Source organism: Camelus dromedarius, chromosome 18, assembly GCF_036321535.1.
Source record: "Camelus dromedarius isolate mCamDro1 chromosome 18, mCamDro1.pat, whole genome shotgun sequence".
Classification (NCBI taxonomy): Eukaryota; Metazoa; Chordata; class Mammalia; order Artiodactyla; family Camelidae; genus Camelus; species Camelus dromedarius.
Genome location: NC_087453.1, coordinates 17,054,802 through 17,125,569, shown reverse-complemented (window position 1 = coordinate 17,125,569; position 70,768 = coordinate 17,054,802). Strand labels below are relative to the sequence as shown.

General features: G+C 46.5%; 1 protein-coding gene, 2 long non-coding RNA genes and 5 other non-coding genes across 8 annotated transcripts; 4 read left to right on the top strand and 4 right to left on the bottom strand.

Annotated features, from left to right (window-relative positions):
- Positions 1-20,249: 20,249 nt before the first annotated feature.
- Positions 20,250-36,348, top strand: LOC105085042 (lipopolysaccharide-binding protein). The gene is made up of 11 exons (XM_064475982.1): positions 20,250-20,373; positions 21,083-21,197; positions 23,514-23,642; positions 24,041-24,196; positions 24,656-24,717; positions 30,561-30,639; positions 31,383-31,386; positions 32,051-32,227; positions 33,847-34,050; positions 34,951-35,091; positions 36,340-36,348. The coding sequence occupies exons 1-11, from the start codon at positions 20,250-20,252 to the stop codon at positions 36,346-36,348; spliced, it is 1,200 nt and encodes a 399-aa protein (XP_064332052.1).
- Positions 36,349-45,437: 9,089 nt separating this feature from the next.
- On the bottom strand, positions 45,438-51,970 carry LOC105085011 (uncharacterized). The gene is made up of 7 exons (XR_836760.3): positions 51,870-51,970; positions 51,100-51,259; positions 49,927-49,988; positions 48,336-48,414; positions 46,746-46,850; positions 45,820-45,914; positions 45,438-45,713 (listed from the first exon to the last, which is right to left on the bottom strand). It is a non-coding gene; the product is annotated as an uncharacterized LOC105085011 (long non-coding RNA).
- On the bottom strand, positions 47,591-47,722 carry LOC116147537 (small nucleolar RNA SNORA71). Its single transcript, XR_004131098.1, has one exon. It is a non-coding gene; the product is annotated as a small nucleolar RNA SNORA71 (small nucleolar RNA).
- LOC116147533 (small nucleolar RNA SNORA71) lies at positions 49,269-49,401 on the bottom strand. The gene has a single exon (XR_004131094.1). It is a non-coding gene; the product is annotated as a small nucleolar RNA SNORA71 (small nucleolar RNA).
- Positions 50,436-50,568, bottom strand: LOC116147532 (small nucleolar RNA SNORA71). The gene has a single exon (XR_004131093.1). It is a non-coding gene; the product is annotated as a small nucleolar RNA SNORA71 (small nucleolar RNA).
- A 9,769-nt stretch (positions 51,971-61,739) lies between the features above and the next one.
- LOC105085012 (proline-rich protein 36) lies at positions 61,740-67,747 on the top strand. Its single transcript, XR_010376715.1, has 8 exons — positions 61,740-61,900; positions 61,972-62,267; positions 62,637-62,796; positions 64,217-64,410; positions 64,538-64,616; positions 65,896-65,974; positions 67,014-67,276; positions 67,355-67,747. It is a non-coding gene; the product is annotated as a proline-rich protein 36 (long non-coding RNA).
- Positions 63,328-63,460, top strand: LOC116147531 (small nucleolar RNA SNORA71). Its single transcript, XR_004131092.1, has one exon. It is a non-coding gene; the product is annotated as a small nucleolar RNA SNORA71 (small nucleolar RNA).
- On the top strand, positions 66,196-66,329 carry LOC116147535 (small nucleolar RNA SNORA71). The gene has a single exon (XR_004131096.1). It is a non-coding gene; the product is annotated as a small nucleolar RNA SNORA71 (small nucleolar RNA).
- Positions 67,748-70,768: the final 3,021 nt, after the last annotated feature.

The window sequence follows — 70,768 nt, the reverse complement described above, 5'->3', positions numbered from 1 at the left end:
GACAAAGAAGACGGGGAAACTATTACTGACCCAAGGAGACTAAAGAGAAAGGACAACAGAACATAATTTATGATCCAAGATTTTCTTTTGCTATATAGGAGGTTAAGAGAGAGTTGACAAATTCTGCTGATAATAGTATTGTATCAATGTCAATGTCATGATTTTGATCATCGTACTGTGACTATATAAGAGAATGCCCCTGCTTTTAAGTAAGTATTTAGGTGTAAAAGGCCATCAGATCTGCTACTGACTTGCAAATGGTTCAGGAGGGAAATTTTAATATATGCATATGTATTTATATATATAATCTTGATGAAGGATGTTCAGGTATTCTTTGTACTGTTTTTGCAACTTTTTAAAGTCTTAGTTATACTAAAATAAGAAGTTAAATTTTTTCACAGCCCCACCGAGAAAATAGTGACATAATACCACCATAAATTCAATTAAGCATTAAAACCTCACCTTTTTACAGAGCTCTTAGTAGATGCTGGGCATGTGTTAATTACTTGCCATGGTTTAGCTCATTTAATCCCCACAGTAGTCCCATCAGAGAGATGCTATTATTCCCCTCCAATTTTCGCATGAGAAAAGCTTCACTTTAGAGAGGTGAAGTGACCTGCCCAAGGTCACACAGCTAGTAAGTGATAAAAGTGAGATGGGCTCTCTCAATCCAGAGTCATAAAAATCCAACTAGTGGCCTGTAGGGTCTGTAACACTAAATGACAGGGGTCTCATTATTGAAAGGACTGGGGACCACTCTTGTGGCTGCCAGAGTGAACTCTACAGTCCCCACCAGACATACCTGGGCCTTGACTCTGCCTCTGTCCAGGCCATTCTCCATCTCCCGTGAATTTCTTTGGCAGAGGCAGAAGAGCATAGCTACTGCTAGCTCCAACTCTGGACTCAGACAGGCCTGGATTCAAAACCTGGTTCTGCCATTTACCAGCTGTGTGATCTTGGGCAAGTCACTTCACCTCTCTGAGCATCTTATAAGTAAAACAGAGCTATGATAACTCAACACATTATAAAGAAAAAGAGAGCTTATACAAAACCTTTCATATAACATCTGGCAAGCAGCAAGTACTTGAAAATGTTAGTTACTATACCTATACCCTATCTCTATAATGACTGTTTTAAATTTTTTCAGATAAATTAGTTATAAGCATGTGTCAAAGTCTTATTCCAATCTTGCCACAGAGCCAAGTCACAATTCCCTTTTGTTAAGGACATTTCACAGGAAAAGAGAAAGGCTGGATAAGCATTATTAAACTGAATACAAGACAAAGAATGTCTGATAATCGGCTGAGTGTTTAGGTAGCTGATTTCCCCAAGGAGGTTTTAATCTTGTTAAAGTTTATCAGAAAATTGCTTAAGCATTTATCAAGAATGCTAATTTCCTCCCAGAAGGAGGCTGTGAATGGCATCAAGCAAGACAGTTCTATACCAGACCGTGATGGGGACAGTCTTTTCTTAATCACACCCTCATAATCAAGGCTGGCATGTCTTGCGGGGTCGCGATACGCCCAGCCTGGAGCTGAGTCACAGGCCCAGCCTTGAAGCAGATCCTGGATGCATTTCGTCGTTGTGTCCTGCTTCCACTTAGTTCAGGGTCAGACCATGCAGGTGGCTACAAAATGCCGGGGGAACGAGTGAATGAAAGCAGAGACCATCCCATTCCAGGCCTTTGCAAGATGCGGGACACACACCTTCTGCTGTCCTGCACACCACCAAGATGAAAATAAAAGGGTTTCTGAGGTTAGAAACCATCCACTGCTCCCCCAGTTTAGTGGGATATAAGTAGGGGCTATGCAGGAGAATGTGACCTGGTTAGACTTTCTGTTCTGATGCCATCAAGTAAGTTCTTTACAAGGTGCTTAAACCTGGCCACAGCGCCCAGTGGAGTGACCAAAGGCTCATCCCCAAGCACGGATGCTGTTCTTCTGACAGACAATGAAGAGTTGGATGCAAGTGGCTCATTAGCTTCTTTAGGGATTTGTTGGACATCTCGCTACTATATGAACAAACAGATGGACTTGGCTGTTGGCTGCAAGGACGTTTTGGAAGAAGCAGATCTGCCTGTCCACTGTGAGGAGCAAAACACTGTATCTGAAAGGGGTGCACTGCCTCCAAGCTGGTTTTTGATGAAGTCAGTGGTCCTCAAAGTGTGGTCCCCTAAGTGTGGTCCCCTGACCAGCAGCAGCAGCATCACCTGGGAATCTTTCAGAAATGAGAAGTCTTGGTTCCCATCCCAAACTTACTGAATCAGAAACTCTGTGGTGGGGCCCAGCACTCTGGGCTTTAACAAGCCTTCTAGGTGATTTACATGCATTTTCCAGTTTGAGTTTAGTTGGATTAAGTCATAATATCTTTTCCTCTTTCCATCTTCTCTCACTTCCCCCATCTTCTCTTCATTTTTTCTTTTTTTGTTTTTAATTTTCTTTTTTTGTTTACAAATCTTGTGTCAAGGGCTGACTCCCCCCCACCTTCCTCCCCATCATCTCCCATCCTTTTCCCCCTACAAACCAACACCTTCTCAGTAGCCCCCAGGACTGAATCTAACCCAGCTGGGTTGTGAGACCCATTGATGGATCACCAAGGAAGATGAAAGATTATCAAACTCCAGAAAATCATCACATTCTCACAGCTGAACATTTGAGGACAGGTCTGCCTAGATGAGCTAGAAGACATCTTGATGGCATCTGAGGCCACAGCTCCACATACTTTGGAGGCAGAAACGAGATCAGAGTTTGGAGTCTATGCTGTCCTGGAGCCAGCCCTAGCTGTGGGTCACTGGTGGGCAGAGCTGAGTTCTGAAGTGGGTGATTGTGGGGCTGGGGGTCTCCAATCTAGTGCTGGCCTGCTGGTAGGTGGGGCCAGTTCCTCAAACAACTGGCTGCAGGATCTGCTCACCATTGAGCCAGCACTAGCCCCGTAGCAAGCAACCTCAGGTCTGAGCCCGGCCAACCACCAGCCAGCAGCCTCTGTACAAGGCAGGGCCTGGCAACAAACTGGACCTAGTGCCTGTCACACTACCAGACCACCCACAGCGGTCAGTCTATCACAATATGGAGCCCAAATAAGGGGCACGCCTAGAGCATATAGCTCTGGTGACCAGAGAGGAGTGTGCTGCTGGAATGCAGACTGTCTCCAACAAAAAGGTCACTTCTCCAAGGCTGGCAAATATAAACCTACCAAATACATAAGAATAAAAGCAGTGAATTAGGCAAAATGAGGTGACAGAGGAATATCTTCCAAACAAAAGATCAAGATAAAACCCCAGAAGAAGAACTAAGTGAAGTGGAGACAGGCAATCTACCCTATAGAGAGTTCGAGGCAATAATCATAAAGATGTTCAAAGAACTCAGGAGAAGAATGGATGAACAGAGTGAGAAGTTAGAATTTTTTAACGAAGTTAGAAAAAATAAAAAGGAACAAAACAGAGATGAAGAAAACAATAACTGAAATGAAAAATGCACTAGAAGGAATCAATAGTAGATTAAATGATACAGACGAATAGATTAGTGAGCTGGAAGACAGATTAGTGGAAATCAATGAAGCTGAATGGGAAAAAGAATTTTAAAAACTGAGGACCATTTAAGAGATCCCTGGGGCAACATCAAGCATACTAACATTCACATTATAGGGGTCCCAGAAGGAAAAAGAGAGAGAGAGGAAGGGGCAGAAAGAAATATTTGACAACATCATAACTGAAAACTTCCCTAACCTGAGAAAGGAACAGGATGCACAGAGAGTTCTAAACAGGATCAACCCAAAGAGGACCACACCAAGACATGTAATTAAAAGGACAGAAATTAAAGAGAGAATACTTAAAGCAGCAAGAGAAAGGAACTAGTATGCACAAGGGAACTCCAGTAAGACTATCAGCTTACTTTTCAGCAGAAACTGGCAGGCCAGGAGGGAGTGGCACAATATATTCAAAGTGATGAAAGGGAAAAACCTACAACCAAGAATACTCTACCCAGCAAGGTTTTATTTTTTTTTAATTCAGATTTGATGGAGAGATCAAAAGTTTTACAGACAGGCAAAAGCTAAAAGAGTCCAGCACCACCAAACCAAATTTACAAGAAATGTTAAAGGGACTTCTCTGAGTGGAAAAGAAAAGGCCACAACTAGAAACAAGAAAATTACAAAGGGAGAAATCTCACTGGTAAAGGCAAATATACAGTAAAAGTAGTCAATCAGCCAGGTATAAATCTAGTAGGAAGGTTAAAAGACAAACGTAGTAAAAATCATTTATATCCGCAATGAGTTTGTTAAGGGATCAACAAAACAAAAAGATGTGAGACATGACGTCAAAGACAGTAAACATAGGAATGGAGGGAGTGGAAACGCAGGGTTGGTAAAACTTGTTTGAACTTAAGATATCAGGAACTTCACATATAGATTGCTATGTACAGTGTGGGGACTACAGTGAATAACTATATAGACTCTTTGTAGGATGACATATTATAACTAGACATGTGGTGATGACCATTTTGAAATGTATAGAAATACCAAGTTACTATCCTGTGTAACAGGAACTAACATAAGTGTTGTAGGTCAGTTATAACTTCAAAAACAAATAAACTCATAGAAAAAGAGGTCAGATTCGCGGTGACAAAAGGCAGGGGATGAGGGGGCAGGGAAATTGGATGAAGGTGGTCAAAAGGTACAAACTTTTTGTTATGAGATGAGTAAGTATTAAGGATCTGATGTACAACATGACAAATATAATTAACATTGCTGTATGGTATATATGAAAGTTGTTAAGAGAGTAAATATTAAGGGTTCACATCACAAGAAAAAAACTTTTTTTCTTTTTCTTTAATTTTCATCCATATGAGATAATGGATGTTCACTAAACTCCTTGTGATAATCATTTCATGATGTATGTAAGTCAAATCATTATGCTGCACACCTTAAACTTATATAGTGCTGCATATCAGTTATACCTCAATAAAACTGCAAGAAAAATTAATAATAATAAAATGCCCATATGACCCAAAGCAATCTAGAGATTCAGTGCAATTCCTATCAAAACTCCAATGGTATAATTCACAGCTTTAGAACAAACAAATCTAAAATTTATATGGAACCATACAAGATGCTGAATAGCCAAAGCAATCTTGATTTCAAACTATGTTACAAAGATATGGTTATCAAGACAGTATGGTGTTGGCATAAAATCAGAAACATAGATGAATGTAACAGAATAGAGAGCCCAGAAGTAAACCCATGCATATATGGTCAATTAATTTACAACAAAGGAGCCCAGAATTTACAGTGGGGAAAGGACAGTCTCTTTATTAAATGGTGTTTGGAAAACTGGACAAACACATGCAAAAGAATCAAACTGGACCCCACTCTTACTCCAAACAAAAATTAACTCAATGGATTAAAGACGTCAAAGCAAAACCTGAAGCCAAAAAACTTCTAGAAAAAAAAATATAGACAGTACACTCTTTGACATCAGTCTTGGCGATGATTTTTTGGATTTGACATGAAAAGCAAAGACAATAAAAGCAAAAATAAACAAGTAGGACTACGTCAAATTAAAAAGCTTCTGCACAGCAAAGAAAACCATCAACAAAATGAAAAGGCAACCTACTGAATGGGAGAAAATATTTGCAAATCATATATCCAGTAAGAGGTTAATAATAAAGAAACATAAAGAACTCATACAACTCAATGGCAAAAAAACAAACGATCTAATTTAAAAATGGACAGAGGATCTGAAAAGATATTTCCCCAAAGAAGACATACAGATGGACAACAGGTACATGAAAAGATACTCAACATCTCTAATCATCAGGGAAATGTAAATGAAAACCTTAGTAAGATATCACCGCACACCTGTTAGAATGGCTATTATCAAAAAGACAAGAACTAAGTTTTGCCTTGATTTGGAGAAGAGAATCCTTGTGCATGTACTGTTGGTGGAAATGTAAATTGGCGCAGCCACTATGAAAAACCGTATGGAGTTTCCTCAAAAAATTAAAAATAGAACTACTATATGATTCAGCAATTTCACTTTGGGGTATTTATCCAAAGAAAACAAAAATACTAACTTGAAAAGATATATACACCCCCACGTTCACTGCAACATAATTTACAAGGTATAGAAACAACCTAAGTGTCCACTGATGGATGAATGGGTAAAAGAAATGTGGTATTAATTTTCAAGCCATAAAAAAAGAAGGATATCTTGCTAGTTGTGACAACATGGATGTACCTTGGGGGCATTATAAGTGAAATAAGTTGTAGACAAATATTGTATGACCTCGCTTACGTGTGGAACCTAAAGAAAGAAAAAACAAGCTCACAGATACAGAGAACAGATTGGTGGTTGTCAGAGATGGGGGTCAGGGAGTAGGCAAAATGGGTGACGACAGTCAAAAGTTACAAACGTCCAGTTATAATATAGATAAGTCATGGGGTTGTAATATGTAGCATGGCGACTCTGTATTGTATTTTTTAAAAGTCATTATCTCATACTAATTTTAGGAAGATGACAAATTTCTTTTCTGATGATTGTCAGAGGCATTTGTAAGAAATCGTCTAACTTAAGTTTCACTTATGTTCATGAAATAAGCTAGATTTAGTTTTATTTATGTGCTTAAATCGTTTTGTCTCCTTAAGGAAATCTGGAGTCCTGTCTTCATTTTGTATTTAATGTTAAAACACTTCTTGAAACCATTGTTTGTAATGGGCAGTTCAATCTAAATGTAAATAATCCAATGGCAATGAGACTCATAGGGAAGTCTGCTGGGGGCTCCTGGGAAATTTTTTTTTTTATTCCTAAGAAAGGGACACAAGAGAAAAAAGTGTTTCTATTTTTCCTGTGGATGCTGTCATGTCTGGATACACCAAAGCAAACTGGATATCAACAGGAAGATGGTAACACATGAAGATGAGAAGTTTCGAGAGGTTTGCAGGGAAGCAGAGCAGAACCATGAACACTCTGTGCCTGCAGCCCAACTTAACACTGGACTTCTTGTTATGACAGATGATAAATTTTCTTATTACCTAAGCCAGAAGGCATCATGGATTTCGATTCTTTGCTGCCAAAATCCTGATACCTATCTCCACTAAAATTTAAGGTCCAGAGGGAAGCAGCTCTGCCTGTTTTGTTCATGGACCTATCCCAGCATCTAAAATAGCACCTGGCACGTAATACATGCTCAATAAATCCTTGTTAAGGAACTGATGGATGAACTCATTAAGTGGAAATAATGATATCCATTTGAGATAATAGATGTGAAAGTCCTCTGAGAAATGGAAAGCACCAGGCATTACAGCCCATTACTATCACCGTTATCTGACAAGAGCAACCACTCTTCCAGAAAGCTTGAAGCTCTCTGCCCGTCCTCTCGTGCTCGGCATCCTCCGCTATTGCCCAGCACGGTCCAGTGGGCCTCAAGGATCAGCCCCTCCCTCACCACCTTCACAGTTTTGCCTGAGCCCAAGACCATCTGAACCATTACATGGTATTTCATTAAGCCCACTTTAAATCAGCACACTCTTTGAACTTAGTCTCCTAAACAATAACATTACTGAAACCACAGTTTTGACATCCTGGTTATGTATTTTTCTAAAATATGGTAAAATAACTCTACAACAATCAAGACTTAAAATATGCATCAAGTGGAGGTTGGCAAACTTTTTTTGCACAAGGGCAGATAATGAGTATTTTCGGGATCGTGGGCTATATCTTCACAACTATTTGATTCTGCTGTTGTAGTGTGAAAGCGGCCAGAGGCAATACGTAACTGCAATAGTGTGACTGTGTCTCAATACAACTTTATTCTCAAACAGAGATGGAAGGGGAGGGTACAGCTCAGTGGTAAACTGCGTGCTTAGCATGCATGAGGTCTTGGGCTCAAATCCCAGTACCTCCATTAAAAAAAAATAGATAGATTAATAAATGAATAATAAACCTAATTATATCACCCCCTACCCAGGAAAAAAACAATCAGAGATGGTGACCTATCCTTGGCCCACAGGCCATAGTTTGCCAACCCCAGATCTAAAGCCGTCTTAGGTATCACCAAGGTTTTAGACCAGATTTGGGAAGAACACAGTGGGCAAGAAGGTAGATTTGGTGATCAGGGAATTTGCTTGCAAACCTCTGCTTTGCCACTTACTAGCTGTGTGATCTCAAGTAGGTACGCACTTTCTAAGTCTCAGTGGATTCATCTCTGAAATGAAGGTGCTGTGACCTCATCAGATGCTAGTGAGAACTGAACACAGTCATGATATAGAGAAGCTCACTGTGAGCCATAAACAAGATTTATGTGTGAGTAATTGCTCGGGAGATAGATTCCCCTGAAAGCCAATGAGTAACATTGCCTCCACCTGCAACACGCATCCTCCCCACCACCCACAGCCCTCCTGCTTCACCAGGCTGTCTCCATTCTTCTCACCGGTCTCCATACCTAGTCACATGAGGAACCTCACTGCTTGTCTGCCTTTCCGGCTGGACCACATGGCAGGACTCATCTCATTCCCAGCTCTATCTGCCCCCCTCTAGCCACTATCAGGCCTGGAGCCTTCCCAAGAAACACTTGATTAATCTTTTCCTTAAGTTCTCTTCCCACATTCTTGAAAGTTGGATGGAGACAGCAGAAACATTGCCAAGTTCATGGGTTTGGGGACATTCCCTCCCAGAGCCAGACGGGAAGTCACTGCTCAGGATCCTGAGTGTCAGAATCTCTGAACGCACTCCGAGATGCAGGAGGTTACCTGTGTCTAGACATTCCCACACTTCTCAGTTTCTGTGCTGTTTCTTCCTTCTTTAAGGGGAAGGACATCTGCACTTGCCCCTAAGGAGCCTTGGGGAAAACGTCCACCTGTGAGTGGGGAGTCGTTACAGATGTTTTCTCACATTTTAAATCTCCCCTCACTTCCAGGCAAGCAAGATACACAGGTTGCCTCAGTACAAGGCAGTAATTGGCCTTCCTGCATTTCCCTTTTCTGCTAAGTTTTCTTGAGCCTTTCCCTACAGTCTGCCCACAGAAGCACATGGGAAACTCTTCAGTCTGGTAGTGATGCTACATTAGATGTCACCCCTGTATCAACTGTCTCCCCCTTGTGAGTGCCAGAGGAAAAGGGAATTATAATCATGGAATAAAATAAAGATCTATGAGTCCACACTAATGTAAACAGATAAATACATAAGTAAATAAGAAAGAAAAAACTCTTCGTTATGGGATAATGTCATTTAATATGTAACTTTATGTTTCTGTAGCTTTTTATTATGAAATAATTTAAAACTTACAGAAAAGTTGCAAAAATAGAATGAAAGTCTCCTATATATCTTTCACCAAGATTCCCCATTTACTAACATTTTACTATATTTAGTTTAGCTACCAAAACATAAAGTTACATTCTTGCATAGTTGAGTTACAGATGTAAATTTCCATCCCCATGTCCCGACCAACACCTCCTTATACATATACGCTGGCATAGATATAAGAGAATATCCTTACAATGATCTCTTGGCAGTGAAATTAATGGGTCAAAGTGTCTTAAACTCAAATACTATCCAGTTGCCCTCTGGATTAGCTGCCCAGAGTTGCTGTAACAAATTACCACAAAGTTGGTGACTTGCAACAATAGAAATTTATTCTCTCACAGTTCTAGAAGCCAGAGTCTAAAAGCAAGGTGACAGCAGGGCTACAATCCTTCCAGAGACTCTAGGGAGGAGCTTTCCTTGCCTTTCTCAGCTTCTGGCTGGCTCCTGGTGTTCCTTAGCTTGTGACAGCATCACTCTAACCTCTGCCTCTACCTTCCAATGGCCTTTTTCCCCATGTGTCTAGTCTCTGTGTATCCTCTCTCCTCATAAGGACACTCACGTTTTAGGGCCCACCCTAGTCCAGTATGATCTCATCTCAAACCTTACCTTAATTACATCTGCAAGGATTCTATTTCCAAACAACATCACAGTCTGAAGTTTCAACAGGCATTTGGTGGGGGGGGGGGGGCCACTATTCAGTCCACTGCACCCCTCTGAGATGTGTGAATGTATACTCTAGCAGCAGTGTGTACGTTTGACCCCACGTTGCTAATTCTGGGTAGCATCCACATTGTTCAGCTTTAAATTTTTTGTTGCTGTTGTTGTTCAAGATCAGCCCCATTGAACTATCTCATGACAGGACCCAGAAATTCCTAAGAAGTTCTTTGGAAAAGCCCAACCCCAACTATACACTCCTACTCCAGTTCTTATCTTGCAGCTGCCTAGGGCCTGCAGTTTCCTACATCCGTCCTGGGTGACTTCCAACGCTGCTGGAAAAAAGAGGAAGCACTCTTCCGAAAAAGGCCTCCTCCTTGACCTGCAGGGCAGTGAGAGGACAAAGCTCCACCTATCCCACCGAGGAGGAACTGCAACATACCTTGCAGACAAACACATACAAGCAACAACTTCCCGGCAACCATGATAGTCAGCAAGGGAAGCCCAACCAAGAAAGGACAGTCCAGCAGCTCTTGTCATCCCAGGCCACCACTCTTCCTTCCACTCATCAGAAGATCATGATCTCCAGTGTCTCTTTCTTCGGGATTTAAAGCTTCCACCTGCCTCATCTGTCACAACCCTGTGAGGTCACCATTATCATCCAGGTTTTATAAATGAACGCAAACATTTAGAGAAGGGATAGGATTTCCCCAGATCCCACACTGAGTCATGGCAGAACTGGTATCCTCTGCACATCACAGGACCCTGTTCATTGCCAGACATCTCCCCTTGCCTGCTCCCCCTCACTGCCTTTGTGGGTTAGAGTGAGCTGGCACAGGTTTAAGATCACCTTTGTTTTGCTCTTGGGCTGACAAATCCAAAATAGATTTTAGCTAAGCATGTGGCCATCTCTCTTGCAGCCAGGTCGGAGAAAGGAGGGCTGGATGAAAGGGCATGTCAGTGGGTTCTGTCCCATCTTGTTTTAATGCTGGAAGGAACAAAATAAATTCCAAGGAAAGATCCTTCTATATATATACATGGAGAGAAAATATATATAGGATAAGTTATATATATTTATTTTTATGATATTATGTATATATAATGTAGCTATATTTCATGTATATAATTTTGTTTCATTTTGTTTTTTGAACATTTTTATTGAGTTATAGTCAGTTTACAATGTTGTGTCAATTTCCAGTATAGAGCACAATTTTCAATTATACATGAACATACATAGATTCATTGTCACATTCTTTTTCACTGTGAGCTACCACAAGATCTAGTATATATTTCCCTGTGCTATACCTATGAACATGACCTTACTTGGAAAGGAGGCCTTTGAAAATGATCAAGTTAAAATGAGGTTGTTTGGTGGGCGCACACCCAATATGACCATGTTCTGATAGAAGGGGGAGAGTTGGATCCAGAGACAGAGATGCACAGAGGGAAGATGATGTGAAGACACAGAGAGAATTCTGTCTACAAGCCTAAGGCTGCCAGAAGCTAGGAGAGGGGCCTGGAACCGATCCTTCCTCAGATCCCTCAGAAGGAAACAAAACTGCTGACACCTTGATTTTAGACTTCTGGCCTCCAGAAATGTGAGTCAGTATACTTCTGTCATTTAAGCCACCTAGTTTGTGGTACTTTTTTAAGAAGCCCTGAGAAACTAATACACATTCCAATTTCTGATTGGTGTCACAAAGGAAATCAAGACCTAGAGGACCCAAATGTTGCATTAGCAGACAAGGAATTTAAAGTACCTATTGTAACTATGCTCCAAGACATAAGGAAAACGGGCTCAAGATGTAGAAACAAATAAAACATCTCAGCAGAACTATAGAAACTTTAAAAAAGAACCAAATGGAAATTCAAGATCTAAAAACCAACAATATCTGAATTTTTTTAATTCACTGGATGGACTTAATAGCAAATTAAACTTGGCAGGGAAAAAAAAAAAGAGTAAGCAAACTCAATAGAAATTACCCAATGTGAAGAACAGAGAGAGAGGGAAAAAAGATTTCAAAAATAGTGAACTGAATCTCAGGAACCTATGGAATATCAAAAGACCCAATTTATATGCAATTGTAATCCCAGAAAGAGAAAAGAGAGGGAATAATGCAGGAAAAAAATCTTTTAAGAAATGGCCAAAATTGTCTCAAATTTGGTGAAAGATCTAATAGTGCAAACTCAAGAAGTTCAACTAACCCTAAACAAAATAAATACAAAGAAATTCACACCAAAGAAAAACATTTTTAAGAAGCTGAAGAGCTCTCTTTCTCTTTCTCCATGAGCACACAGAGAAAAGTCTATGTGAAGACACAGTGAGAAGGTGACCGTCTACAAGCCAGGAAGAGAGGCCTCACCAGAAACCAACCTTGATGGCACCTTGATCTTGAACTTCTAGCCTACAGAACTGTGAGAAAATTAATTTCTGTTGTTTAAGCTAAAAAAAATCACACCTACACACATCATAATGCAACTTCTGAAAACCAAAGATCAAGAGAAAATTTTGATGGGGGGAGGGTATAGCTCAAATGGAAGAGCGTATGCTTAGCATGCATGAGGTCCTGGGTTCAATCCCCAGTACCTCCACTGAAAAATCAAATAAATAAATAAACCTAATTACCTCCCCCAACCAAAAAAAAAAAAAAAAGAGAGAGAGAGAGAGAGAAAATTTTGATAGAAGTCAGAAGAAAGTGTCACCTTGCGTATAGGGGAACAGTAATTTGAATGATCAGTGACATTGTCAGAAACAATGGAGGCCATAAAACAGTGTAATAACATCTTCAAAGTATTGAAAGGAAAAACTAGATCCAGCAAAAATATCCTTTAGGAATGAAAGTGAAAGAAATTAAGGAATGAAGAGGGTGTTGAGGTAGAGAATGATGGTGGCATGGGGTGGGAGTGTATTTAGATAGTCATCCAGGGAGACCTCACTGAGACGGGGACACTTACACTGGAACCTGACAGATGAGTAGCAGCTGGCCTTGGGAAAAGTCCCACTCACCATGGTGCCTTGGCTCTAGCACAGTGCCTGGCACGCGGTAAGTGCAGATTGCATTTGTATTGAACGACCAAAGGAAAGAAAAAATGAATGAAAATTTATATGTGAAAGGGATTAGGCTTTTTCTTGACAATCGTGGAGTCAGAATTGGGGCCAACAAATGGAAGTTGCAGGGAAGCAGGGAAGAGTTATCAATTAGAATGTGATTATAGAAAAGAGTATAATGGCTTGAGAGGCCATAGAGTGTGGAGAAATTGTTTATAGGAGCAAGACAAAGAATGGTGCAAGCTAGGAAAGGGGGAGACTAGCATAAAACCTAACCCACCCAAGATGGACAGGGAAGAGATGCCTCAGCTCAGGGCATGAGTGGGCAGGTTTCACCCGGAAAGTGATCAAAGCTGAGAACTGTGGTTCTTATAATTCAGTGTCCATCAAAATTACCTGGTGGACAGGTTATAGCTGCAGATTCCTGAGCCCCACCCAGAGAGCCTAATTTAGGTGGCTGTGGTGAACTCCTAGAATCTGCTTTTGGCAAGGTTCTTAACTACTTTGCCAAATTTTCATCAATACATTTATAGTGCTTTCATTTTTTGTTCTTCTCCTTTTGATTAGACAAAATAATTTCATGATACATAAGGCATCTGACACTTCCAATATCCCTTGTCTGCATTCTAAATGCTCTTCAGGCATGTGAGTTCTCAAGGCAATAGGTTTCATTTAGGATGCTTTTGGCTGCAAGTAAGAGAAAATGGTAAGGAATCATTATCTCACATAATAGCAAATACTACAGTCAGCAGCTCTAGGTTTGGCTTACTCAGTAGCTCCATGTTTAACCAAAGACATAGCTTCTTTCTCTTTCTGCTCTGCCACCCTCAGCACATCAGTCTGTCCTTGGCTGGCTCCCCTCACTACCCCAAAACAGCTGCCAGAGTTCCAGGAATCACATATTTACATGACAATCTCCAGCAGAAGAGGGGATATGTCTTCTCATGCAGCTTATTTATTGTCAGTTAGGAAATCTTCTACAGGAGACTTCTATACCTCAGTGGCCAGAATTGAATGACATGCCTCTTCTAAGCTAATTGCTGGCAAGGGAATGATACTGACTGACTAAACTGTGTCAGAATTTACTAGCATCACAAGGAGGAGGAGTCGACATAAACAAAACCCAGGACTTGCTTGTGGGAAAATGGCTTCGGGTTAGACAGTCAATTGGCTCTACTACACAGTGTCTCCCCGTTTGGCCCACTTGAGTGAGAGAGATGAAGTCAAAGCTTTAAGTTTATCAGTCTCCTTCACTCATCTATTCACTCATTCCATTTATCAAATATTTATTGAGTGCCTACGATGTGTCAAATAGTGTACTGAAAGGTAGGAGTACAGTTGTAAATATCATAAACAAGATTGTATTTCTATACAGTAAATGTGTTTTTGACATAACACCAAATTTTTTTAGAGGGGAACGAAAAGCAGTTTCAAAGTGATCCATGTAATGGCATACAAACGAGAAGTGGGTTCCAACTCCTGGCCCAAGTTTCAGAGGCAAAGCCCCTAGCCCTTCCCAAAATGAAACAGATAGATGTAAATGAGTTCAACTTGTTAGAAGAGAATATAAAAAAAACTAGCAAAACTTATAAATGCACATATCCCACCAGCCAGAATATTTGCTTCGAGGAATAATTCCCACTGACATCTTCACGCTTGCACACAAATACATTTGCACAATGATATTATTTGCAATACAGTTTGTCATAGTAAGAATGGAATTAATCCAAATGTCCATCAAGTGGAGACTGGTTAAATAAATTCTGAACTTTGATATAATGAAATATTCTATGGTCATTAAAATAGATGAGCCAGATCAGCACTGCTGATATGAAACCATCTCCAAGCTCTATTGTTTAATGCAAAAAGCAAGGTGTAGAGGACTTGGGTTACCATGTGTGATTCTGTGGGCACGAAGTGCTTCTGGAGGGATGAGAAAGACACTGCCTCAGGGAAAGGGAGGTGGAGGACTGGGGAGGAGGGTGGAAGGAAGAATTATTTTCACCCATTTGTACCATTTTTTTATCATGTACAGATATTGCTTCTGAAGGTATTTTTTAATCAGGTGAGCTAGAACTTCAGCCCAGTCCTGGAAGAAGCAGATGGATGGAATCAAGCCTGGATAAAGGACCAATGCAAAACACAATGTCACTGCTGTAGATCAAGGTCTGTGCAGGCCTGGGGTGGACCCAAGACAGAGCACAAGTGGTCCCATTGTGGGGAGAAGAAAAATGCCAAGGCCAGGCCACCCATGGGTGTTCATGGGTTGGAGTGAGCCCCCAGACCTTAGGAGAAGGATTTGAGTGGAGAGCAGTGGGGGAACCAGTCCCAGGATGAGATTACAAAGGAAACATTTCCAGATGCCACAGAGGGCCAGAGAAGAGGACAGAATCTGTGAAAATGTCTCAAAGGCACGTGTTCAACCCACGGCTTTTGAGGAGCATTAACCCTTGAGTTCTGAAGCACGAGCTTTCAATTTCCTGGCTCTGCCTTAAGTTTCAACCAAAGGAGAAGTGAACGCTGTGATTACGGGATGTTCTCAACTACTGGGTTCCACATTCCCAGCAAGAGGTGACACTTCAGGAGGCCAGCTCAGAGGATGGTCCCCGATGGCCTCACTGCCCAAGCTCAACAGTGTCAGGCGCTCAGTACAGCCCCAATGGCTATTTTATTTAATCCTCACAACAGCCCTGCAAGGTTGGCAGCACATTTGGGGGATATCCATATGGGGGATGGAATACAGGCTCACGGAGGAACAGCTGTATGGACCCTTGACTCAAATTACAGCCATGCCATGACTTGCACTGTCATCCTCACTCCTTACGTCTGATGAGGCACTGTTATGGGTTGAATTGTATCCCCGACAAATTCATGTGTTGAAGTCCTAGTCCCCAATACCTCAGAATGTGACTTTATTTGGAAATAGGGTCATTTCAGGTGTAATTAGTTAAGATGGTCACTAGGGTGGACCTCTAATCCAACACAATTGGTGTCCTTATTTTTTAAAAAGAAAGGCAACTTGGAGACAGATGTGCACCCAGGGAGAACGCCATGTGAAGTTGAAGGCAAAATTCGAGGTGATCCGTTTGCAAAGCCAAGAAATGCCAAAGCTTGCCAGGAAACCACCAGAAGCAAGGGGAGAGAGGACTGTACCAGATTCTCATAGCCCTGAGAAGGACCAGTGCCACCCACACCTCAATGTTAGATGTCTGGCCTCCAGAGCTATGAGAAAATAAATCTCTGTTTAAGCCACCCAGTTTGTGGTGCCCTGTTATGGCAGCCCTAGCAAACTAGTACAGGCAGCACGTGCTGTCCCCTCAGTCATTCTGGAGTCCAACCCTGTGGGCATCCTTCGCGTGGATCTTCTCCATCCCCAGCTGCTGCTGGACCTCTGTGTAGAACCCAAACCTGACCTGAACACTCTCCTGATGAAACTATTCCCAGAGAGTTGTAAAGAAAGACTCTCAGCTCTCCCTTCCCCACACCGTCCTGTGGGAGAGGGGAACAGATTCTCAACTGGTCCCTTAAACAAAGCCAAGGCAGAAGGGCCACAAAGAGAACTGCTCTTAGAAATGTAGGGATTCTGAAACAAGCAGAGACTGACATTTCATTTCCTAATTGGTTATCAGCGGAGTCCAGGGCTTGCTGAACAGCCCTTGTGATCCAGAGCAGAAATAAAGAACACTGGTGAGAGATGCAGTGGTGCTACAAGCAAGCAAGCAAAGAAGAGGCATGGACCACCTCCCTGAGATGATCCTGTCTTCCAAAGGAAAGGAGAACTGGACTCGATTCTGGCCACAAGCCTAGGGTTGAGGACACAAACTTGGGGCTGCAGGTAGAGAGTGAGTCTCCCAAGGGCTGATTCTTGTCTAGACAGCTGCTTGGAATTGAGTCCCTCATTGACAGGTCTTTTGGGAGCCTCTGTTTACCCACCCGGGGCTGACAGTCATCCAGCTTGGTCAGTGGTGATGACCTTAAGCAGGTCATCACCACTGAGATAGACAAAGAGGACTTTCAACTCCCCCAGGTGGCCTCCCCTCCCTCTTCTTCACAGGAACAGAGCAGGGAAGAGGGAGGGTACGTGGAGGAGAAGGCCACCCCTCCACACACACACAGATGCACACACATGCAGGCACATGTGTGTAAGCACATGCTCTTGTACAAACACGCACACACACATACGCATACATGCCCGCACGCTCCAAGCCATGAGAGCCACAGAAGCCCGCACAGGGGTAGAAACACTAAGTAGAACATGAGATTGAGATTTTACATGCACAGGACCGAGTCAGAAATGAAACCAAACAGGATTGAAAAGTGATGGAATCAGGGCTGAGAAGTCGGGAAGGGAGCTCCCTCTCTAGGGAAAACGGAGGATGTAACACAGTAGAGGGGTTACCAGTTACTGGAGAATAAAACCACTCCATGCTGGATAATGGGGCCCTTCAAGAGGGGATTCTGGCCCATGCTTATGCTTCCTCTTCCTTCATTCTCTCCTCCACCTGCAACCCTTTACTCTCGCACAGTTATTTGCGCCTTCCAGAATGCCCTGTGCTGTCTCAGGCCTCCATGCCTGGGCTCCTGCTGTCCTCCCAGCCCAGGGTAACGTCCCTCTCTGTATCTGTTTGCCAAACTTCTACACGTACTTCAAAACCAAGCTTGACCACTTCTACTCTCTTAATTGCTTCTTTTCTGTGCTCCCATGAGCCCTAGAAGATAAGCTCTCAAAGCACCTTCTGTATCTTTGCACTTATCACAGTAGAAACATGTTGATTTGATGGGGAGGAGAGGCAAAAGGGGAATGCGAGTAAGATTTTTCACTGCACATCTTTCTATACTGATTGATTTTTGAACCATGTGAACGTATTTCCTAGTTAAAGAAAATTACAAGTATCATAAAAGGATTGTTCTAGCTCCCGTGCAGAGCACGACGCCACAACAAAAAAGAATGAATTACTATAGAGCTACAGTCATCAAGACAGCATGGTATTGGTACCAAAACAGACATATAGACCAATGGAACAGAATAGAGAGCCCAGAAATGAACCCACAAACTTTTGGTCAACTCATCTTTGACAAAGGAGGCAAGAATATACATTGGAATAAAGACAGTCTCTTCAGCAAATGGTGCTGGGAAAACTGGACAGCAGCATGTAAAACAATGAAGCTAGAACACTCCCTTACACCATATACAAAAATCAACTCAAAATGGATTAAAGACTTAAACATAAGACAAGATACAATAAACCTCCTAGAGGAAAACATAGGCAAAACATTATCTGACATACATTTAAAATTTTTTCTCCTAGAAGAAATAAAAGCAAGAATAAACAAATGGGACCTAATGAAACTTACAAGCTTCTGCACAGCAAAGGAAACCAGAAGTAAAAGAAGAAAACCTACAGAATGGGAGAAAATTTTTGCAAGTGAAACCGACAAAGGCTTGATCTCCAGAATATATAAGCAGCTCATACGACTCAATAAGAAAAAAATAAACAACCCAATCCAAAAATAGGCAGAAGACCTAAACAAGCAATTCTCCAAGGAAGACATACAAATGATCAAAAAGCACATGAAAAAATGCTCAATATCACTAATTATCAGAGAAATGCAAATCAAAACTACAATGAGGTATCACCTCACACCAGTCAGAATGGCCGTCATTCAAAAATCCACAAATGACAAATTCTGGAGAGGCTGTGGAGAAAGGGGAACCCTCCTACACTGCTGGTGGGAATGCAGTTTGGTGCAGCCACTATGGAAAACAGTGTGGAGATTCCTCAAAAGACTAGGAATAGACTTACCATATGACCCAGGAATCCCACTCCTGGGCTTGTATCCAGAAGGAAATCTACTTCAGGATGACACCTGCACCCCAATGTTCATAGCAGTACTATTTACAATAGCCAAAACATGGAAACAGCCTAAATGTCCATCAACAGGTGACTGGATAAAGAAGAGGTGGTATATTTATACAATGGAATACTACTCAGCCATAAAAACCGACAACATAATGCCATTTGCAGCAACATGGATGCTCCTGGAGAATGTCATTCTAAGTGAAGTAAGCCAGAAAGAGAAAGAAAAATACCATATGAGGTCGCTCATATGTGGAATCTAAAAAACAAAAACAAACAAAAACAAAGCGTAAATAAAGGACAGAAATAGACTCACAGAGAATACAGACTTGTGGTTACCAGGGGGGTGGAGGGTGGGAAGGGATAGACTGGGACTTCAAAATTGTAGAATAGACTACACTGTATAGCACAGGGAAATATACACAAAATGTAAAAAAAAAAAAAAAAGAATGAATTAGCGATGCATGAAATAAGATGGATGAATCTCAGAAAACTAACATTGCGTGAAAAAGCCAGTCAGAAAGGAACACACACTGTATGAGTCCGGTTATATGAAGCTCCAGAAAAGGCGAAATGAATCAATGACAACCAAAGGCAGATCAGTGGTTTGTGGGATAGGAGGTGGGGAAGGAGATTGGGAAGAGGCAAGAGAACTTCTTGGGGTGATGGAAGTGTTTTTTATTTTGATTACGATGTGATTGCACTGATGTATACATTTGTCAAGACGCATCGAACTGTAACACTTAAAATGTGTGCAGTTTATTGCATATAAATTATACCTTAATAAAGTTGATTTTAAAACAACATAGGCAAGAGAAAGTCTAAATGTGTCTGGAGCCTCAAGTTGTGGAATCCATTCATCGTCTTTGTGACCTGACTTGGGATGGTCTTGTACGGCCTAAGTGGAGAACAGTGGACTCCAGCGAAGCCAGAGCGGGACGGTGGAAGGTCCGGTTGGAGAGGTGTCTCGCAGCCAAGTTGCAGTGGCTTTCACTGCCAGGCTGGGTGTTTAGATTTCAGTCTGTAGATAGTGGTGAATGAATGGAAGGTGTTCAGCCAGAGAGAGGTGTGGGTAGGCAGGCTCCTCTGGCAGTACTGGGCAGCAGCACTTGGAAGAGGAAGAGGGTGGAGGTGGTGGTACCACTTCGGCTATTCTCAGGCCAGAAATAAACCTCAAACAGTTTCACAAGCAACCTTCCCCTTCATCTCAAGTTGCTAGAACTTGAGCTGCCCCGAAGCCTTGAACTTTCTCTGCTCTCCCTCCCAGCTGGCTCAGTTCCTCATCTGGCCCCTGGCTTTGTAAGCGCCTAAGCCCCTGCTGTCACCTTCAGGAAGGGAGGCTCCTACAAAGAGACTCTGACCGACCTCTACCCAGGAAGGAGCTGAGGACAGGATGATGGCCAGACCATACTGTGTGGTAGTAGCCCTACTGCTCCTGGCAGAGGTCACCAGGTTTGGAGAAGGAACACCTAATCCTGAGATCGTGGGCAAGATCACCAGAAAAGGCCTGAAATATGGTAAGGGTGAAGGGGGATGTCATTCCTCTGGTGCCCATCCTTGCCCACAGGGTGGTGTGGTCATCAGGACAAGGAATCACAGGCTGGGATTCTGCCATTGCCTATCTTAGAAACCTTTGGATATGTCACCGTCCAGGCTTCAGTTTCCTCATCTTGAATAACAGGAGCCAAGGGCAACAATACTGATTAGGTCAGTATTGTTCCCAGGGTGGTCTGTGGACCACCCACATTAGAATTGCTGGGACACTTGTTAAAACACAGATTCCAGAGATCCACCCAACTTGCTGAAGTTGGGTCTGGGAATCTGAATTGTTAACATAGGGCCCAGGCAATAGTGAAAAATGCTAAGGGTTGACCATATTGCAGTAAATGATTCCTCAAAAGCCCCTCTGTATCCCATGATTGATTCCACGATCTTGTTGAATGAATAAATAACAATGATTTTCATTTACCTGGTACTTTGCACTCACGAGCTAACTTAATTCTCTGTCTCAGGTTGTTATCCTTATTCTTATTCTTATTGCCATTTTACAGATGGGGGAACTGAGGCTCAGGGAATTTAAGGATTTGCTTAGGATTACACCAGTTGTAAGTGGTAAATCCTGAACTTATTCCCAGTCCACGTGATTCCAAAGCCCAACCATTAAGCTGTTATACTTAGCTCCCTCCCCCTGAATGAGCTAACGCAACACCCCCCATTTTCCCCCAGCCCGCCAGTATGGAATAGCCACCCTGAAGAAGGAGCTGTCTGCCATCAAGTTGCCTGATTTCTCGGGAAGCTTCAGAATCTGTTTGATTGGAAACGTGAACTATGTGTTTAGCGGGTGAGCACCCTATTCTCCACCATGGGGGCAGCAGAGGAAGAAGAATGGGAACCTAGAGTCATGGGGACCTAAGGTCGTGGGGATAAACAGGGGATCATCACTTGGACTAAAGGCAAAGGGATCATGGTCAGCTCTTGAGGGATTTCTGGAAGGTGCTATGTGATTTTTGAATTATCCATATGGGAGGGAAACCCTTAGAAACCATTCATCAGTCCCTATGTCAGTCCTGCGAAGACCAGCCCTGGACTGTTGCTCTGCCAGGATCCCCTGGCTACTCTCCTGATTACCCAGATTAGGGACCTGCTTGAGACACACCATCTATCCCTCCAGAGTCTGTTAGGGGTTTGTAATCAAGGGCTTTAAGTCTTTCTGGGATCTTTTCACATTTTATTTGCATACTACCCCTTGAAGATAGCACCCACACACATCTCCAATGAGGAGTAAAGCAGGGAGCCTCCTGGTTTCTGGTGAGCAGCCCCAGTTCCTAATCTCCCTCCCTGTGAGACTTCACTGACCTTAAACTCCCTCCAACTGTCTCATATTGTCTTAGAGTCCTCACCCCTTACTCTCTTCTCATCCATTCTTTGACTGCATGGATATTCCATCCCCATCCTGCTCAGTGTCCAGAATCGGTCCTTGGGAATCATCTGTCCATCACTAGTAGAAATGGCTGCCTCTTAGAATCCTCCCCAAGTCTTGCAAGAAAATTTCCTTAAAAAAGTGGGCAAAGAGAAGCTACTATAAATTTACACACACATGCACACACACACACACATACACACACACACATACACAAAATATCCAGACCATGCCACTTAGAGGGCACTGCCCCTCCCCACGGCTCTAGAGCACCCCCTGCACCTGGTTTTCACAGACGGTTACTGTGGTCTGTTAACATCCAGATCTGCCACCAACAGTGAGCTCTCCAACGGCAGGGACTGGATTTTGTATCTCTGTGGCCTCCGTGCCTGGAGCCAGGTCTGACAGAGCAGGATCTCAGTGAATGTTTGTTGAGTGAACTAATGAGTGTTGATCTGACAAGAGCCACTGACTTAAATGACCACAAGGGAGTGTGAGTAAGACAGATGGGTGTACCAGGCAGGGTGAATATATCCATCAGGGACAAGCCAGAAAATCAAAAACCCATGCCAGGAACTTCAATGGAGGCAACTGCATATAGGGAATTTGCTTCAGAGGTGTTAGAGGAGCTGAAAAGCCAAACAGGGAATGATGAAACCCAAATGAGCAACAAACAAAAGTCACTAACATCACTAAAAGCTGGAGAGACAAAGATAGAAGACAGTATCTACAGAGCACAGGAGCCAGGGCCTCTAGGTAGGAGCTAGGATCATAAAGGAAGGGGTTGTCTGGCAGGAGCTGGCCCCAATGTGGAAATGTAACCACTGCCAAAGATACAATCCAAGGCAGAGAGAGAAGAAACACCCTGGCTTCTCCCCTTTTCCTATCCACTCACCTCCCCCCAGTGCCTCCCATTGGCCAATCCTAATTAGACACCAGTTAAAAGGGTTCTGGGAAATGTAGTTTGCACACATCATTCCCACCCAATATAGGTCAGAGGGAGGGAAGGACAGGGAATGGGCCTGAGAACAAGCAAGTAGATGACTGGTGCAGTGTTTACTTGGAGGGCAAAGCCCCCATTTAAAGAGGGGCAGCTGCTACTCACCTGCAGTTGATTGATGCTGTAAGGGAAAATGAGCATTGCTTTTTTATTTTTTCAAGAAAAGCCAGACATCTTGTTTTCTTTTCCTTCATATTTTAGGTGTGAAACTTTCTAATTTTAAAAGTTGGCAACTGATTCTGGTTTTTTTTTTTTAACACTATAGGAAAAGAAAAGCATGTCTAAAGCGTGCCTGTCATATATACGGCCCACAGGTGATCACAGGTCACACTGGGTGATCTCAGATCTAAACTGTGAGCACTTATTTGTATTCGAAGTGTGTGTGCAGGTGGGGGTTGGGGTTACAAAAGGGAAGCTGCAAGACACATAATGCAAAGTCAGCTCACAGGGTCCTCGCAGTGGTGACAGTCCAGTGAGCAGGACGGGCGGCAGCAGCTAATAGGGGCGGGTGTCAGAGATCAGAGGAAGGCCTTTGATCTTGGAAGGTTGTGGAAGGCTTCCTGGAGGAGGGAGAGCCTGAGCAGACCTTGAAGGACGCGGATGAGATGATTTAATTGTCCTTTTGCTGTTTAAGTCAATACATTTGAAAGAGTATGAGAGGCTGGAGGGGACTCATGCTCAGAGGACTGATGTGCGCCTGGTTTTTCTAAGGCTGATAGTCTATCTGCCTTCCCCAGACTGAGGATCCGTCGCTTCGTGCTCCTGAACTCTAATCTGAGACTACACACAGAGCAGGGTATCAGAGCCTCCCTGTTCAATAACTACGTGTCTGTCAGTGGGAACTGGAAGGTGCAAAAGTCTTTTGTGTGAGTAGTACTGGGGTTTCCTGGCTCTTGGCTTTGGGCAAGGACTTGTCCTCTCCCCCTGCTTCCATTTCTGGGTTCTGAAACATCCAGTCTAGAAAGGACCCAGATCTGACCAACCCTAAGACTCAGTTTTATTGTCTATAAAATGGGGTCAATAATAACCCACTTCATAGATGCAGTTGTGGATTAAAGAAAATAACAGATGTTAGGCAGTTAGCAGCGTGCCTGGCAAGTGGCGAATGCTCAATAAATACTGGCTGTTTTAGTTAGTAAGTTGAGGCTCAGGGCACACAGCTGTTTAGTGGGGCCTGGGAGACACACTTGGGTCTGCTTGTGCTGGCTCCTCTCTCAGGAGGTGACTGGTTATACACTCCTTGCTTCTCATTTCTTCCACCCAGCAACTTATATGGTACTTTTGATCTGAGTGTGGATGACATTTCCATCTCAGTTTCTCTGAACTTCGGCAAGGACCAGTCTGGACAGCCCACTGCCTCCCTGACCCACTGTAGCAACTCCATTGGCCAAGTCAGCATTGAAATTTCCGGATACCTAAGGTAAATGACCCCACACACTTGCTGGAGATTGTCACAGCTGCTCAGCATCCAGCTCACCCACGGGATGCCTCTGATAAGACATAAGAGCAAGGTTTAGGATTCATCACAATCAGAAGTCCGTGAACTAAGTCCTCTGGACCACATCCACCCGCCACCTCCTTTTGTAAGATTCCCTGGAGCACAGTCACACCCATTGGTTCACATTATGTCAGTGATTGCTTTAGTCCTACAACAGCAGTGCTGAGTAGCTGTGTCAGAGACCACATGGCTGGCAATGCCAACAATGTTTACGATCTGGCCCTTTAAGAAAAGTTTGCAGAAGTCTGGGCAAGATTGCCTTCGATGGCAAGCTGGCGTTTTGAAGGGACTTGCCTGGAGGGGCTGCTCAGTGAATATGGAATGAATGAATGAAGGATGACTGCCTGCTCCCTCTGTTTCGGTTGGCACTCCGTCACTCAGATCCTGGCACGACACAGAGGGCAACTCAAAAGGTTTAACTGACAAGGAGTCTAATGAAGAAAGTATTAACTGGAGGGCAGGCAGGATGAGGGGTGTTCAACAAGGGGAGGGAAGGGTGTTACCAGAGCCTAGAGCTGGAAACTTGGAGAAGGGGCTGTGGGACAGGAGTATAGTGGCACAGCAGGAGGCACCTAGATAAAAATAACCCCAGCTTCTCTCTCCTTCCCGCCTGTGCCTCCCATTAGCCAAAACAATCAGCACCCAGAGAGCAGGAGAGCTTGAGAGGTGAATCTGCAGTTTTCATCCCCCCAGGGCACAGAGAAGAACAGACTGGGACTGGCGGGGGGACAGTAGCAAACAGAATAAACAGTCAGTTACGCTGTGCTCGAAGTGTCCATGTCGGGTGACCATGTGGATGGGAACAAAATGTCCTTTAATCCTGTCAGTTTCAGGGGAATTTACATTTTGGGGAACCCAGAGGCTGTTCATTGTCCGTTTATTCAACTGACAAATGTTTTCTGCACGAACACTAGAGGCTTTGAACTCGAGGCTGCTGTTTGGGAAAGGCAACTTTTAGCTGAGTCTGCATCGCTTCAAACCACCGTGTTGTTTTGTATTTTTTTTTTAATGGCAGTTTCTTTTTATTTATTTATTAGGGAGGTAATTAGGCTTGCTTATTTATTTATATTTAATGGAGGTACTGGGGACTGAACCCAGAACCTTGTGCATGCTCAGCACCCGCTCTGCCATTGAGCTGTACCCTCCCCTACCGTATTGTTTTCATTAGGTGGGCATAATACCCCATTTCTCAGGAGCAAAGCCATGAAACTCTGTATGGTTTACACACACACACACACACACACACACACACACACACACACACAAAGTGGAAATGGACACAGTAGAGCCAGCAAGATGTTTTAGCTACTTCATTATAGTGGTTGTAGCTGCATGGTTGGGGTGCTATAGACAGGAACACAGAAAACACAAACACTCATGGTCTTGACCAAAATGAGGACTTGGCAGCTTTACTTAATCTTTCATTCCACAAAGATGTATTGATCCCCTATGATTTGTCAGATCCTGAGCTGAATGCTAGGAACATAAGATGATGCAAAATAGACAGGAGGAAATTTTTTTTTAAGTTTTCAAGAGAGTAATTCATCCACGTACTTCAAAATTCAAAAAGCGGAAAAGGGTGCAGAACGAAAAATTATCTCTCCACTCTGGTTCTCTGACCAAGCAGCTCTCCTTGCCAGAAGTGACCAAGGTTAACAGCGTCTTACGTATCACTCCTGAGAGTCTTTGCCTGCACGCACAGATATTTTATTTTTTTATTTTTTACATAAATGGTAGCATGCTCTATACAGTGTTATGTCTCTGGCTTCTCTCACTTAGCAATGGATTTATAAGCCTTACTACATCAGAACAGTACTTTACAGCCCTGTTCAAAGTACTTTTCAAAGTGTTCCATGGTATGACACTAAAATCTATATAATTAGTCTCTACTGATAAACTTTTAGTTTGGGGTCAGGGGAGGTTTCTTCCAGTCTCTTGTTACTACAAACAGTGTTACAAAGGATAAGCTTGGGTATAATGTCATTTTGTACCTGGGCCAATTAACTATAGGATATATTCTTAAAATGGACGTGCAATTTCGTAATTTTAATCTATGCTAACAAATGGCTCTCCAAGGGGCTTGCTAGTTTCCACTCCCACATGCAAGGTAGCAAAGTATGACCACCAGCACGGGCAGATCAGTAGAGATTTAACTTTTTGCCAATCTAACAGGTGAGAGTTTCTCAGTTTTAGTGACTGTTGATCTTGTTGTGAATAATGTTGAGCATCTTTACCTATGTGTAAGAGCCACACATTTCATTTTTTCTAAACAAACTATTCATATCCATTCCTATTCTTCTTGGTCCACTGTTCCCTCTCCCCAGGCAGTCTTTAGAACTTTTGACTCCAAATTCACCAGCCTCCTTTAGGTTGCGAGTTACAAAAATTCAACCCAGATATTTAAGCATTAAAAACGGCCTTGTCTGGCCCATATACACTTGTAAAGTCCACAACATGAATTCAAAGCTATGACTGGATCCAGGTATTTGACCAATGTCACCAGGAATCTCTCTGTCTCTGGATCTAGGGCTGCTTCCTTCCCAGGCAGGGTCCCGCACCCTCAAAGTCGTGAAGATGCTCACAGAAAGCTCCAGTTTCCTCGGCCCTCAGAGCCCACCATCTCAGCAAGCAGGAGCCAACTTTCCTCTACAGCACCGAGAAAAGCCCTGAGGAAAGCTCTCATTGGTCAATGTGGGGTTACGTGCCCATCCCTGGGTAACCATTAGGGACTCTTATTGGCTGAGCCAGGCTCTAGGACCTGCCTTTAGACCTGGGGGTAGAGGTGGAGTTAGTCCCACTGAACCACAAGGACTGGACTGGGAAGGGAGTGAGTTTTAAGGAAGGAAGAGGATGCTGGAGAAGCTGATGTACGTAGTCAACACCCTAACCCTAACTAGCCTACTCCCACTAACATTTCTGATTCAGGAAAATACCGTGGGTGACCTTCCCTTGGATTAAATCCATCTGGCTGGGTCCCATTTTGGAACAGCATGGGGAAAGTTCGGGCCCTTCAGTGAATCATAAAGTGGTTTCTGACCCTCTTTCCTCTTTTCTCCAGCTGGATCCTGAACCTCTTCAATGAAAGAATTGAAAACAGTTTCAAAAATATCTTGGAACAAAAGATAAACAAAAGGATAAGCAGATTTGCAGTTAACACCGGATCAACAGCACACACACATCTGATATTTGGAAACAGCCTTGTCTCTGAAGAAGGCTGTCATTTGAATTTGCTTAACAAAACCTTCTTTATTAATGATGCAAAGGCAAATTTCAGGGCTTTCCCAACTTTGTCTGACCACATATGCTACATTGGCATTTAGAACCAACAGAGTGTCTGACATCTAGCTGTAGATAATATTAGAGAGATATGGAGAAGTGACTTTAAATTCTTCCCTCACATCATAATATGCAAAAATGAACTCTAAGTGGTCTATAGATTTAAATGCTCAAATAAATCTAAAAGTTTTTGGAAGAAAACCTAGGATATCTTTCTCATCTTAAGTAGAGGAAAATATGTCTTATATAAGACTCCCCCCCTAAAAAAATGCACCACATTGAGAATAGCAGTGAGGTTGGCCCTTCGTATCTCTCACCTCTGGAAAAAGCCTTGGTCTCGGAGGCTAAGAGGTACTTCTTCCATTTACCCTCTGTCTAAAGAAGTATCTTTGGACAAGTTGACGGACTCCCTGGAACCTCAGTCTTCTCATCTGTAAAGTGGAGACAATGACCCCCACTTTGAAGGGGGCTGGTGAGGATTTGATTAGATGACCACATGGAGTACCCGGTACACTGGGTGTGTTCAGAGCACTCACCGTTATTACTGTCAGAGTCATTTCCCAACTGGTTTTTACCTCCTGGAACCTTCACTGTCGAGCAAATGATCTCTGCCGTCAGACACTTTGGGTTTACCCTTTACCCAGTTCTGCCACTTTGCTGGCTGTGATGCCTTGGTTAACTGGCTTAACCTCTCTGAGCCTTAGACTTCTTGTTTATTAAAATAGGTCTAATCACAGCAGCCACCTTTCAGGACTATTGTGAGGACCATATGACATCATAGCTATGACACTAACTAGTGCCTGGTACAGGGGAGGAGCTTATTTTCATGGCTATTTGTGCTCCCAGGAGCCCTGTGCAGCAGGCTGAAGTGAGAGGCAAACTGTGATCCCTGCCCTACAAATATAGGAAATACGGGCCAGAAAAATCTGAGTACCATGTGTCCAGGAGGGAACAGGGCAGGTGCCAGAGAGGCTAAGCCCAAGGAATAGACAGTTTCAGAGGGTGTGGTCACTGACTTCAACCTCCATGGGGCTCTGAGTGCAAATCCCTGGGTGGCTCTACAGAGAGAGGGATTTGGGGTGAATGGATTCAGGCCCGAAGAGCTGGCTGCCCAGGTGGTGTTGCCTTTACCCTATGCTCAGGGAAAAGCCAGTTCAGTCCCAGCTGACACAGGCTGGCTTGGAGTTTGCACAAAACAATGGTTCCCAAAGTGGGGAAGCTTCCCCCAAATGAACAGTTGATTTTCAGTCATGTGGAGCCTTGGGTATTAAATTATGCAGACTGATAGAATGAATCAGTGATTCCCTATGTGGGCCTTTTTCTCTTTCAAAGGGGAAGTCTCAGTTTGGGGCTAATGTATGCTGAACACTTTCCTTTAACAAAGAGGGGCATTCTCTGCTGGGCAGCCTTGTCTAGCCCGACTTCCACAGTGGCTTTTCAATCCTTTGTATTTTTTTTCCCAGTTATATCCTGTTTATGCCAAGGGATACCCGATTCCCATTGACAAGAGTGATAGAAAGTTTCTGAATTTTTTACTAAACATATGTCGTTTTTAAAAGATCACTTGATGTAAAGAAAATATTAAGTAAATTAATAAGTAAGAACGGCGAATTCACAGAAATGGTGCAGGAATAGCTGAAGTTAGGAAATTACAAACTAGGAACTTCTGGGATCTCCCAGTCTTGACACAGAGGAGTAAATTGGTGGCCAGCTGAGGGACTGGAATTCTCCAGAGAACGCTCCTTCAGGCTTTGCTTTGGGGGGGTCCCTGGTGGCCCTAGTCAGTACTGCCTGCAGACCAGGCTCCGTGCTCCTCCACAGGTCCCCTAATCCCAGATGGCAAAGAACCCAAGTAGGAAGAGGAAACAAAGAGGCTGGGGGATGGGTGGTGGAGCCTCTGATTCAAGAGCTGCCTCCTCAAGAAGCTCTTCTGCTTTGTCCCCCGTGCTGTCTAATAAATGCATTGACATACTGCACTTCTTGGCATGCCAAGACACTGAACTGAGGACCATGACAAGAGCAGACCCTAGGGCAGTGCTGACTTGACCACCATCCAGTTTTAATGTGGGTTCTGGAAAAGCCTAGGCACTTAAGCTAGACCCACCTGTGAGAGGCTAGCCCAAATGGGACAGTGTCCAAGTGCTGTGGCTGATGAAGGTAGCAGTTTCTTCTCCATTTCCACCATACGCTCCCTCCCCACACACACCTACCTATAACCCATGGTTCCTGGACTGGCGGTGGGGCAGGAACAGGGACACGGCCAGAGAGGGAGGTGGAGGAGGGGCTCACCTGGCTTTCTCATCCGCTTCTGACAGATCTGTGAAATGGTCAGGAAGTCAACAGCCTCTTACCTGGAGCCCTATCTCTGGACTCTGCCAGGTTTGGAGCCTCCCTCTCTCCTCTGGATGCCATCAGTTACCATGGCACCCTGTACCCCTGGAATCATTACCATCATCTCCCAAGAGCCCTGAGGGAATTTTCCCCGTCGAGTATTTCTCCATCCTATAGAGTTGAATATGGGGTGACCACCTCTCTTGAGGGTCTGTTCTCTGGAGGAGGGGGAGTAAGGTGATCAAGGGTGGTAACTCAGAAACACCTACTCTTCCTTCAGATCTCAGCCCAAGCGACACCTCCTCTGAATCCCTACCCACCACTTTCCCCCCATTATATAGCTGGCATCATCCTGTGGACTTATGCTACCTACATTTATTTGCTCAAGTATTCAGTTGTCTTTTTTCTCCCTCTGGAATGTCAGCTCCATAAGGACAGGGACCTTGACTGTCCCACTCAGCTGTTTCATCAGCCCCAGTATACAGCAAGTGCTCAAAAAATGTTGAGTGAATAAAGTGCTCTCTTTGTGACTGAAGGTACTGTGGATCAGCGCCAGCCTCATTTCCTTTCTCCAAAGGCTGTAATCCATGTGAAAGGAGCTCCCTGGAGTTGTGCAGTGTACTTGCACAACTGTGTTTGACGACCCTGTAAATAATGCTGTCTCTTTCCTGTTCCACAGTCACCCTGATGGTTAACCAGATTGCTGGCATTGACTACAGTTTAGTAGGAGCTCCCAAGGCCTGCACATGCCCTTCAAGGTAAGGGGCTGTGGAGAAAGGGCCTTATAGCTGAAGGCTGGCAGAAAAATCAGCCCTGCCTCCCAGAGTTGGCTCCTACTCTTCTTCTCCAGTCCATCTGCCTGTCAGTCCACATCCCTGGCCAGTGCCCACAGTGGGCAGATGTGGTACTTGGCATTGCAGAGCAAAACCTAAGACGAGGTCTCTGAACCAACATAATAAATCTTTCTGGAGTCTGGAAGACCTGAGCTCAAATCCTGGCTCTAGCACTTATGTGCTGGGGTACCTTGGCAGAATTACTTAACCTCTCTGAGCCTCTACTAAATTGGAATAACAATAGCCTTACCTCATAAAGTTGCTACAGACATTGCGACATGTATAAAGTGCTTAGCAAGTGCCTGGCACTTAGTACATGCATACGGTAGCAGTATTATTACTACCTGCCTTACTCCCTATTGTAGGTCCCTGCAAGTATGATTAAATTAAGTATCTTGAGATGACAAGATTATCCTGGATTAATGAGCTGTTAATCATAGGGGTCCTTATAAAAAGCAGACAGGAGATAAGGGACAGGAGGCAATGTGACAATGGAAGCAAGAAGCTGGAGTGAAACTAAAGGTCAGGGTGATACGAGGGAGGGGCCACAAGCCAAGGAATGCAGATGGCCTCTTACAAGGTAGAAAAGGCGAGGAAGCAGATTCGCCCTTGAAGCCTCCAGAAGGACAGGCTTGCCAGTATCCTGAGTTTAAGCTTCTGACCTGCAGAAAGGTAAGGGAATAAAGCTGTTTTGCTTTAAGCCACTAAGATTATCATCATTTGTTGCAGCAGTGATAGGGAAAAAATGCATCCAGTCTTCAATCCTGTCTCTTCCACAACTCCTCTGTGGGTTGAGCCAGGACCTGGAGTGCCACCCTCTCCAGTTTCATTTATTTCACTGACACTTATATGCTTCTAACTATGTGTCAGATGCTGTTTTAAGTATTTGTACAGATATCAATGTATTTCATAAAATGTATTTCAGACCAACAGCACTATCCCCATTTTGCAGGTGAGGAAGTTGAGGCACAGGGAGGTTGGAGACTTACCCAAGGTCCCAGAGCTAGTAAGTGGCAGGCCAGGACCCAAACTCACACAGTTAAGCTCCAGAGTCTGTGCTTTCATCGTGGGGCTGTGCCTCCTCCCCTACCTTCTGAGCCTGGGAGAACACAGGACATAGGTCCCTACCCAAGGAGAAGACTCTATAATTGGGGGATTTCACGCAGCTGTCAGGGCCTAGATGTTGTGGGGCCAGAAGGAATCTTTCAGGATCCCTGGCCCCACATTCTGGAGAGGAATCGCCACCCCGGCCACCACCCAAGCAGGCTTTGGATGCTTCTGCCTGACATCCTCTCTGGTAGTAACCTTTGTGGCTGATATGTTCTTCTGTCTCCAGGGTGAATTCTTTGGCCAAAACGGAAGCTTTTCAGTCCCCTTCGATGCTCCGCTCATCAGGCTGCCCGAGAAACATGACTATATGATCTACTTTGCTGTCTCCGAATATGTCTTCAACATGGCCAGCAGGGTGTACCACCAGGCTGGGCTCATGAACTTCACCATCCAAAATAAGCATGTGAGTAAGGGAAGGAGGAGGCTGAGGGGGTCCCAGGAGAGAATATCAGGAGGACAGTAGACCCATTGAGGGTGCTCTAGGGAGCCGGGGGAAGAATGTGGAATTTGAAGCCTGCCAAATGTGGGTTGAAAGCCAGGCTGTGCCTCAGTTTCCCCATCTGTGCGTGTGGATCCCAAGAGTGCTGGTTCCCCAGGGATGATGACTGTATGAGAGACTGTCTCCAAAGAGCTTGATGTCTGATGCACAAGGTGTTCATGTCAGCTATTATTAGAAAATAAGACAGAGTCTGATGTATCATATCAGGTCCTCTAAGCATCAGATGCCAAGACAGCGTTAGACTTGTAAGAAGTTTATCAGGGGAACACCCATGAGAGATAACGGGGAGAGGAGGATAGAGCTGGGGGGGTAGAAAAAGTGCTGCTGTAACTCTGAGAAGCCTCAGCTAAGCTGATGGGGAGCCACAGCACAAAGCTTGCTAATGAGAGGAGTGCCGTCTCAGGCAGAAATCTAAGGAGTCGGGCTCCAGGCTGAAATCCTCTGCGCGATCTTGCAGATCCGACCACAGGCAGTTGCATAAGCTTTACCAGGCAGGTATCGCCAGGCCAGACTTGGCTCATGGCCGATTCAGCTATACATGTGTATATTCTTTTTCATTATAGATTATTACAAGCTATTGAATATGGTTCCCTGTGCTATACAGTAGGACCTTGTTGTTTATCTATTTTGTATATAGTAGTTTGTATCTGCTAATCCCACACTCCTAATTTATTCCTCCTCCTCCTCCTTTCCCCTTTGGTGACCATAAGTTTGTTTTTTATGCTGGCTCATGCTCTCAATTGATCACCTTGAATCCTGGAATCTGACAATATTCTCCAGCCCTACCACCCCAGCGGTGCTCAGTCAGGGGCTGGGAGCTGTCTGAGGAGCATGGCTTCAGTGTGAACAGTGTGGGGCTTAGCGTGAGGCAGGGGGTTGTGGAGGCTTGTCAGCCGACTGCCCTCCCCCCAGCAGATCACCTTGAAGAGGGGGTCTGAGAGGCGCAGCTCCACAGCCCACAGCCCAGCACGGTGGTCAGAGCTGTAGGAGCAACCCAGGTGAAGAGTGGGGATCTTGAGGCGGGAAGAGATTAAGGAAGGTGGGCTGTGGACAGGTGCAGGCAGGGTTCGCCGCACTGAAAGATGGGCAAGTCATAGGCATGGGTAGAGAATAGCACAATGAGAGATTCCTGGCTAGAAAATGAGTTTGGAAGGCGGGGAGGGTATAGCTCAGTGGTAGAGCTCGTGTTAAACACGCATGAGTTCCTGGATTCAACCCCCAGTACTGCCATTTATAAATAAATAAACCAAATTGTCTCCCGCCTCTTAAAAAAATTTTTTTTAAAGAAAATTAGTTTGGGGGAAGCCATATCTGAAAGCACATTAAATCCAGGCTGCAGTGGTTATCAGCTCTTTCTCACCTTTTAGGGGAGCGTCCTGAGAAGTAGCAAATAACAATAACACATTTATTAAGTCCTTCCTATGTTCCAGGCCCTGCACTCAGCACCTCACCTGTATATCATCTCCTTCCATCCTCACACACCCTGCACAAGTGCTATTATCACCCTCCTTTTCCGGGTGCAGAACCTAATGCAGTTTATCAACCATCAGTTGGCTGAAAAATGGTGGAAGCCGTATGTGAGCCCAGGCTGCCTGAACTCGAAGTCCACACCTCTGACTACTCTGTTGTCCTGCTTCTCAAGTAACTTCCTGCTTCGTCTGCTGCAAATTCCCTTGGACTCTCCAGTCCTCCTGAACACCAACTCCTTCTGGGCCATTGTTCCTAAGGTAAGACCTCTGCCTGCTCATCACAGAGGACAAGACAAGCCCGTTGACATGGGCCAGGTGTGGAGACGGTAGATGGACATCTATGAGCTGTCCAGAAATTTTCTCCAAACAGCTTATTTATTAGAATAGTGGATAAAAATAAGTTACTAAGTGATTTTTTTTTTTTTTTTTGGTACAAAATCCCCATCACTCTCTGACTCCTTGCAGCATAAAGACACAGGATCTGGACTCAGATTGCCTGGATTTGAATCCGGGGTCTGCTGTTTTCTGTGTTGGCAACTCAACTTTGTTGGGCCTCAGCTTCTTCATTTGTCAAATGGGAATCACTATCATAGAACCTGCCTTACTGGGTTGTTAGGAGGATCAAATGGGAGATGACACTCAACCGGTGCAAATACACAGGATCCTTCCAGGGCACAAATGGGGGCACATTGGGCAGGCTGATAATTGGGGGCTAGGCCAATAATTGGTATTTGTTTGATGTTTATGGAGAGCAGAGCTGAAAAGTGGCAGGGGCAGAGAGGAGAAGAGTCTTCAGTCTTCCCCTTCTTGAGCCGGGCAATTCAGCTCTGACCCCAGACTTGCACACGAGTCAACACAAGCTGGCCTGAGTAGGAGGCAGTGTGGTGACCATCCACTGCTTTTGGAGCATGCCCACTGGGGTGTCTCACCCATCCTTTCCAACCATAAAGCTGTCCATTGAAAAGGAGTTCTGAAAAATACAATTCCCACCACCCTGTGATTTTTCCCTGCTGGTTTAGAGCCCTTGAAGATGTGAGCCTTGGGCATCTTCCCACCTGTTCTTCTGAGTTACAGCTGGGGGTCCCTCTGTCTCTTGTCCTCCCTGAGTCTCTGCCCTTTTTCTCCATCTGGCCAGGTTGTATCCCAATATGGAGCTAGAGTTTTGAGACGTCACCTGAATCAGCGCCATTCCTGATGTTCACCCCCGGGAATGTGACCTTCATGCCAGTGATGGACATCCAGGCCTTCGCTCTCATGCCCAACTCCTCTGACTGCAAGGCACTCTTCCATCTCAGGGCGGTAAGTCTGGGCCTGGCCCAGGCAAGCAAGGGTCATGTTTGCCATGAGTGTAAGCCCCTCCCTCAGTTGAGGGACTAGGAGACTATACAGCTGATTGATGCTGGAGGCTATTTATTTCTGGAATGTTGTGAGTGGGTCTTGCATTCCTTTCTTACAGAGAGAAAATAGATTGAAAAAAATGAATAGAGCCTCAGGGACCCATGGGACTATAACAAAAGATCTAACATTCAGGTCCTCAGAGTCTCAGAAGAGGAGAAAGTGGGAGGGGCTGAAAAAGTACGCAGTGAAATAAGGGCTGAAAACTTCCCAAATTTAGCAAGATACATAAATCTACAGATTCAAGAGCTGAGCACATTCCAAATGGGATAAACCCAAAGAACTCTATGCCAAGACACATAATAATTAAATTTCTGAAAAGTGGGATAAAGGAAAAAAAAAAAAAAAAACCTTGAAAGCAGCCAGAGAAAAATGACATCTTATCTGTAAAGGAAGAACTCTTCCAATAGCAGCATGTTTTTCATCAGAAAACATGGAGGCTGGAAGAAAGCAACACGGTATTTTTTAAGTGCTATCTTAGCTCAGGCTGCCATAACAAAGTATCACAGGCTGGGTGGCTTAAACAACAGATATTTATTTCTCACAGTTCTGGAGACTGGGAAATCCAGACAACATCTGAAGTAACACACATTTATGCCCACATTCCATTGGCCAGAACCCAGTCGCATGGCCATATCTAACTGCAAAGGAGGCTGGGAAATGTAGTCCAGTTGGGTGCCCAGGTGATAAAAGAAGTGAGTCTTGGGAAACACACAGCAGGCTCTACCTGTCACAGGATCTTCCTTGTCCATCTCTAATACTACTTGGCCACTGTTCAAAATGACACTGACCTTATCCATGCCTGAGCAGAAGCCAGCCTTCTGTCCTTTGGCTGGGAAACAAAGTGTTCCCTTCTTCCTACCACAAGCCTTTGGGACATCAGTTAGGTTTCAAAGTGGAGCTGTTCAGTGATGCTACCACAAGCACTCATTCAAGTGTTGTAGGTAAGAGCTCACCTCCTGGAAAGAGGAAGTAGACTCAGGTAAAAGAGCTAACATCATAGATGGGACAGGCTTTATGGGGCCTCCATATTGAGTCACCTGGTTCGACCCATCCCTGACAGGCCAGGCTTCATCCTTAAACACAGGTGTCAATTACTGGTGTCTTTAAATGTGCCTAGGGCTCAGGGACTCTCTGAACTTCCCTCGGTAGCCTGCTTAGCAGTGGACAGTCTCCCTAACCAAATGCTCTGTGTCTTTAGTTTGGGTTCATTCCTTTCTTGATGATCCCATGAAGATGGAGATCTCAGGAACCTCAGCTCACCTCTCTTAAAGTCAGCTGCAAAGCCACCAACATTCTGCATCCTCAGTCCATAATCCTTGGGTAGCTGCTTTTTGCCTCCATGTCCCACATCTGGCTGCAGTATCTATTTCTGAAGAGTTTTCTCCTAGACTGGGACCCAAAAGGATGCCTTCATGAGCTGAGTCTGGGTCATCCCCTTTTGCTTTTCTAAAGAACCAACATCTCCATCACCATCAACATGAGCTCTGGCAGGATCGCTGGTTCACTGACCACAGGAAAGTTAAGAGGCCATGGTTGGGGGAGGGAAGGGGGTGGGGTGGGTGATCGGAGCATCTAGTCTGGTTCACTGATAGAGCAGGGGCTGAATCTTTGAAGCAGCTCTCCACTGGGGCCAGCTCATTCTCCAATCCGGGTGCCCGTCTGCATAGACATATTGACAACGCCTCGGGGAAAACCCAGAAGCCGAGAAAAGTTACCAAGTAGCAGAGGTTACCTTCAGGCCCCTATTGCTTTGGACTCCTCACTTCCCCCTCTCAGCCGTCACTGGAACAGCTGAAACTTCTGCAAAGAGGGTACTTAGGAACAACATTCTAGTTGGAGAAGGTGGGGCTTGAAGCTGTGTTTGCAAGAACTTTACATGTAAGATTGAGAAAAACTGTCAATATTAACATATCAAAAAGTGGGAGATGTGGGATGGAGGATATAAGGCACCCGCAAGCCACTGCTTACTTCTCCATGTACCCAGATACCCATCAACAGGCACGTGTTTATATAACCAGAGTCAGTGGGAAGAGAGTTTGGGTTTGGGGCAGCAAGGACCGTACCGCTTCCTGGGGTTGGCACTTGTCCTAACAGTGTCCTCTGTCCGGAGCCCTCACCTGCGCCCTACATCTCACCCACTCTGGGTGCTGCTCCCTGCTGAGGTACAGGTGCAGTGGGTCCATCAGAGGAACAAATTCCTGGCCTCAGGATTAGATGCTGTTGGCTGACAGAATGGCCTGACCCTGTTAAAATGGACATCTCCTTAAGAGGTCTTTAAAAAGAGAAGCTAATGATGAACATTTGGGGCTTTGGGAGTCCTGGAATTTGAGTTTCTGCATATGGCTTGGGGTCTCTGTAGCGTCAGGGGAAGACAGCCAAGGGCTTAGACTGTGAGGAGACAGCAAAGTAAGGAGGATCTGCGAGGACCTCACACAATGATTCTTACCAAGGAATCATGAAAACTTCTCTGCCCCATGAGCAGAAAACAGAGATCTGTCCAGGGTAATGAGAATTCCCGAACAAGGGAACCAGGTCAGCAGCCCAGGGAAAGCCTGTTAGGAGGGAAATCATTGGGACAGCTGGGGCAGCCATCAGGATGCCCTGAGCCACTCTGCCTTCCTTCACCCCAGTGGGTGCCAGCTGCAGGCCAGCATCATTGGCGGTGCCTCTCTTTCCCATTTTTATTGTCTACTGCCATATTATATAAGTAACGCATGCTCATGGCAAGAAAAAAATGGAAATTACAAGAGTATTAAAAAAACAAACAAAATCACCCATCACTTTGCCACATAGACTATCACCATTAATAGTTTCATATTTTCTTCCAGTCTTTTTAATACATTTTCATATCATTGGAGATGTACAGTGCATCACTCTTTGTATTCTACTTTTTCCAGTAAGTATTTGTATCATTTCTTCAAGTTATCAAAGTGGCTCAGCAAACATTGTTTTTAACAATGTCACTTCTTAAATCAGAGTGCATGCTTAAAGCCTTAAATCCGCAAGCAGCATATTGCAGAGGAACCCTTGGGTGCCCGGCCCTCAGCAATGTTCCTGCCCATTAAGTACCACACACCCCACTGGGGTAACCTCAGAGAAAGTACCAGCCATGGCATGGGGTGACCCATGCTCCTCTCTTTCTCTGCACAGTAAGCTGAAATTGGAACTGAAGCACTCCAACATCGGTTCCTTCAACGTGAATTGTTTTCCTTCAGCATTTCTTGAATGTCCTCTCCAAGCAGGGCTTCATGGGAAGAAGCTTCATGGATGGGCTCCAGAAGTGACAAGGTTCCAGATAAAGACGCATTGTAGTCTTGCAGGAAATGGGACACCGTGTCTGAAAGTTAACCACCCCAAATAGGGCTACAGGGGCAAAAGGACATGGACATTAAGAGCGTGAGCTTTGGAGGAAAACAGGTCTGGGCTCTTCTACCAGCTCTGCCACTCACTAGATGTGTGACCTTGGGGAAATCACTTAACCTTTCTGAGCCTGTTTTCTTGACTGTAAACTGGGAATAATAATAATAGCATCTACCCCAAATAGGGGCTGTAATATGAGTTGGGGAAATGAATTCAGTAACACACTCTTGACAAAATATCTCACACATAGTAAACTCTCAGTCTGTGTTCACTATTGTAATAACAGTGCCCAGGAGCACAATCCCTTATCCAAAGGACTGATGGGCTGCAGAACCAGGAATTTTTGAGAGGTAATATGGGGCATGTCCCCTATGTCATATAACACTTCCAGCAGGATCCTGGGCTGAATTCCAGAACCAAACACATTACTATTTTTGCAACAAAATTTTAAAACACTCACACAAAGTAGAATAAACAAAACTAAATGGCTCCAGGACAGTTCAGGTCATGTTTTGCCACAAAATGAGCTTGCATGTATTTATAGAGAATGAAATTCCGAGATTTGGGGTTTGGGGGACTGTGACTAAGGGATCAATTGTGTGTGATGGTGACAGTCATGGTCAACCTCTATTCTGTAAATGGGATGACAGCCTGATGTTTCCAGAGTGGGGAGCCAGATGCTTTTCCCTTGGATTCCTGCTTTTATTCATGTCTTACTTGACTACTTTGCTCTGGCCCTTCCTCTGCTCCAGGTGGTGTTGATGGAATCCATCCTCAATGACTATGCACTCCACATCATATACCCAACTCTCAACGGTAAGCATAGCTGCTACTGACTGCCCCATGCAAAAGCTGAATTCTACCCTTTCTGTAGGATTCAGGGTTCATTCATTCATCAACCAGGTAAGCCTCTCTTCTGTGGTGGCTGGGGCAACCCATGATCCTTGCCCGCCTGGAGTTCACACTTTGTTGGGAAGGCAGACGTGTCAATGACAACAATTAGTTAAATGCCACAACAGAAGAAAGCTGCGGGAACTAGGGGGCTGCAGGAGCTAGCAGGAGGCACTGAACATGACTTAGAGGTCACACTAGACTTTCAGGAGGTGAGGGCTAGGTCCCTAAGCACAAGGAGTTGGGTCAAGGGAGGAGGGGAATTCCAAGTGGCACTGTGGAGAGCACCTGGAGTCAGCACCCTGGGTTCTGGTCAGGTTAGGTCACTGACTTGCTGGGTGACCTTGATGGAAGTAGTGTTTGGGAAAGTGGCTGCCTGAGAGCCCAGCAGGCCTCCTCCCGTGCCAGGGCCTTCTCCAACTAGCCTCACCGTCTGCCTTTTACATCCAAGAGAGAAGAGCAGAGAAATTGGCCTGGAAAAGAGAAAAGGGGGGAGATGGTGGTCCTTGGGGATGAGTCCCTGGATATAAATACTGCATGCTCCAGCCCAGGCCACTTTGGATGATAGGTGGAAGAGGGCTCTCCAAGGGGCCAACAGAAGTTCAAGAGGCTGTCCACATCTGCCCACTCCTGAAGAGGCACGTGTCTCAGTGTGCACTGAATCCAACAGCCTGCCACATTTCCAAGTAGCCTGCTCTCATTGGTCAGCTGCAAATCCAATATTCTGCATCTTCACGCCTCCCCAGTCTTCTCTCTCCAGCCTACCTCTCTCTGCTGTTTATCTTCCAGCAAAGTTGGAGGAGGGCTCACCACTCCCTCTGCCAAAGGACATCTACCTCAACAGCTTGGAGTTGCAGGTCCACAAGGTCAGTGAGAAGTGCAGTCTGGGTGGGGGCGCTCTATGACCTCCCAGGCGGCCTGCTTCAGGGCTGGTGGATACTAGGGTAGGCCCTGACCCCCATGAGATCCTGAGCCTAATTTTTATAGGGGAAAAAAAAGTACTTTAGTCTTAAATTTTTGAGTATAAATGAAAGGTTTTGACTATCTGGAATCTTGGCTTGCTATAGAAAAACTCAGTTCCCAATAATTCAGTTCAAACATGTTAACTGAGCACCTACAATGTGCATGGCCTATTAGCCATGTATGGCAGCAAGAGAGGGGTCAGATTAGATGCACCACTTCTGAGTTGATGAGGGGCCCCCTGAAAAGCCCAGAATCTCCTTGGTAGTGTGACAGTCCCCACTGGGCCCCAGCCAGCCTTCCCATCCACAGCAGCAAGGGACAGAGAAAAACTGACTATGCCTTCTAGAAGAAACATATCAAGGGCAGGGATAGGGACAATAATAGGACACTTCACAGTACAAATCTAGAAATACTAGCTTGCCAATGTCTTCACTGTGCATAATAGATTTCTTATTCCAAGGTAGTCTGAACTACATCCTCAAAAATTATGTGAGGGGAGTAAACTCAGGCAGCACCCATGTGTACACTGTTCTCCTGGGAGGAACAAAATTTGCAGGAGGAAAGTTACATTCATGATGTCTTCCAGAAATCAAAAGATCAGGAAATGCAGATAAATTCCTAGGGGCAGGCAGCTGATAGGGACAGTGATTTACAAAAGCCTCCAAGGCCCAAGGGCTTGGTTTTTGCACTGACCTGGTTTTTGGTTCAAGTGCAAACTTGCCTCTTCCGGTAAAGGTTTCCCCTCCAGGAAGCTCCTATCACATGCAGCTCAGAAAATGATCTTTGTCTGTCCTTTCTGCCTTCTGTCTAGAATTTCTTGCTCTTAGTGGCCAACACTGATTAGACTGAAGACTGACGAAGAGTAACTGTGGCTGGAGGAGTGGACAACAGCACAGCTGGACCTGCCCTTACCCTTGTGTGGGTCCAGAGGGCGCAGCCACTCTGCCTCCTCTCCCATGAGTGCCCGCTGTCCCCAGGGACATTGGTCACCAGGAAACCTCTGGCACTTGAAGACACATCTGAGCATGGGACACCTTCCCCACCTATCTCCTCCTTCCTTTCCGGTGTCCCTACATGTTCTTTTTGCAGCTGTCCTCAGCCTTACTCTGGGGAGCTTGCCTGTGGGCCCCTAGAAAAAACTTCCATGAAGGAAAAAGTGTGTGTAGTGTCCAATCACCATGCAGCCCAAAGCATCCTGCTCAACATTACATACATGGAGAACTTTGTACGTGTCACTTGATGCCATGGTTAAGGGAGCAAAAGTCAGACAAGTGGGCTCAAAGCCTTGTCCTGCCACTTCTTTGGTATGTAATACTTATTGAGATGGGACCACAGACCACCCCGCTTCTAGACAGGTTACACATTTATTCAATAAAACTTGATTTCAATTTTCTGATAATTCGCCTGCCTTGGCTTCTGTCTCTGAGCCTGGTGTTGTGGGAGGAGAAATCAAAGAGTGAGAAAAACACATGGTCTCTGCCTTTATCAAACTTAAAGCTGAAAACAGGAGCCAGCACTTTTTCCTGTAAAGGGCCAGAGAGCAAATCTTTTTTAGTCTTTGCCTCACAGATTGTCTTGGTTGTAACTACTCAACACTGAGAGCAGCCAGACAGTAAATGAGTGTACAGTAACAGGCAGCAGGTCAGATCTAAGCAGTGGGTCATAGTGTGACAACCTCTGGTCTAAAAGAATAATCCACCAAGAATACATGGGGTTTACACCTTAAATGCTAGTTTACAATTAAGGAATTCACTAATGTAGCACGCATGGTTACAAGAGTGATAAAGGGCATAGACTTGGGGCAAGTCTGATCTGCTTTAGAATTGTAGCTCCATCACCTCTTTGCTCTCTTAGCAATTTACTAAACCTCTCCAAACCCCAGATCGTTCAGTTTAAAAACAGCACAAGAAGTGGCCAATCACCATGTCACCATGAGTCACTCCTCTCTCCCACCCTGATTACATTGGTTGGAGATGTTCAGTCTTACTACCTTAGTGTGGCTAAATGCTCCAATCTTAAACCAACATTGATGGGAAATTTTAAAGGCCTGACCAATGATGTTTCTCATACATGTCCTGCCTACAACTGAATTCTGACAAAACCATGGAGTCTGAAGCCAGAGCCTCAGGGTCCCCTTTACTCTCCTCCAAAAGGACTGCATTCAGTTGTCCCTAACAATGAGATCTACGTTTTGGTCATTATGTCTATTCAAGGATGGATCAAAACCTCTTCTCAAGCCAGATTTAACAGGGACCAAAATAGTTCATGTTGCCACAGGCAAACAAATACAATCTTGCTTGACGCTTTCTAGAAATGTGTTCATTTTGATGGTTTAAATTTTTATAGGCAAAAAGTAATCTGTATTATTCTAACTTTTTAATCCCAGCTGTCCTACGACCTTTTCCCTTCCTGAAATTATTTTTCATCAGTTTCATGACTTTTCAAAGAAACAACTTTTAGCCATGTTGATCTTCATTCCTGTATTTTTATCTTCTGCTTTAGTTTCTGCTAATTTTTATTCTCATTACTTCTACTTTTTCTATTAAATTTCAGCCTTTCTTCTAATGTGAGCATGTGAGGCATAAACTTCTCCTTCAGAATTACTTTAGCTGCATCCCACAAGAGTTGGCATGTAGAAATTTTCATTATCATTATCTAATTCCTCTTATGGTTTCATCTTCTATGAATTATTTTTAAATGCTGTAAATTTCCCAAACACGAATTTGTTTTCAAACCTGGTTCTGTTATTATCCTTAATAATACTGCAGTCTGTATGACTTGTTTTGTAACCTAGAACATAAGAAGTATTTGTAAATGCTCCTCAGATGCTTGAGAAAAGCATGTATCCTCTAATTTAGGGGTATGCTTCTAAATACCTAATAATCATTGCATTAAACAAAACATAAGATGTAAAAGGAGGGGAACTATTTTTGGCTTTTCTGGAAACTTCAGCATTGTAGGCTACACCCTGAAAGCCTCAAGACCAAAAATATATATATACACATACACATCAATATTGAAGAGGAACCTTCAGTAAATAATTGCTGAATTTTCTGAAGCCACACTCTACCCTGGCTTCCACATACATCGGTCTGTTTGATCCTTACCTCACCATATTCCTAGAGAGTATAGTTATTTTACAAGAGGAAACTGAGATCAGATGATGGAAACTCACATTGTCACCCAGCGGGACTATACGCAGGCCGGTGATTCCAAAGCCAGCGATCTCACACGCCCTCCAGGCTGCTGCCCCCGCCTTACCCACCCTACACTTCACCACTGCCCTGATCAGCAGGGAGGGAGCACCAGGTCCACCAGCCCTCTGTGGACTCCTCAGATGACAGCCTTTCCGTAGAGGTGTTCCAGCAACTTTTTCATGGAATTAGCCTTGAATTCCTCATCTTCTAGTCCAGTGCTCCCACACTGCTTATAGTGACAGGTCTCCGGATCTGCACCAGCCGCCGCAGCAGGCTACTTGTGGCCATCAGGCACTCGGAACACGGCTGGTTTAACAGAAGACCTGGATTTTAAAGTTTCATTTAAATCAGTTTAAACAGCGACACATGGCTACTGAGGACCACAGTGGACAGCAGTTCTGAATAAGCTCCAGGAAGCACCTATCACTTCTGTTCAGAGCTGTAACCCCAACATCCACAGCAGCGCCCAGCAGCAGTGCACGTCCCATGATATTTGGTCTTTGAACACATTATCCTTATATTTGTTGGCGATCCCCTTAAGGGCACAAACTGTTTCATTCACCACTGTACCCGTATTTCTAGTATACTGTCCTGTTCACTTTTAAAATGCTTGTTTTTTTTAAATGAGTGAAACTTCACTGTCCAGCTCTCCATTCTGCTCTGAAATTTCCCCAGATGCCTGACCAAGGCCCTCTAGTTTCCCAGCAAGGATCTTTGACCTTAAGTCTGGGTCGCTTTGGTTGCAAAGCTCTTCTCAGATTTCCTCAGGCCATGCAGACCTGGGAAGGCTCCTGCTTCGCCCACTGCAGTGGAGCAGGGCAGCGTGACAATGTGGTGTCCAGTGTTAAGTACTGGCCAGTGCTCTGTGGCAGCCCCTGCATAACAGCAAACATTACCGCCGTCACGGCAGTCTCTAGGTCACCCAGACCCCTTCTCTTGGCGGCCTTCCAGGTGGCTATAACCAGACCCAGCCGACTAAAAGTCGGATAGCCCTCAGAACAAAACCGAAAAAGGACTTCTGACTTTTGGATGCCTCTGCCAGGAACCGGCTGGCAGAGTGGGGCATTCAGCTGTGAAGAACACCTGCCCCTGCAGAGGGTGGTCCCAGCAGCGCAGGCCTCACAGCCTGAATCCTGCCTCAGCTCACCCAAGGTGGTTTCAATTCCAAATGCAGAACTAGACAATTAACTCCAGCCTTTCATCACAGCCTGTGGGACCTCATGTAGACCCCTCCACCTAAAACACGAGGATTAAAAATTTCACACTCGCTTGTCCTTGGAACATGATCACATTGTTACAATCATTGATTTCTCTCTCTAAAAGCCCAACCTTGACGACACTCCCAAGGTCCACCAGTAGCAGCTTCACGGTCACCATTCCCCCCAATTCAGTAACCTGTCCTCTCGAGTTCACCCCATGTTATTTCACACCCCGGATACGTTGACCAACTTGTTCCTACTTTGCAAACTAGGCCAGCTAGTTACGCAATCAGGTACTTACTCAGGAGCCAGGTCCCAGAACCCCAGGCCCTCTCAGCTTCCCCAAAGACGACAGCACCGTCACTCCGGTCCACCCTGTCACCCACCACCCTTCCTAGGCCCTGGCCTGACTGTTCCTCATCATCCTCAACTCTCACAGGTCCTAACCCGAGCCAACTGCCAGCACCTGCTCACCTCCCGTCCTAACTGAACACCTCACACAGCGCACGCACCGAGCCTCCGGGGCAGGACAGGGAAGGCCCTGGGCGTGCAGGTGGGAGCTGACCCGTGACTCACTTTCCCCCTGCCCAGCCTCCCTTCTACGTGGCTTGTTACTGACTTAAAACACAGACCAGGCGAATATGTACAGTTTATTGGGTGGGTGGGCAGAGGGGAAGCAATGAGCAGCAGGCAAAAACTTGTTCACTGAAGTCATCCAGGTGGGTAGAACTTGCCCTCCCTGCCTGCGGCCCTCCAAGGGAGAGCCAGATGAAGTGGACCCTGAGCCCCAGGCCCAGCACTAAGCGGAGTGAACAGAACCATGAGCAGGTGGCAAGGAGCTCTGGGGAAGCTTCCAGCAGGGACCTCATTCTCCATGCTCTGCGCCTCAGGTGTCCATGAACAACAGGAGAATCTAAAATAAAAGACAGGCGAGACCAATGGTTGGGAGTTCCCATCTGCATAAACGTGACCCAGCCAGCCCTCTAGCGTCAGGTTCCCAGCCCTTGGCATTAAGTCACCTTTGCTGAAGAAATACCAGCAATCCCAGATCCCAAGTCATCCTGAAGGTCACTGACTCATGGCCCTGGCACTTCCTTCTGGATCTGAAGCTGACCTGGGCGGGAGAAGAAGCGCACAAACGTTTAGTCTCCAGCATCACCTTCTCCCCAAGTAACATCACTGAGAGGGTCCCAAACGACCAGGCCCAAGCTCCCAGCTTATGCAAGCCAAACTAGACATCACCAGAATAAACAGGGCGACAGAGGAACAACATCTCAAAACTCCAGCTTTTAACCACTGCCCTCAGGAGCTTTCCCCTCATACTATCATTACTTCTCTGCCCAGCCTGTCCCAAGGCCCCAGTAGCTGTCATCTTATTCTGCAAAGACCACTTAAATAACCCAAACAAGAAAGGCAAATGAAAGATAAACTTCCAGCAAGATCGTTAGGTGCCCAGATCACTGAAGATCAAGACTGCCAGGCCCACTGAAGGATAAATGAGAAAACATCATTAATGCTTGAAGACATTACCCAAGTGAACCCCAACTCAACACATAGGACTCTATACCTACAGGTTTAAAGTACCGGGTCTGGGAAGGGGAAAAGATAAATGGTCCTTTCAAATGGTCACCATTGGCCAGGCTCGCTGAGGAGCCCCAGGACCAGGACCTAGGCTGTGGGACAGGACGAGCCTCTGATGCAAAAGGGGAAGAGGGCAGGTTTGAAAGACAAGGGAAACCTCAGATTTACTAGATGGCTATCAAGTACCAGGTGGCTCACAAATTCTACTCTTACTACCTTTGCATCCCACGGGATGGGAACAAAAACGTCCGGCAAAACGGGATCCCATCCTCAAATACGAGAGCTGAGTGTAGACGGAAGAGAACTAGACAAGAGCCCTCAGACCAAAAGTACAAGAAGAGCGGGACAGATACCTTGACCTCACCTGTTATGTGGGAGCCAGACATCCCTCTCAGGGGCATCAGGCTGCATCTTCAGACTTCCTAAGTGACGGCACCACTGCAGGGTCTCTGCCTCCCATGGGACATGTCTGCAGCACAGGAGGCAGAAGGTCAGCCCATGTGTCGATGGCTGACTACAGGGTTAGGGCCCCTGTCAGCCAAATAATATTCTCACTAACGTGAACCAGAAAGCAAAGCTGGGGAGCCTTGAGTCTACAAATGCAGATTCACAGAACCACAGGCTTGGAAATTTCTTCTCTAGTGAACCCCCAGGGCCACCCTTTTAAAGAGAACCCAAAAAAACACAGATTAAAAGGAGAGCTACGAAGAGGTTGGTCCGTCAAAGCTCTCTTCTCTCATGAGTGACTGATTCCTCGGGTTTCTGGTAGACTGTGACAAATGGAAACTTCTTTATTGATTCAGAATTGACAGAACTCATCTATGCCCCTTTATCCGGCCTCCACCTTTATTTCCTTTCTCCATATATTCTACACCATAGCAGCTCCTGGAGATTGTGCTCGAGAAAGAGTAAAAGAGCAAAGGGAACACACAAACGAGCATGCAAGTCACAGCTGTCATGAATAATCCTTATGGACTCCCTTCCACTCCTGTAAATTCATGAAGGAGAGCCCATGAATCAGTTCCCACACACATCCTTCAGCACTACCTGAACTTACCCCATTTATAGACTGGTTTCTGTCAAGAGGCTCCTTAACTTCAAAGACAAAGTGAACCCCTGCAGTTCTGGGGGCTAGCCCGGTCACCATATCACAGTGGGGCCCGCAAAGGCCCGAGCTCTGAAGGGACTGGCAGGAGAAAGAAAAGCTAGTGTTGGAAAGCTCCAGGGTTTGGAAGGGACCGCTGGGCCCTTCAAACACAGGGAAATGTCTTTCAGCAATTCCTCTCCCTGCACTATCAATGACCAGGGCACAGGCAGCCCGCGATCACTTTCGATGCAGGAACAAAAAAGGACAGAAAGAGCCAGGAAGGACGGGAGGCTGGTGACAGGGGCCCGGGCAACAGCCTAAGTTAGGGAGAACGCCCGGCCAAGGAGAGAACCAGCAGCTTCTGCTGTATCTTCCAAAGACTCCATAAAACCTCCGTCCCAGGCAGGGGGAGTCAAAACACTTGTGGCATAAAATTCTAAAAATGCCTTTGGGCTGAAAAAGATCAGGCTCATGTGGTCATGACACCACCATGAAAAATTTTTTAAAAACCTTCACTGCTATCCCAGCTTTGCTTTTCAGATAAAGAAGTGATGTTTGAGATGGGGTCACAGAGCTAGCTAGGTTCAGAGGCCTGGACCAGAGTCTCTGGTGCCTAAATCCACATGCTTTCCATCACAGCAGCACTCGGAAGGCAGATGCCCCGGGAGATTACCCAAGCAGACTTTGAGAGGCCCCTCCACTGAAGCATACAAGGGACTGTCCCACAGCAGGGACACAACTGGAAACTCACAGGATGCCACTGTCAACTCACTTCCCCTTACATGAGAACTCAAGCCCCAAAGAACATGTATCTGACTTTGCAGATGCAAAAACACAAAATTCCAGGGAATGGTCCAAGAACCTTACCTGGGGCCCCAGGGTCCAGCGCCTGGCTGACATGAAGATTACGCCTCCCACGGCACCTCTGTGCAACACACCAACCCATCTGCAAGAGAAATGGCCATGAACGGGCATCCACGGCAGGCCCTGGTGGACACAGAACACTTAGCATAGTGACTGGCAGATTTGAGCACCTACAATGCAGGCTGTTACAGTGTTACTTGAATGGCCAGGCTGTCTTAGGAATAAGGACAACTTAACTCTAGGAAGGGTGTGAAGCTTACCTGTGACAGGAGTAACACCCACATTATCCTATGTGCCAACCGTAATCAACTTGTTGCTAATCAAGGCCGAGGCCAGGTTGTGGAGAGCACGCCATGGCTGACTGGCAGCCCACCTAGCGTAAGGGCTCCTCACATATATACTCTCAACTAGACTGTGCTTTGTCCAGGGTTATCAATAGAAAATCACCAATGACAGGGGGCCCTGCCCAGGGCCAGGATTAAAGGCAGCCTCTAATAAGTCTGCCTTTCATTAGAGACACAACACTTCCAGTGGGAGAAAAGACTGCCTCAGGCCAGCAGGCTGGCTGGCTGGGCATGGTTCCCCTGACACTCTGCAGTGGAGTCCACGGACTACGTGTCAGCAATCAGACACCACGCAAAACAGGATGGAGGCACTGCCCTCAGGATAACAGCACAAGAGGCTTGATAAGGAAATTAGCAACTTCCAGGTGTGATTAGTGCTGGGAGGTGAGGCTGAGGATGTGGAAACGGGTGCAGTGGGGAGGCAGAGAAAGCTTCCGGGGGGGAGACCTAGGAGGAGATGACCCCCTGTGGTGGCTCCTCCGCCAGGCCATAAACAAACCTGCGAGGCAGAGCCCAGCCTGGGGAAAAAGGCACTCAGTGACCACACGGCACAGTTACCAAGAAGTAATACAAACTGGTGGGAAGAAAGACATGTATGAAAGCTCCAGAGTTCAGAAGGGACAGGATGGACCCTCCAAACACGGGGAAACGCTTTCAGCAATTCCTCTCCCTGCACTATCAATGACCAGGGCACAGGCAGCCCGCGATCACTTTCGAATGCAGGGGCAAAAAAGGGCAATGAGTGAGCCAAGAGGGGAGGTCACTGCCAGCATCCTGGAAAATGGCCCAAATAGGGCCTGACCAGCAGACAGGTCACTGACCAGACTTATCGCTAAGATGACGGAGCTACCCTGCATATCCAGAGATGACTTACCAGTCCCGGCTGAGTCAAGAGAAAGACTCATAGCACAAATACTGAGACTCCTTGGGCTCTCACAGAATGAGTGTGAGAGCTTCCAGTATTGAACATGTGACAGGATGCTCACTCAGGCTCACAGAAACGCACTCAGCTGGCCACTGGATGTAAATCTAGGTTTGACTCTAAAATGCAGTCCTCTGTCCACTCAACACCACAGCAGCCTTCATCAGGGGCTCTCACAAGCAGAAGCAGGCCCAGGCCTCAGCCTGTTCCAAGGCACCAGGCCGAGGACACCAGGAAGCAGCCTCCCCTGCACTCTCTCCCCACACCCGATCACCCAGCACCTCCAGCCTCGCAGCCTGCCCGGAACTCAAGCCAGGACACCACTCACCTGAGACTCAGTCCAGGCTCCCCTGATGACACCCCTCATGCAACAGCAGCCACGTGGCAGTCCTGCAGGGGCGAGAAACCAGCACATGACCAGCCCATGCAGTAGGAAACCAGGGAAGGATCCTTCTCAAGCAATGAAGGCACTACAGCCTGACTCCCTCCATCCTCAGACTACCTCATGCTTGGTCACTGCCAGTCACTTAAGGCTGTCCTGTTAGGGAGGGACAAGTATGAATCCCCTGAACAGAAAAAAAAAAAAAAAAAAAACCTTGCAAATTTTCCTTTGCCCAATGGTCAGGACATGGGCAGCCTGTAATCACCTCAAACACCAGCAGAAAAGGACACAGGGCTGCTGAAATTGAATGCCAGGGTCAGAAGACCACAGCTGTGGCGTAACCTACTCTCATTCTTTTTTAAAGCCTCACAGAAACCAGCAGTAAGCCAGGCACAGAGGGCACTCACAGACACCGAGTGCCAGGAGGCATCTGAGAGGTGGGGGGAGGAAGGAGGTGTGGGAAAGCTCCAGAGTTTGGAAGGGACAGGATGGACCCTCCAAACACGGGGAAACGCTTTCAGCGATTCCTCTCCCTGCACTATCAATGACCAGGGCACAGGCAGCCCGCGATCACTTTCGAATGCAGGGGCAGAAAACGGCAGAAGGGGAGCCAGGCAGAGGAGCCCATGTGAGCAGCCGGCGATCTGCCCAGGCAGGAAAAAGCTGCCCAGCCAAGCCCGCGACCCCCAGCACTATCATCTCCTCATAGAGATTCCATCTCCCCTCATTAAAAGAGGCCACAGCAAGACCAATTTCAGATTAAAACGCCTCAATTGTTCATCCACCCTACAGATATCAACTGAGGATCTACTATGTGCCAGCCACTGTGGGTTCAAAAACAGAAAAACACACACCAGGCCTCTGTCCTCCCAGAGCACGTGCCCCTCCCATCCCGGAAAGTAAAGCTCAGCCAAGATTCCACCGCTAACGAAGGGCTGAGTCACGATCTGAACCCAGGCCTTTCTGGACCCCAAACCCAGCCCCATCCTCCTGAACAAGGGCTTTGCAAGACACCTCCCAGAACCCCTTTCCCCCTCCCAGCCCCAGGACCACCCTCTCTGCCGTGGGGCCCGCAGGAAACAGCCCCAGTTCAAGGTCCCCAGGAGCAGCAGCACTTACCCAGGGGACAGCCTCAGCCCCTGCACACAGTGGGGGTGCATCAGGCAGGGCGGGTCAGGGACCCGCAGGACAGAAGGGGGCGCTGGCTGAGGCAGGCCCAGCAAAGCCGTCCGAGGGAGGGTCTTCATCTGTCTCCGACGCAGCCGGGAGCTCGCGAGGCCTAGGCAGGGAAAGCGTGGGAAAGGGCTTGAGCGCAAAGCAGGGGGGCAGGGAGCCAGACTCGGCCTTCTGGGGCGCTGGGGGGGGGGGGCCGTCCTCATTTAAAGCTCAAACAACCCGTCCGTAAAATGGAGGTTTGAACGCTTTCCTTTAAAGGTTATTGAGAAAAACAGGCTAACGGTCACGAGAACACTTGGTCTGTAACCGACTGGCGGCTTTGGGGGATGAAACGCTGGAGTCGGAGGTGATGGGCAGGGAGAGTCAGGGGGTTCTGGCGCCCCTCGGGCCGGGTTCACACGTGCTCCGCACGACCCCCTCCGGGACCTCAGGCCCACGCGTCTCTCGCCCTCAGCGGGCACAAGTCTCCCCACGGGCGGGTGAGGCCGGGGGACCCGACGCTCCGAAGCAGCGCCGGCCGGTGGCGCGGGACCTGGAGGCCACTTTGTCGAGGACACGAGCCCCGAGAAGTCCACACCTGGCGGCAGGAGCGGGCCTGGGCTCAGAGCCGACCTGCGGCCGGCGCTCGCCATCTACTGGGGCCTCAGTTTCCGCTTATAACAGGGGTAGTAAGAAGCAGACCACGTGCCCAGAGCTCCCCTCAGGGGACTCACCCGGGCACCGAGACAGCGCGGATGTCCGTGGATGTCGGGTGGTAGCGTGGATCCGCGCGGAACTGCAACCACACTAAGGGAACCTGCCGCACCTGCGCGGCGCCGGCGGAAATGCAGCTGAGGCGCGCCGTGTGGCCTAGAGCGGCGTCGCTCGGGGCGGAGCCCGCGCAAGCGGTCCTGCGGCGCCTCCTCGTGGAGTGGAGCCTAAATTCGGCGTCTTGATGACTCGGAGAAATTTCCAACAGTAGTCTGAAATTTTAGAAGTAGTATTCCCTCACCGGTTTTGCTTTTCAGTATGTTCTGTTTGCTGTCACTGATTAATCTGGAGGGATGTTTACTCTTCCACCCACAGTGAGAAACTGTTAATAGAGCTTATGTGACTTGTGCCGAGTTTGGACAATAGGGATCTTGTCTGATCGACCATTATATTCAGAGCACTTAGCTAGTGGCTGACACAGTTGAACAAATGAATGAATTCTGGCCATATGTTTATTTGGACGTTGCCAGACTAAAATATTGTTCCAATGACCTGAAACTGGAACGTGAGGGGGACAAGGAGATAAGCCTAGAGAGGTGGGCAGGTGCTTTGCAAAAGCTTTGTCCTCAAAGTAAACTGAGGCCTTGAAGCCAAGGGATTTCGTCAGATTTGCATTTCAGGTACCCAAACAGATCTGCATTGTGCCAGAGAAGACTGTCAGAGGTCCCCAACGGCACTGCAAGAAAGGCTCAGAGACCCTAATTTCACAAGCAGTAACACTGCCTGCATCCTGGGCTAGGTGAATCTCTTGGACCCGAGGCAACCCTGCCACTAACCTGGCCCACATTCTTTTTTTTTTTTTTAACTTTTTTGAAATCGAAGTATAATCAGCTTATAATGTTGTGTCAATTTCAGCATGTTTCAGCCATAATGTACAGACATATATTTCATATTCTCTTTCATTATAGATTATTACAAGATATTGAATATAGTTCCCTGTGCTATACAGTAGAAACTTGCTGTTTATCTATTGGCCTGTGAAGGAAAAGCTGGGCTGGTCTGAAAAGATAACTCACAGGTCTAGGAATGTGAGGGAGAGGCTGGGCTGGGCTAACAAGTCTAAGTATTGGAATACTGATCTGAGTTCTGCTGGACTAACTTGTAAATCTAAGTTAATTAGTGTTGGTTTGCTGTTTATGTTTTTTGCTAGCCAGCTGGATTTTCAAAGATACATATCTGGCTTTGGAATGTTGGTTTGCTGCCTCCCCGCCTCCACTTTTGTGATGATGATGTTGCTAAAGTTTTCCATGCCTATTGGCCGAATACCCCAAGCTTGTACTTTACCCTATAAAACCTCATGTGCACATCTTGAATGTGCTCAGAGCTTCGGTGCAGAAGCCCCTCTGAGCCCGCCGGCGTAATACATCTGAGTACTCCAACCCTCCGAGTGGTGCTTGTTTCTTGACTGGCCTGTCGTTTCCGTAACAGTCCCACATTCTGAAGTTCAAACAACCCACCGTTGTGTCTGAGGAAAAGTCTCCCCACTTCAGATTCCTGGTGCTCACTGGGTCCGCACAGTGTGGACATCCAGGCCTGATTGATGCAACCAAGAAGGAAAGCAGGGCAGATCGCTGAGAGTGAGAACACCCCATCTTCTGGACCTGGGAAGAGGCTCTGTGATTCTAAGACAGTGAGAACTTTGGGACTCTTTGTGATGAGGAGGGGCCATGGGATGCTATGGCTGTGAGGACAGTGGGCAAAGGAGTCAGGTGTGCACACTATGGCTATACAGCTCTGGTGTCCTTTCCTGCCTCCTCTTCTTGCCCTTACTCTTGGCTAAGTGACCTAATTTCTATGCCCAGCCTTAGTTTTCCTTTCCTAGAAAATGGGCAGAATCGTAGCTCCTCCCCCCACCCCCATAGCATTGCTGTGAGAATTAGGTGAAACAGTTCACACCAAGAGCATAGCACAGAACAAGTGGCCAAGCATGGTACTTGCTATACACTACTATTTCTGAGAAAGGCAAGGTCTTCTGTCACTGCAAGGACATTGTAGTATTTATAAGGAAGAGAGAACATGCTGTTTGAAAAATCTAAGGCAGCACTATCCAGTAGAAATATAATGCCAGCTACATAATTTTAAATTTTCTAAGTACCATATTAAAAAGGACCCAAAAGGTGAAATTAATTAATAATATATCATATTTAACCCAAGATAACCAAAATACCATCATTTCAGCATGTAATCAATATTTTTAAATTATTAATGAGATATTTACTATTCTTTTTCTTTGTACAAAGCCTTTGGAATCCAGTGTGTGTTTTATACCGACAACATATTGCAGTTGGGACTGGCTGCATTTCCAGTGCTCTGTAGCCACATGTGCCTGGTGGCTACTGTGTTCACCAGAGCAGGTCTAAGGCCATTTGGCTTTGATCAGCCTTTCAAAGCCAGAGGAGAGAAGTAGCAAGCAGGAGGCTCATAGCATGTCCCTTCCACAGCCCCCCACCCACCCATGAGCCTTGGACATCCCAGGAGGGGCCGGACCTGCTGCACCACTCAGGTTGGGAGCCTCCTCATTCTGAGCTGGAGATTAAGGCAAAGATGCCTTCAGGAGGCTGGGAAGGTGCAGAGCCACAATTCCAATCTACACGATTCCCCTGCATCCTTTGTTCCCCTGATGCCAGGGAGAGGATCTGGGCCCGGTCATTTCTGCATCTCCAGTGCTTAAAGGAGGTTGGTCATCTAAGAGGCGTGGTCTATGCTTGCTAATTGTTAGTGTCACAGGATATGCAAATGAACATTTCAGCTAAGGCACCAAGATACAGGAATGAATTGCTAAACCACAGCAAATCATGGTTGCAGCAGGTAAAAGGTGGTTGAATCCTGGCAGCTTTTGAAGGTTCCACCTGATAAAATGGCAGCTGCCTTCCAAAGAAAGTGGTGGACCAGATGCAGAATTTAGGAAGAACATAAATGAAAAATGGTTGTTTGTGACTCAATTCTCTCTTCTAATTTGAGGGTATTAGCAGTACAGTGTTAGACATTCAGAGGAGGGGGAATTATGGAGTCTAGGTCTTAAAATAGCCTCACCCCCTGCCTCCAAGAGAGAGAGCAGGATGGTGTTCCTCTTTCCCTGGTAACCGTCATACCAGGAGCTCCAGCTGCAATACATGGGAGCTTAATAAATACCACCTGGCATTGAGGAGCACAGGTGAGCCGGGTCAATCCACTCCTAAGTCGAAAGTTCATCATCTCCTTTAGCAGGTATAGAATCTGAGGTCGGAATGTCCATGGCTGCCCAAGAGGTTCTGCCCTAGAGGGGGCCTGCAAGGTTGAGCGGACCCAAGAAGGCCTGTTCACATCACTATGGGTGCAGTCAAAGGGCACAAGGAGTGGGGGCATCTCTGGAGAATCCTGGAAATAGAGGCCAAGAGAGAATGTCCAGGATTAATTTCATGCCCAACTCAGAGACATGTCCCCCCACCTCACTCTTCATCTCATCTGGTTTTTTTGTTTTGTTTTTTAAATTTTTTGTGGGGGTGGGTATTTAGGTTTATTTATTTACTTTTTTAATGGAGGTACTGAGGATTGGACCTAGGACCTCATTCATGCTAAGCACACGCTCTACCACTGAGCTATGCCCTCCCCTGCCATCCCATCTGTTTTGATCCATCTGTATTAGGGGTGGGGGAGTGGACAGAAACCTGGTAAAGAGAAACACATTTGGGTAAGTAAAGAGAGAAGGTCCCCATCCCCTCCCAGCAGATAGCAAGCCACCCTATGCGTGGCCCCAGCTGGTGGTAAGCAGAGAAGTCTTATGTATCAGTGATCATTGAAAACATGATTAATACACTAGATGGACACTTAAAATAATTGAATGGAAACTATATTCCCCATTTTTAGTAATATAAGACTTATTACCTAAGAATGATCAGAAAATTTATGAGGACTTCCCGAGATTTTTCTAGAGATAGGGAAAAGACTCTTCCCCTTAGAAAATCTAAAGAGACAGACAAAAAAAATATTATGATTATATACCAGAAGTACTGCTTTCAACATACTGGTCATGTTCATAAAGGATTTGGCTGTAGCTGGGAAGCCAGCATTCCACCATCCTGGAGTTTGTGACCTCACAGGGGCTGAGAGACTCCTGAGCCTTTAGCCCCTCCCTGAGGGGAGATGGGGTCTTGGCTAGACAGATTTTTCCAAGGTGGTGATGCCCAGGCTCTAGGCTGGAAGTCAGCAGCTGGTCCCGAGGGCCTACAGGAGCGTCAAGCCCCATCCCCGCACTAAGAATGATCAGCATGTTGGCGGTCCTGTTGTATATGTCCATCCTCCTCCTCCTCTTCATACTGATCCTCTGTTACTGCATCTTTCTGGAGGAATAGGCTCAGGCTCCAGGAGGCTGTGGGAAGCCTTGGCCAACCCATCGTCCTGGGACCTCTCAGGCAGGATAAGATCTTCCTGTGCTGCCCCATGGCCTGTGTCTTGGCATGTTTTGGGGTCTCCAGCAGCCCCAGGCCCTCACTGGATGCTCTGACAGACTGAGATGAGACAGAGGGTCCCCCCACCAGGGTCAGCTGCCACCGAGGTCTCAGCACCGCCTCCTCCCTGGGTCCCCTAGCTGGGCCTCTCAGTCATTTTTGCTTCTGGTTCATTTCTGTCCGGAGCTGAAGGCCCCTGGAGAGGGGATCATTGTGGGCTCGATGAAGGTATAAATGGCTCAGGCCTCTGTCATGGGGACAAGCATGAGAAAAGTGACCCTCTCTCTTCAGAAACTGGCAGGTCTGGGCCCTGGGGGAATAGAGTCCTTGTGAAAGACTGATAACCTTGGCAAGTGACATCGGACTTTCCTTCTATCAGTAGTGGACAATCCTGGAAAGCAACCTCCTTGACTAATGAATCTGGATGGTCTTAGCAAATTAACTTGGGCTTCCCTGGACAACAACTTTGGACCTTTTTTGCTAACTAAATAATTGAGATGTTTGTGGCTAATTGCTTAAATCTTCCTGGCTAGAGAATTGTTAATTTTCTTGCCTGAGTATTTGGGTGTTCCAGGATAATGATATTTGACTTTGACTCATTATCTTTCACCATGGTAGCTGACTGCATCAGTTTAAGACCTTGGGTTTTTCCAGGCCAAGTGCAGAAGACAACCCTGGCTATTCTTCTGGGACTTCTAGGATAAAAATAGAAGAATTCTTCTATGATTTCACCATTATGTATGAGATTGCCTGATGGCTTATGATATATATTCTATTTTTAGAATTCTAAGAATTTTTAAAGTTATGAATGAATATTAATTTTTATCAAATTATGATACTCAAGATGATGAAGGGTGATGGTAGCTAAAATGTATTACTAGCTTACAATAAGCCAACAACTATTAAAAAAAAGCACTTATTCATGCATTTTAATGTATTATTTTTCCTATTTTTAAATTTTTTAATTGTAAAATACACAGATGGTAAATAAAATTTACCGACTTAACCATTTTTAAATATTCACTTCAGTGGTGTCAAGTACATTCACACTATTGTGCAATCAATCCCCCAAATTCTTTTCATCTTGCAAAACTGAAATTCTGTGCCCATCAACCAACAACTCCCCATTCCTTCCTCCCCTCAGCCCCTGACAGCCATCATTCTGCTTTCTGTCTCTGAACTAGACTGCTCTAGGAAACTCGTATAAGTGGAATCATACAGTATTTGTCCTTTTGTAACTGGCTTATTTCACTTAGCATAAGGTCGTTAAGTTTCCTCCATGTTGTAGCAGGTGTCAGAATTTCCTTTCTTTTAGGGCTGAATAATATTCCATTGTATGCATCGACCACATTTTGTTTATCCATTTAGCCATCAATGGACACTTGAGTAGATTCTGCCTTTTGGCTATTGTGAATAGTAGTGCTATGCACACAGGTGGACAAATGTTTCTTTAAGACCCTGCTTAAAAGAAAAAAACAGACCCTGCTTTCAGTTGTTTTGAGAATATATTCATAAGTGGAATTGTTGGAGCATATGGTAATTCTATTTTTAACTTTTTGAGCAACCAGCATACTGTTTTCCATAGTGGCTGCACCATTTTGTACATTTTATCTATCTTAGGGGAGAAGGGTATAGCTCAATGATAGAGCACATGCCTAGCATGCACGAGGTCATGGGTTCAATCCCCAGTACATCAGCTAAATAAATAAAAGCAATAATAAATAAATAAATAAACCTAATTATCTCCCCCTCCAAAAAACAAAACAACAAAAAATAACAAATAAATAAATAAATAAATAAACCTAATTACCCCCTCCCTAAAAAACAAGAAAAACAAAAAAGTAAAATAAAGTATTTTATCTATTTTAAAACTGAAAAACTGAGGTTCAGAAAGATGAAGTAACTTGTGAATAAAGTTAAAATGCAGTAGAGAAAAATTGTAAGTGTGTCTGCTGTATTAGTTCCCGAGGGCTGCCATAATAAAGTCCCATAAACTGGGCAGCTTAAAATGACAGAAATTTATTCTCTCACTCTTCAGAAGTCTAAAAGTCTCAAATCAACATGTCGGCAAAGCCATGCTCCTTCTGAAACTCAGAGCAGGATTATTCCTGGCCTCTTCCTAGCTTTTGAGGGTGTTTGTCAATCCTGTAGCTACATCACTCCAATTTCTACCCCTTATCACGTGACACTCTCCCGGAGTGTCTTCCTCCTCACTGATAAGGACACTAGTCATATGGGATTAATGGTCCTCCCTCCATCAACATGACCACATTTTAATTTACATCTTAATTACATCTTCAAAGACTATTTCCATGTACGGTCACATTCCCAGGTACCAGGTGTTAGGACTTTGTAACACATCTTTGCGGGGAACATAATTCAATCCATAATATCTGTGTCCCTCCCAATTCTGTGATATTTACCACATTCTTGACCTCCTAATGTGGTATACTAGTAGACTTCCCAATAGGAAATTCTGCTTGCATTCATAGGACAGACTTTATTTGATATTGGTGGATTATTAGACTATAAGCTTGGAGGAAGGGAAATGCAATGAGTTTCTCTCATTCATCCTTTTACCTCCCAGTCATTATATAAAAACAAAAACAAAGAACCAGTGTTAGAAATGTGGTGCCTTTATGGGGAAAAATCATTAACTGAACAGTTGTTTGGGGAATTATTTAGGCGATAGTTTTCATGTTGTTCTTTTTTCTCTTTTTTCCTTTTTTTGCCTTACCCATCTATCAATTTATTACAATTCCAAAGACGATGCAATATTATATTTCATTATTTCTTTTAGAATATTTATTTTTGTGTTGACAATCTTAGGCTGACAGCAAAAATTGCATCTCAGCCTTTTTTTTTTAATTAAGTATAGTTTCTTTACAATGTTGTGTTAGTTACTGGTGTACAACATAGAGATTCAGTTATACATATATATTCTTTTTCACTTTTTATTATAGGTTATTATAAGCTGTTGAATATAGTTCTCTGTGCTATACAGTAGGACCTTGTTGTTTACCTGTTCTGCATATAGTAGTTTGTATCTGCTAATCCCAAACTCCCAATTTATCCCTCCCCTGTCTTTTTCATTTTGGTAACCATTTGTTTGTTTTCTATGTTTGTGAGTCTCTTACTGTTTCTTTTTTCTTTTTTTTTTTTAATGGACGTACCAGGTATTGAATCCACTACCTCGTGCATGCTAAACATGCACTCTACCACCAAGCTATTTCCCAACCCTCTCTTTCTGTTTTGTGAATAATTTCATTTGTGTCATTTTTTTTAGATTCTACATATAAATTATAGCAGATGATATTTGTCTTTCTCTATCTTACTTACTTTAGTTAGTATGATAATCTCTAGGTCCATCCGTGTTGCTGCAACTGGCATTATTTCATTTTTTATGGCTAAGTAGTATTCCATTGTGTGTGTGTTTGTGCGTGTGTGTGTGTGTGTATCACATCTTTTTATTTTTTTATTCTTTATATATCACATCTTCTTTATCCAGTCATCTGTCTATGGGCATTTACATTGCTTCCATGTCTTGCCTATTGTACATAGTGTTGCTGTGAACATTGGGGTGTTGTTCCTTTTTCAATTTCCTGCACAATCTGGCTGTGGTTTACAGCTGTTGGGCACACCCACCAGCACGGTGCCACACCGAGAGGAGGTGTTCAATTACCACATATTGAATGAATAAATGAATGAATACAAGGTACACTGGCTCAGCAGTGCTCTGTCCCCTTTTTTCTGCTACTGTTCTGTCTTGATGATCAGTGGCTCCAAGTGAGTGGTGGCTCCTCCTCCCCCTACAGCCACTTTAAGCCCCCTAGGGCCACTCTGAAAAAGGCTTGGTCCAGGCAGACCTAATAATAACCAGCCTACTTCTGCCTGAGTGGCCCCCCAACACATCCCCTCCTGGCCAAAGACCCACTTGAAATATACATCCCTTCTGGGATATACATCCCTGTGGAGAGTTCACTGCAGTTTTATTTCTAATGTCCGCAGACACATCAGCTGGCTGACAAATGAGGGCAAGCCACTGTGTGTGGACTGTTGTCTGAATGCCAAGAGCAAAGGCTGTCACAACACATTTATTTCGAGACCTCAACATGTTGCCCTGTTTGCTGGGATTCCCCAGTTAGATAGGCCAGTGTTGTAAGTGGGAAAGTCAGCCGGGATAAGCAAAATGCCCACAGTGCCTCATGCAACAGCCAACACCCCCCCCTCCCAATGGAATACCTTAATAACTGGCCACTGGGGGCAAGTTAAAGAAAAGACTCAGGATTTAGCCAGGAGTGTGGGTGACACTAACTTATGCTAAAAAAAAATTGCATTATTAGAAAGCTCATGTAATTGAACAAGAGGAAGGGCAGAAGTGGAGCTGAGCTTGCAAGACAATGAACACCAGGGACTGAAATTCCACTAGGACACTCTGTCCCGCACCCCTCGCCCCTGGCCTGTGTGTGGACTTCTGACTTTACATTCACTCCATTTCTTGCATATAGTAGAGGAGGGCACATGCTAGGTTTGCCCTGAAATACATCTCTATCCATCTTCCACCAAAGGTAGGCAGGACTGCCACACATGGTCAAACATACTGTTCTCAAACTTTTTACTCTCTGCTTTGACTGTACTAAGTCATTTTTCTCATTCCTAAAATTGTTTGGCTATGTTGCTGTCAATATGGTTCTGCCATTTTAGTTTCTGCTCTTGTTTATTGATTTTACTTTAGTTGGATCATTTCAATTGTCCTTGTTCTCATTTTTTAAGCCCTGAGGAGCCAAGAACAGACTGAGACATGTGGAATTTATCTTACATTTCAGAACCAAGTGAATCCCTCTCCCATTGCAACAATGAGATTTTCTCTTTCTTCTCTTGTGTCAACCTTTAAAGATCATCTTTTACAGGCCATGCAATGAGATGTCCTGTCCAGTTTCCAGTTTCTTCACATACCAACACATACATCCGCTCCCCCATTCCCTTCCCCTACTTCAGCTTCTAAGCCTTCATCTTCCTCCCTTTTCTGAACATCTTTCTGTTCTCCCTTCCTATCTGAGGCCTTCAAACCCCACCAAGACACACCACCGCTGAGAAGCCACCTTAATGTGCAAACTGATGGAAGTTATGACTCTACTCATAGCCACATTAGCCTCCATGCTTTAGGATCCATGCTTTTTCACACTCGAGATACAAAATTAAAGAAGAAAGTATAGTTTTCCCAGCTTGTGTCTGATGCCCAACCCTTTGTCAGGGGAGGGCGGGACACCATAATTGACATTCTCAGCAAGACTGAATTCAACAGGAAGAGTGAATGACAAAAGAAAATCAGGGACAAGGAGTAGACAGGTCAAAACTACAGCTGCCCTATCCATTTAATACTCGGATGGTAGGGAAGAAGGGAAGATGCTTGGCTGCTTGGCTGCTTGGCGGGCCAGAGTTTCAGCTCCGATCCACGAGGGGGCGCAAGGCCCTGCTTGCGCAGGTTCCGCCCGAGGAGACGCCGCTCTAGGCCGCAGCCGGCGCTCCCACTGCATTTCTGCCGGCGCCGAACCGAGGGAGGATGGGTACTGTATCCGTCTCTCCCCGATCTGTTCAGTAGTTTCTTTTACCAGGCCCTTTGACCCGCCGCCGGCAGTCTCGCCGCCCCACGTGAGTCACTGCGTGGTCGCGCTGCCCAGGGACCCCTGGCGGCCTCCAAGGCCGGTGCTCCGTCCCCACATCCCCGACAGGAGGGGAAACTGAGGCGGCAGGCGGCGGGGAGCTTCGGCCGCAGGTCGGCTCTGAGCCCAGGCCCGCTCCAGCTCCCGAGCCGGTCTCCTCCTCCGGATGTGGACTTCTCGGAGCTCGTGTCCCCGACAAAGGGGTGTCGGGTCACCGCGCCACCGGCCGGCGCTGCTTCGGAGCGTCGGGTCCCCCGGCCTCACCCGCCCGGTGAGGAGACTTGTGGCCGCTGAGGGCGAGAGACCCTTGGACCTGAGGTCCCGGAGGGGGTCGTTCGGAGCCCGCGTGAACCCGGCCCGAGGGGCGCCAGAACCCCCTGACTCTCCCTGCCCATCACCTCCGACTCCAGCGTTTCATCCCCCAAAGCCGCCGGTCGTTGCAGAACAAGTGTTCTCGTGACCGTTAGCCTGTTTTTCTCAATAACCTTTAAAGGAAAGCGTTCAAACCTCCATTTTACGGACGGGTTGTTTGAGCTTTAAATGAGGACGCCCCCCCCCCCCCAGCGCCCCAGAAGGCCGAGTCTGGCTCCCTGCCCCCCTGCTTTGCGCTCAAGCCCTTTCCCACGCTTTCCCTGCCTAGGCCTCGCGAGCTCCCGGCTGCGTCGGAGACAGATGAAGACCCTCCCTCGGACGGCTTTGCTGGGCCTGCCTCAGCCAGCGCCCCCTTCTGTCCTGCGGGTCCCTGACCCGCCCTGCCTGATGCACCCCCACTGTGTGCAGGGGCTGAGGCTGTCCCCTGGGTAAGTGCTGCTGCTCCTGGGGACCTTGAACTGGGGCTGTTTCCTGCGGGCCCCACGGCAGAGAGGGTGGTCCTGGGGCTGGGAGGGGGAAAGGGGTTCTGGGAGGTGTCTTGCAAAGCCCTTGTTCAGGAGGATGGGGCTGGGTTTGGGGTCCAGAAAGGCCTGGGTTCAGATCGTGACTCAGCCCTTCGTTAGCGGTGGAATCTTGGCTGAGCTTTACTTTCCGGGATGGGAGGGGCACGTGCTCTGGGAGGACAGAGGCCTGGTGTGTGTTTTTCTGTTTTTGAACCCACAGTGGCTGGCACATAGTAGATCCTCAGTTGATATCTGTAGGGTGGATGAACAATTGAGGCGTTTTAATCTGAAATTGGTCTTGCTGTGGCCTCTTTTAATGAGGGGAGATGGAATCTCTATGAGGAGATGATAGTGCTGGGGGTCGCGGGCTTGGCTGGGCAGCTTTTTCCTGCCTGGGCAGATCGCCGGCTGCTCACATGGGCTCCTCTGCCTGGCTCCCCTTCTGCCGTTTTCTGCCCCTGCATTCGAAAGTGATCGCGGGCTGCCTGTGCCCTGGTCATTGATAGTGCAGGGAGAGGAATCGCTGAAAGCGTTTCCCCGTGTTTGGAGGGTCCATCCTGTCCCTTCCAAACTCTGGAGCTTTCCCACACCTCCTTCCTCCCCCCACCTCTCAGGTGCCTCCTGGCACCTGGTGTCTACTGAGTGCCTGGCTGCTGAGATGTTTTAAAAAAACGGATAAAGCAAGGGTTGTGTCTAAGGACCTATGGGCTTGCTGTGGAGCCACTGATGAGTGATTGCCACCAAGGGCATCCCTCCAGGAAGCCATTTCTGCCTCCCCCCTCCCCTTTCCAGGTCCTGAGTACTGCATGTTTTGTGGTGTGACGTAGCCTGGGAAGTGACTTGCTGTGGGTTGAGGGCACCAATCATACTTTGTGAAAATCATTGGTTTTATTGTCTTTTTGTCTCTCTCTGCTCTGATCCTGAGATTAGCATCTGAGTCTCACCTCTTTGTAGGCTCAGTGACTAGCAGGTGTCCAGTGCTCAGCTGCTGTGGAACAACTGCCCAGTGGGAGGGAAGGAAAGGAGAGATGGGGTGGCGGGGCCATCACATCGTGGAACATCAGGGAAAGACTGCTTGTGAGCCCCTGGGAGGGGGGGCACTTTCTATGTTTCCTTCTCCTGGAGATGTTCTTCCTTTTGGCCAGTATTCCTTCATTGGAGTTCATTGGATTCCATTGGAGGCCCCTTGGCATGAGATAGAGCCCAGTCCACCAGGGGAGACTTTTTGCTGTTATGGCAGCTGGAACCAGAGCAGTAATGAAATTGGACAAGGCTTAGATAGATGCCAGACCTCACCTTCACAGGCGACCTGAGGTGCTCCTGCCCCTGTGCCCTCCCTGCCCAGGCCAGACACTGCCTGTCAGATGTTGCACCCTTCCAAACCTGTCCTGGAGATTCCATCCTGTTCAAGATCCAGCTTTCAGAACCTGTACAGTGTCATCAGAGTTTGCACAGAAGATGATCTGCCCCAGATAAGCTGTTGTCCCATGTGGAGTGGAAGCTTCCTTCCTGTTCATGAGAAGACGGTGTGGCTCGTAGGTTGGTAACAATAGCCCACATTTGTGGAGTGGCTGGTTACTGGGTCAGATACTCCGTGGGTTTGCCAGGGCACGTTGTGACCAGGTGGCATCTAGGTCTCTCATCCAGGGTTTCTCATTTGGTGCAGAGGAGGCAGCATGGTGCATAGGGTCCTTGAGAGGTGTCTCCATCCTGTCAGGAAGCGGCTGGACCATGGTGCTGCTGAGGTGAGCTGTGCTCTCCAGGGATCTGGGGCTTTGCATCCCATGAGGTCCATGCAGGTCCCCCAGTGTGATGTAGTCTGGGAAGTAGTCCTGGTCCTCATTTTGTACCCTCTCTGGGGCCTTTGAGAATGCTCTGAAGTTCCAGGAGTTCCTGTTCTTGCACTTGGTTCTGAGAGCCCTTGGGAAGCCCTTCCCCCAAATTGATAATGTTGGTAGCAGAATGTGTGAGTCAAAAGCATGAAAAGGGAGGGGGAGGGTTTAGCCCAAGTGGTAGAGTGCATGCTTGGCATGCACGAGATCCTGGGTTCAATCCCCAGTACTTTCTCCAAATGTAAATAAATAAACCCAATTACCTCCCCCATAAAGAAAAAAGAGGGGAAAAAAAGCATGAATAGGGTTTTGGCATACCCTCCTGTACCCAGGTCTCAGTCGCTTCTCTGCCTCCTCCTACTTTTGGGACCTTCTATTATTGCTGGTTTCATCCTCCAGAAAGCAAGAACGCAATGAGGCCATTTGTCTTCAGATCACATAGTCCATCTTTTACAGCCTACCGACCCTATCATTTTTCTGTCAGAGGTGTTCTCCGTTTGTCCCTCTTGTCCGGGACATGTTAAAGGATTGCAGGATTGGAAGCAGTTGCTGAGTCCTTGTAGTCAGTTTGGCTGACTGCTCCAGGCCTCTGCTGCTGGCCTTTTTTAGCAAGCCCTCTGTCCTTTCCTGCCCTTACACTTGGGAAGTGATCACGGGCTGCCCATGTCCTTGTTCACTGGTGGGCAGGCAGAGGAAACGTGGAAAGGGTTGTTCTGCCCTTGGAGGGTCCACATCCTCACCTTCTAGTTCCAGGAGCTTTCCTGCACACACTTTGGGCCTGCAGGGCCTTGGTCGCTGTCCTGTGTGCATTAGTGTCATTGTTGGGGCTTCCACTTCCTGCCTCTGCTGTTGGGAACCAGGCTACGTGTGCCCAGTTCCCCTGGATACCCAGTTGCTGCCAGTCAGCCACGGGACGTTCCGTAAACATGGCCTTGGCATCGGCATCCTTTTTCCGCCTGTCACTGATTTAGTTGCACACTGATCGTTGTTGGCCACCCTGCTGTAGACAGTCCACTGTCTCCTTCAGAGTTAACTGCTGTCCTTTTTGTGAGGAAGTAGTGTGTCTGGGAAATAACAACAGCTTTTGCAGAATGCTTACCATCTTGTCACTCCTGTACTGAGCCCTTCCCTGATGCCTGCCCAGCCCTGCTTGAGCAGGGACAAGTCGGGTGCTCATTCTTGGCTTCTTCAGTTGCAGATGAGTCCACTGTGTGCAGAGGCGTCATGGAAGTTGCTATGTTGGGAACATTCTAGACCCCAGTGTCCTTGAGGTAAGATCTCTGGTCCATTCTCTGCAGTGTTGGTTCCTCACATCTGGTAGTCATGTGTGTGTGTTCCCAGGGGGGCTCTGGGTGAAGATGTAGTGGGGCTGAGAGGTGAGATGAAGGTGGTACCCACAAGTCCTCAGGTCCTCTCACCCACCCCAGTGACTCAGCCTATTCCCTGGCCACTGCCACCTGCTTCTCTTCCTGGATCTCTCTGCCTTGTTCGCACCTGCATTCAAAAGTGACCACGGGCTGCCTGTGCTCTGGTCGTTGCTGATGCAGGGAGAGGAATTGGGGAAAGCAGTTTCCCGTGTTTGGAGGGTCCACACCTGTCCCTTTCAAATGCTGGCGCTTTCACACACTCCGGCTTCTCTCCAGCCAGTGCTTTCGGCTCTCAGGCCCCGGGGGCTGCCGAGTGAGAGGCAGTGAGGGGACTTGGAGCTCACCCTCCTGTTATCAGAGCCAGGCTGTGTCCGTGTCAGGTTGAGGTACTTCTGGGGGCGGAAGGAGCCAGGATGAATCACGCATAACAAATGAGCGCCATGCTGGGTGGTATATAGTGATTGCCATGAGGTTTTCAAAGGGAGCAGCTCTTTGGAGGTGGTAGACCTGGGCAGGCCCTGAAGGAGGCAGGTGTGAGAGGCAGTGGGAAGGTCTTTGAGGGGAGGGAGGAGCACGAGGATGATTTGAGGCTGGGGTTAGTGAGAGTGCCTGGGGAGTCAGGTGTGCAGGCAAGTAATGACGGTGTAGGGGGACGGCTGCTGGGGTGGCGGTCCCCACTCCTGACACAGGGTGGTGGGGCCCAGTGGGAGGTGCTCCTGAGAGCAAGCTCTCCAGCTATGTCTCTGCCAATTACTCCATCTGCTCTGTTGCCCTGAAAAGGTCCATTTTTTAAAGACAAGGTTTTTTTTGTTTTGTTTTGTGTTTTAAATGGAGGTACTGGGAATTGAATCCAGGACCTCATGCGTGCGTAATGCTAACACACACTCTACCACTGAGCTATACCCCCACCCCTAAGACAGGGTTTATTTCGACTCTTCTCTAGGAGGATTGATATTCCTTCCTGAGCCAAGTTTGGTGTGAAAAAAAACGTGCAGCTCATCCCTGACTTAGTGGGGGCAGTCTCACGGATGTCGGCTTGAAGAAAGATAAGGTAACGCTGGAGAGCAAATCCTTGTCGTGAGCTCCTCATCACCCTCAGGGTGCTGCCTGGGACCTGGACTTGGTTGGAAGAAGCCTCAAAGGAAAACAGTGGCCCCCCTCAGGATGGTGACCTGGGTCCCAGCTCCCTGGAGGGGCCTCCTCGTGGTGAGTTACTGCCAAGTCGGCTTGTGTTTCTGAGATGGAAATTCCAAGCTGCTGGCCTCATCTGACTCTCTCCTTTAGGTTATTTTGGGGCTGATCACAGACACTGTGTAGCAGAGCGAAGAATGATGTTGCCACATGACCGTCACCAGACCTTCTATCTTCCATTGGCTCAGCACAGAATGGAAGGACTTCGCAGCTCTGTAAAGGGGGCAGATGGAATGTCCTGGGACTCTAGGGACTTGGGGTTCAGAGCTGAAGACCTTCACTTAGCTCTGCCTCTCCCCAGCAGGTGCCACAGAGCGCTGCGGACCCAGAAAACTGGTTTCCTTCCATCTGGACCAGGTCATCCAGTGGCCTCCATGTCCCCCTGCCTACTGCTATGTAACTTTTTAGAACCAAGAGTTTGTGTTGGAGTTTCTGTGTGTGCATCTTGTCCTCTCATCCACTTCAGTAAATCTTGAAGCTGCCCAACTGCTTGCTTTTTTGTTTTCTTTTTTTAATCACTGCTTGCATGTGCCAGGATGGATGTGTATAGAACCAGTGGTGGGTCACAGGGGCAGATCTTCCAGTTTTCACTCATTGAGAGTTTCCAGTTAACACATTCCTGAGGGTTGACCTAGGGACGGGGGAGGGGACGTAGAATTCACATGAGGTTGAACAGTTCCAACTGAGCTTCTGAGGCTCGGGTTTAAGAGAGAAGGAAACTGTTAGAATTGTTGCCTGAGGTACATTTGGACAGGGCTTTGGAAAAGAGGAGGATGTTAAGGGTGGGCACAGAGACAGAGTCGGGCTGAAGTCCTTAAGGCAAGAGAGCCCTGAGCTCTGGGGGTGGATTTAGGGAGATGGTTTTGAGCAGGAGTGGGAGGGGGGTATGCGAGGAACAGCTGCCCTCGGGAGAACTCTGGGGGTCCAGTGGGCAGAGGCCAGGTGTTGGGCTTACCCTGCTGTTACTGCGAGGCAGATCTGGATCTGGTCTTTGGGGATTCAGGTTTGTGACAGTAATGGCAATGGTGTGCTTTATACCCTCTGGGTGTGAGTTACTCTCATTTTTCAGGTGTTGTCCATACAGAGGACCCTTCCCAAATGCCTTGGTGGAAAGGGATGAGTTCACTGTCCATTCCTTCCACTGATAATGAAATCACCTTGACGGGCTGACGTGGAAACCAGGTGGTCAGGCCCACCTTTGTGAGATCAGCACCTTGATGGCCTGTGTCAGCAGGAGGCATTCTTGAGGCCTGGGGGTCTACTCTGCCAGCCAGTCCCGGCAGAGGGCCTTATTTCTGCCTTGCCCCCTCCTGGATTCCTACCAAGGGCCATCCGACACCTCCCCTTTGCTCTCTTGAAGACCCCTGACCTACTCCGACTCCTCTCTGGGCCAGTTTCATCCCCCCATGGCCTGAGTCCTCCGGTGAAAAAGGACCATGTTTCCCCCAATTTGGCCACAATCTCTTCTTTTCCAGTGAGGTTTCACGGCAGGTTGTTGCCTTCACATTTGGAGACCTCTCTCTAATACTGACTGTCCCCTCTCAGTACTCAGCAGCTTCCTAACAGCTTTTGGTAGCATTGTCTATGCCCCATTCCCCTCCCCTTTATTCTACTTACTCTCTTATAGTTTTGTTGACCCCCCCCCCACCTCAGTCCTGTAGCCTGGGGTCCCTGATGCCGTTTTATCTGTGTTCTGTAGAAGAGGCAGCGGTGGAGGGCAGGAGAGGAGGAGGCCAGAGGGCAGTGGTTGGTGAAATGGTGGTGGGGACGGGAGTCACCAGGCATGATCTCTCACTGTGGCTTAGCCCGAGGGTACCAAAATTTCCTGCCTAATAAGCCAGACTGGTCAATTTGTAGAGGTTTCTCTCATTCCTTGCTGTGTTGCCGTGTCACCCTGGTGTGATGACTGGACATGGGGGTCAGTGAAGTCATGCATTAGAAGCACTGATTGCAGTCCCACACACAGTAAGCACTCAGTGAAGGACAGGTCTTTTTGATCATTAACTTGTCCACTTTCAAGTTATAAATGATGCTTGCCCCTGACCTAGCCTCTTAGGTCTGCCCTCCCCTGCCCTCAGCCCCAGCATAGACATCCCACTCTCCCCGGGAGACACACGGGGCCCTCTTCGCTGCCGTGGTCTGCTGTCCACCCTCATCTCACACCTCACGCCTTGCAGCATCACAGGCCCCGGACAAACTACCACTTAAGATCCCTGAACATGCTCTCTTCCTGGCCTGAGTGCCTGGAATGCCCCTTCCATTTCAGACCTCGCCTGACTCAGCTTATGTCACTTCCTGCAGAAAGCCTTCAATGAAATCTCCACCCAGACTGGGTCCCCTGCCCTTCCTTTCATTCACATCAAGTGTCAGTTTGGGGCAGGCACAGTTCTGGGAAATGGTAAATAAGAGAAGGCAAAAGAGCAAAAGCCCCTGCCTTTATGGTGCTTACATTTTAGGGGACAGAGACATACCATAAACAAAGTACTGAAAAGTCTAGTATGCTATAAGAGGACCAAGAAAAAAAATTAAGCAGAGAAACAGGACAGGAGGTCCGGGGGCAAGCATGAGGCAGGGTGCTTTGAGTCAGTAGCTGGAGAAGGCCTCACCTGGGAGGTGTGATTTGAGTGAAGTGAGGGGCTGTCACCTCTGGGTGTTCAGGGCAGCCTGGGCAGCCTCCATCACAGCATGGACCGGGGGTGGGAGGAATCCTTCCTCTGGGATTCCAGGCCCAGGAAACTTGGTGGATGGGAGGCTTTTGAGGCTTCTACAGGGCTCCAGCTGGTTATCAACACCTGCCATGTGGTGAGGGTGGCAGCCCAGGCACGTGGGGATTAGCTCCATCACATCAGGCTGTGCATGTCTTGAGGGCAGGCTTTACACTGTCAGCTCATCAGCCCCTTTGCCCCTCCAACCACAGCTCACTGGACTCGGCACCCTCATCCAAGGGCAGGCCTAACCCATGACCTCGGTCTAGGACCAAGAGCAGTGCTAACCAAGCCAGGCAGGTTTTCCTCTAGGAGAGTGCTGAGTATGTTAAGAGCTTGAGTAATTGGTTTGCAGGAATAAAAACAGGAAGAAAAACTGAGTCCCTTGAACAGCAGAGTCCAAATGTTCAGAGCATTGAGCCCCTATTGCAGGTGGGAGAAGCACTTCTAGAACTTGGAGGGAGAGGATGAGATCCTAATTTCCAAACTCTCTTCGTGCTCCACAAGGCCTGGCTATGAGCAGTACTCAGACTTGCCATGAGGCCTGGGGTTCAGTTTTCCCTGCATTTTTTAAAGTGTCAAGTGACCAAAATTCCTGTCTTCCCTTTTTTTATTTTTTTTTAAATAAGAGACCTTACATTCACCATCACATGCTGTTACTGGAGGGAGCAAGAAATGAGTCTCTGCTCATAAAAGCCTAAAGGGTGTTACCAGCATAGTGGCTGACAGAGGCAAGGAGCTCAATCTGCCTTTAAGGATGAAGGATGAAGCCAGGGGGTAGCCTTGACTGTGTGTACCAGGA

Excerpts from the sequence above, each read along its gene's own strand:
- LOC105085042 (XM_064475982.1), top strand. The coding sequence starts at position 20,250 with ATGATGGCCAGACCATACTGTGTGGTAGTAGCCCTACTGCTCCTGGCA. Across the intron at positions 20,374-21,082 it reads CAGAAAAGGCCTGAAATATG|CCCGCCAGTATGGAATAGCC; the intron begins GTAAGGGTGAAG and ends ATTTTCCCCCAG. Across the intron at positions 21,198-23,513 it reads GTGAACTATGTGTTTAGCGG|ACTGAGGATCCGTCGCTTCG; the intron begins GTGAGCACCCTA and ends TGCCTTCCCCAG.